We start from the raw sequence: 72,089 nt of genomic DNA on the forward strand, positions 1-72,089 counted from the left end.
AGAATTATTGAAGCTATTTGGGGTAAAATATTTAGTACTGTAGAAGATGAAAAAACAAAAAGAGGAAAGATTATAATACAGAATGCATTTAATATAGTTGTGATCAAAAAGCTGTATGTTTTGGGGGCCCCTGCATGGCTCAATCCGTTAAGCGCTGCCTTCAGCTCAGGTCACAATCGCAGGGTCCTGGGATTGAGCCCCGCATCTGGCTCTCTGCTCGGTTGCGAGCCTGTTTCTCCCTCTGCCTCTGCCCCTCCTGCTCATGCTCTCTCTCTCTTTCAAATACATAGGTAAAATCTTAAAGAAAAAAAACGCTGTATGTTTTTTAAGTAAATTCAAAACTGAGTTTTTCCTATAAAATATGTAATAAAAATAATATACTTAATTTAAGTAATATTGCCTTTCAGTTGTCTGGAACTTCAGTTACTCATCAGGAACACAGATACAGGAAATTTTCTCATGTCTAGTGACCAGCACCCTTAAGGTTTTCATATTGTTTTTTTGTTGTCCTATTTGGGGAAATACCAAAGCCTTTATTTAAATTTTAATTTCTACTGTGTATAGAATGTTATACAATTCATGTTAGTAATAATGTGATGCACATGTTCCTTCTACTAATATTTGCTATAGTGACCAAGGCATAATAATATCATTGAATGTAATAATCAAGCATATTATTATTTATATTTTCATAATAGTAGGGTATTAAAAAAATCCACATAATATTTATTCAGCTTTATTTTTCTCCTGTCATTCCAGAATAATGTAGGTGCCTTATAAATCACAGTGTCACTGTTCTCCTTTGTCAACTCCCAGGGAGGTCAGAGTTGCATAATTCCTGGTCTTCATGGAAAAGCACTTCCTGGAGTTTTACAAGACATGATCTTTGTGTACAAATGTCAGGGTCCTGTGTGCTGCTGTGCTTCTTCAAGAGATCACAACCGCCTACATCCTGAAACAACACTCAGGCTCTCCAATTGCATTGTCATGTATTATCTGTGCCCACCAATTACGAATGGCAGCATCCTCAAATAACCCTCCATACCATCTGTTCCTTTTTAGAGAATAGGGGTATAAATATCAATAATACTTCATCTTGACCATGTGTATCAGGTAGGACTGTGAAGCACAATGACTTTCTCTGCAGCATCCTTCATTCAATACCCTACCCCGCCTTCCACCCACCACCACTCTTTTCAGCTGCCCCTCCTAGCAACTTCCTGCAGCTTCTTGAAGTTCCCCATCCCCATGTAGGGACCCAGATCCTTGTCTTCATTGAAACCTCCCTGAAAGACTCTCCATACCTGACACATACCTTAATCCCCAGTTACCCACCAAATTCCATGTTGGGTTACCATCCTTCCTGCCTCAAGCCCTTAAGGCCACATTCTTGGTATGTTTTTCATAATTCACTGAAGCAGTAAGCCCAAGAATACAATAAAATTAAATATTTACATGAAAATATTTTCTTCTTTTCCAAGAAAAAAAATGCCAATTACCTTTTGCATACATTTTATCTACATTGCTATGAGAACAAAAGCTATAAATTGAATGGAAAGAAAGCCAGGCCAATAAGAAAGAACAGAAATCAAGTCTGTATATGGTGTGTCAACTGATCTTTGAGCAAAAGTTACCTCATAAGGCATAGCATATAGATGTTTGACTTAACTTTTACTTTATTTATTTATTTTTTTTAAATGATTTTTTATTATATTATGTTAGTCACCATACAGTGCATCCCCGGCTTCTGATGTAAAGCTCGATCCTTCATTAGTTGCGTATAACACCCAGTGCACCATGCAATACGTGCCCTCCTTACTACCCATCACCAGTCTCTCCCATTCCCCCACCCCCCTCCCCTCTGTATCTTTGGGGTAAACACCCAGTAATGCAATGGCTGGATCATAGGGTAGCTCAATTTTTAATTTTAAATTATTTATTTATGTACACAAAGAAGATAGTTTTTGAAACTCGTTTTTGCTATACATAGAGCTTGTATTAAGTGGGTTGTTTTCTAAGTCAGCATCTGCTATTAAAAGCTATTTCATCTTAGTATAGCATATGACTTTATTTGGCCTTAGATTATTCATCTGTAAAGCAGCGAGACCAGTTAAATGATTTTAAAGCTCTTTCTAGCTCTATCACTTTATGGTTTTAGTGTTGTATGGCAAAGATGTTGCCATATGTACGAATGACTTGATTCAGGTAATAATTTCTGTGTACCTGGATTCAGAGCAGTAGCCACTGAGGCAGGATTACAAAAGAGTTGGCTTTAAATAGCAGGCTTATCACTCCCTATGTTCTCTTGTATGAGTTAACTTAGTTTTCTGAGATTCATTTCCTTCATCTTCAAATTGGCCAACTAACCCATGAGATGAAAGTTCTAAGAAGAAAATAATTTAAATATATGTAAAGCAAGCCATTGTCTTGGCCCACAGAAAGTTCTAGATCACTCCCAAGTGCAAAATGGTTGCATTTTTTTTTTTCAGTTTGCATACAGTAAGTCAAGATTTTGTGAGTGCAACAATTAAACATTGTAGTGACACTTGGGACAAGACTTATCTCTCAGGAGTGACTTTCCTACTGGACTAGAGTATACTTCACCTTTAGAAAAACACATGGAGATGTAACAGGTCATACAGTGAGACGCTTGGTAAAATACAAATGCAAATATCCATATGTTTGTATATATATATGTATATATACATATATACACACACACATGCATATATACAAATATAATACCTGCATTTTATCATCAGCACTTATGCACAGATTTGGGGCTATTGTTTTATGTGTTAAACTTCATGGATTATATAATGGTCACTATAGAAATGGTGCCTTCTTTTACATAAAAGTAATTAAGATGCTCAGAAGGTTACTGTGTTCAATCTTTTGGTTTCACCTTCCTGAAATTGGAAACAGAATATTGTTTATAGAGGTCCTTCACTCCTAAAATTGCATTCTTGCATTTATGTTGGCCTTCAGGGAAAATGCAAACACATTGATTTAACTTGGTAGAAGAGGACACAACATTTTTAAATGTAATTTTTTTGTTAATGGAAATGCACCCAGAGGACCAAGGGCCGATTCACATTTTAAATCAATTTGAATGGGCAAGATTCAAATTCTAAATACCTCTTTGATTACCCATGGGGAAAAAACCTTATTTAGTATAGGTTTTAAAATGCACACCTTAAAACATTTTAAACAATAACTCTGCTACAAACATAATAAAACATGTCATTATTTTAGTAATCTACACAGTAGATAAACAACCCAATTTTAAATAAATTTGATATTGGCTTGTCTGAAATATACATTTAAATACATTATTAAACAAGATTAACATGACTAACCCTACAATGGCTGTTCTAAAATATTTAAATTAGCAAAGCATTAAAAGCAACTCAATTGTAATAAGGATGAATAAAAAGCTTGGGTTTAGAAAATTATCTCAAAACCTTAGATTGATTTAGTGAAAATTCTCTGCCCCTGAAATAAACGGTGCAAGCAAGAAGTTAGCAAAATAGTACTTTTTTAATACAGAAAAGTACATGAAAGCACTCATTTTATATCTGTTTCTTTGAACTCTCTTCTTTCCAGCTAATTTTGGCCCAAACATTTTGGTTTTGTATAGCTATTCATCAAGAAAACCTTTAGATGTTTTGGTTTGTACTTAGGATATAAGGAGATTTTCCTGGCCTGAATAATTTTAAACTATAAATATATCCTTATTTGTGGTCCTCTTTTCCATCATGTCTATCATCAAAACTAATTTTAACAAGCTTTGATATATATTGTTATATACAGAATAATACTATGACAGAATGAAACAGTCGAGTTTATAATCCAATGCAACACTGATGCAGATAGAGCTGGCAGGACATACAAAACCATCTATTAGTGGATTTCACAATATACATACCATATAATAGACAAGGGTCTCTATAGAATTAAATGAAATGTTGAGCTTGATCTGCCAGTGCTATGTAAAGAGAAAAGGTAGATATATGATATTCAGCTAGAGAGGGATTTGTCATGACTTGCATTTATCATTATTTGTGCTCTCTTTAGATTCATTGGCATTGTATTCTTTTTTTTAGTGAATCACAATGAAGCTGGTAGTATGCATGTGAGCAGTCCCAAAGTTTAAAAAAACTTCATCATGTTTGAAAGTTCCTTTGTAATCAGTAATAGACATTTCATAATATGAAATAAAACTGATGTATAAATCTTGAAAATGACATCTGAAAAGAACCCAGATAGGCTGATGAAAAACAAATGGCATCTAATGTATTTTTCACATTGACTGTGGCAGTGATTTATGATGTTGTCTAAGATGCTAAATATACATCATAAATCCCTCCAACAGAAGTCTTATTGTTTTCATTCATCTCTTTTCCACAAGCCAACACTTCTTCTTTTCATAAACTCCACTGTATGAAAAGAATCATTATTTTTTTAAATGGCATTTAAATCCAGTGATTTTACATTGGGTATAAAAACCCGATGAGAGATGGGGTTTTTGCTTTGCTTTTGTGTTTGTTTGTTTTGTTTTAACTTCAGTAAAGAGGTACCCAACTGGAAATAAACGTTTTCATTCAAGATTTCCTCTCTGTGAGGAAGGAAAAAAAAAAAAAAAGAAAAGTAAAATGTACCACAGCTCATTGTACTAGTGTCAATTTCGTCCTGTATAACACACTCACCTAACAGGTGAAAGAGAAAGAAAAATGAGTATAAAATTATATGTAATATCTGCATATTGCACTGTTTAAGTCCAGTACTATTTTACTTATTGTATATATTCTGGCTGAATTATAAATTTTACTAACTCTTTTGTTAGTGACCATACCAGTTATATTCCAACTCATTTCTTAGCGTTCCTAATAAGAATGCCATTAAATAACATGAAAAATGAAAATATTAACAAGCACAGAACAGAGATTAGGGCCATTAATTTATTACTGTATGTCCACTTGTCTACTAATGAAAGGAAATAACTGTTTTCATCAGAGAAAAATGTAAAATATGTTTTTGAGCTTAATTTAAGTTTCCCAGAAAATATTATACAATCTGTTTTTCCCTGGGAGAGCTTTCTATAAGACAAGAGAAACTAATTATCACTGAATAACTGGATTCAAGGCTGTCCAAAGTAATGTAAAGTTAAATTTGAATCTTTTATCAAAGACCATTGCCATCAGAAGTTTGCATCATTTGAGCATTGTTGGGTTTAACACTCTGCCAAACAAATGTGCTCAGCTTGTTGCATGACTTTTTTTTTTTAAGATTTTTATTTATTTATTTGACAGAGAGAGAGACAGCCAGTGAGAGAGGGAACACAAGCAGGGAGAGTGGGAGAGGAAGAAGCAGGCTCATAGTGGAGGAGCCTGATGTGGGGCTTGATCCCATAACGCTGGGATCACGCCCTGAGCCGAAGGCAGACGCTTAACCGCTGTGCCACCCAGGCGCCCCCCTTGTTGCAAGACTTTTAACATGATTTATGTTATTATGCACAATGACAATGTTTAGGGAACTTGAAAGTACTGCTTGTGCTAGACCTCATTTCAGACTTTGTAATGGCATCTTTTAATTTGGGAGTGGTCTTGATAACATGAGATATGGAAAAGAAAATAGGTGTGGAGCAAAAATAAATATATATAGTAATAAAGTAAAGAAGCATTAAAATAAGATAAAATGGTCATAGCAAGAGGAGTGTAAAAAATGTCTTTCTAAAGAATTTGGAAAGGTAATATATTTGAGTTTGAAACCTGAATTCTTAACTTTGTATTAAAATGTGCTATAATCGAGGTTTTAGGATTCCCAACCAATAACAGTAGGAAAAATTTAATTCTGAAATTAAACAAAATCAAAAGTAGACTACTGTTTATGGATTGATTCTTGATGGAATAGAAATTTAAGAATATTCCAGAACCAAAATGGAGTTCTCAGCTTCTACATGAAGCTTGACAGCACAAGACTATACAAAGAAAATTAATTGTGATTGAAAAGATACTTTATAGGAATATTTAAAATATTAAAATAAAAATATCTGTATCACTTCAACCTTGAGTATTTGTCTTGGAATATGTTTCTGAAAGTTTAACTAGTCTCCCAGAATGTTTGTTAGTCAAATTGAACCTGTTTATACTGCTTATTTATGTTGTGCTTGCATTCATTGTGTTCTTTGGATTAAGAAATAGAGTATAATTGGGGCACCTGTGTGGCTCAGTCGGTTAAGTGTCCAACTCTTTGTTCCAGTTTGGGTCATGGTCTCAGGACAGTGAGATCAAGCCCCATCTTGGACTCCACACTCAGTGGAAAGTCTGCTTGAAGATTCTCTCCATCTGCCCCTCCCCCACCTGCATGTTCTCTGTCTCTCAAATAAACAAATAGATCTTAAAAAAAAAAGAAATAGAGAATAATTTATATGATATGGTCTCTGATATCAAGATGCTTAAATTGAAAAGGGAGAACAAATTACATTTAAAATACAGTGTAACGGTATAACTACATCAATTAATGTGTATTTTGTAAGTGAAAGATGAAATTTAGTTATAGTTAGAATTTAACTTAAACTGTAATTATAATTGCATTATTCTATAGATACAGAATACATAGATCAGTCTGAGAGGATATTAATATGCAATGCATATTTAGTGAAGAAATTTCTCAAACACATGATTATTTGGCGATAAGGAACATTTATTGATTCTTGAAAGAAGTAATGAATCAAAGATGTATTTTTGAATTAGAGTGATATGCAGAATAATTTAGTAATACTATCAAAGTGAGAAAGATTATGTGGCCTTAAATTTGTGGGAATCAGTGGAAAGTAGAGTAATTAGTGTGTCTTTTAAACTCTGGGAAAACAAGTATATTAGAAGGACACACAGTGGGTTCTTATCTGGAAAACTTCATAGTTTCTTTACTCATATTCTGTTAAGAGCTGGTGAAAGTGCCATTCAAGACTGACACTGAAACAGAATTTCCGCTGGATAAAGTAGAGTCAAAGAAAGAAAGCTTATGCCAAAATACTACAAGTTGAAAAACACATAGCAGTATTTATTGTCAGTGAAAGTACAAATTAATATTTGGAGGCTGCTAGAAAATTTCTCTATGTCAGGTCTAGTTATTCTTTCTTCTAGACACTCAAGTTCTTAAAATAATTTTTAGTGGTCTCAACTACTGGGTCAGGCAAAATAATTGTGAATATAATAATGTATGTAATATTGGGTATGTATATACCCAGTGTATATCTTATGGGTATTTATATTCATTACGTTTTTATTTTTATTTTATGGGTTTTCCGGGTATTACAAACTACTGTATAAGACTAGACCTTTCAATAAATGTTTCACAGCATCCTGAACGTCTGAATCTTACCTTAGAGTGGTTAGCTAATCTATCGTAAGTTATGGTCAGCTTGAGTTCATTTTTAAAAATTAATGGACAGCTTTTTTTCTGAAGAAATATATAAATGCATCATATTAAAAGTGGAATTCTAAAACTTTCTATTTCACCTTTGAAAGCTTCTTAATCAATTACTGTTATTTTCAAAAACCTGAAACGCTTCATTTAATCTGGGAATTTTAGGGTAACTATAAAAAATAAAGCATTTCCAGGTCTATGAGAAGGAAGACCTATATGGCAAAATGTACTTTTAGAAAATGACTTCTTGCTAAGAAAGCAGTTCCTAAGCAATTGCGTGTTAGGCATTTTGCATCCCATTGCTCAGTAAAGGCTTAGGTTTCATTTTTCTCTTAGCCAGATCCTGGGCCATGCTTCCATTCTCCACCCAGCCCCATTCCACCGCATACTGAAAATACCAGTTCCCTGAAATGAGCCAAAGCAAGTTTCTCCCAACATGCCAGACACTTTTCTTACAACATCTTATTTACTACTGTAAATAAAACATATTATACTCCCTAAGATTTAAATCGCTACATTAATTTTATTTGTAACCTGGCTAAGTAGTTCACAAAGGCAGTGTTAGTAATTAGCTTTTTTTTCTCTATTAGTTTTTAAATATTTATGATTATTATGCTTTGGTCCACCTTTTTTAATATTCAAGTACTATTTGGCACAAAATGAAAATTAAACATAGATGAAAGCAAACTCCATATTATGCTTCAGAATTCTATTTGAGATACTTACTGGTTCTTCTTTGAGGGGTGTCCTGCCCTGATGCTGCACCAATGGAAATTATATATTCAAGCCAGCAATGTCCTCCGAAAGATCAATACAAACAGCTAACTTCTCATTTCTTCCTAGCCCATGCATACTACCAAACACAGACATTATTATGGAATAGTAACTATCACCATAGTTACTGGGTTTAAAGCCATTGTAAGTAGACTGTTGGGAAAGAGAGAGGCAAGCCAGACTGCCTCAATAAACAAAAAATAAAACAATTTGGTATCAGTTAGAAGAATAATAGAGAATAATAGAATAGTGCTTGACCATTTTTCTCACCAAGACCAAGAATGTTCCACTGCAGAAATGTGCTCAGGGAAAAAAAAAAATATATATATATGTATATGTATATGTATATAATTATATACATACATATATATGAATATAAATATATGCACACAAATATATATATTATATATACACACACACATACATATGTGTGTGTACAATATGTTGCATATATAATTTTATATATCCATATTTATATAAAATGGACAAATAGGCATATGTAATTATACTTATAATAGACGAATGCACATTAAGATTTCCAAGCATTGTGTACTCCTGTTTACATGCTATAAATAGTTTGAAGTTTTAAGTAATGGTATAGCCAGGACTAGTGTCCCAGTTTGAATGTTTTATGCTTAGTCTATTTGCTTAATTTAGAATATAAGAAATGAAATAATATACTGTAGTCATTCTTTATATATGCACAAATAGAGAATAAACGAGGAAATATTTTCAACAAGAAATTCAGGAGGGATGTCTAGATGCAGACTTTTTGTAAATATATTGCTACTTATGTATCTGTGTATAAATGGGAGATTAAATGACAGATGGATAGATAATAGTCGATAGACGATAAATAGATGATAGATAGATAAATAGATGATAGATAGAGAGACAGATAGATAGACAGGCAGACATCTGCATGTTTCTTTAATCTGAGCCAGAAAAAGGAAGCATAGAATTAGGCCACCTGCTTTGGCTTTTCCAAAGAGACTAGATTAAAGGATGCCAACAGGTGGAATATAAACTTTGAGCTTAGCCACCAGAAATGAACTGCTTCTTTCTCTCAGCTACTGCTCAAGAAAATTATAATGATTCAAGTTTGGATCATAAGCCCTAACTTCAACCAATTACTGTGATGAGGAGGCTATCAATAGCACATCTTCATTTTGAAATGAAATATTGGATCTGATTGAAGCAATTTGAACAATAACAATGACAAAGTTAGGGTTGTGCTACTGCTTTTTATTTTCCAGAAGAATAAAGAGGTGTTGGGTATAAAAATAATTCATCCCCATTAGAGGTATGTTAACCTAACAGGAAATCCACATTTCAGAAACACAAAACTCTTAAACACTTAACTATCAAAACCTACCCACTTAAAGTAGTATTTTCTTCACCAAAACTGAATTTGATTTTCTCTCTTTGTGTGTCTCTCTATCTAGTTTTCTTTCCCTTCTTCCTAATAGACAACAATCATTTCTAATATGTTATTAGTGATAGATGTCATGATAGATTTAGAGCACCGTGGTAGGCTGAATAATGACACCCTTAAGATGTCCCCTAATCTCCAAGACCATAAATATGTTACCTTACATGGCAAAAGGGACCTTGAAATGTGCTTAAGTTAAGTGTGTTGAAATGGGAAGATTATCCAGATGGACACAATGTAACCACAAGAGTCTTTATCAGAAAGAAACAGAAGTGTCAGTCAATAGAGATGAGACAACACAAGAGACTGGTTGGAGGAATGTGAGAAAGTGGACATGAGTCACGGAATGCAGGCAGCCTCTGGAAGCTGGGAAGGCAAGGAAACAAGTTCTTTAAAGCCTCCAGAAGAAATACAGTCCTGCTGACTCCTTGCTTTTAGATTTTGATCTCCAGTACAGGGAGAGAAAAAATTTTGTCATCTCAGAACTGATGGTTATTTGTTAGAGCAGCAATAGAAAATGATTACAAATATTGCCAAAGGAGATTCAGAGACAGAAATCCCTTTTTGGCTAAATGATTGAAGAATGCACTGGAAAGAAAATTATAACTGAATAGTACTTTGAATGGTTTATAGGATTTCATTTGATGGATATTGATGGAGTTGTATTCTTCTGCTCCTAGGACCTTAATAATCAAAGACTGATATGTGTGCTACTAGTTTTGAATATAAGTGATGTAAATTATCTATCAGTGGGAGTTCATTGTGTTACTTGAATGAATTAATGCATGAATGAATGGACTTACAGGCATTTTGTCAGGAAATAATAGAAATATCCTGAAAATGGCAATTAACACTATATGGATAGAGAGTACTAAAAGCACAATGAGGGTAGAATACTAGTTATCAAGACTCATTTAGTCATCAAAATCATATGTCTGCATCTCAGTTTCCTGATTGCAGACTGAGATGGCAGTAGATGTTCCGTGTGATGCCATTTCATATAAAGTAGAAAGATAATTAAGGTACTTTAAGTATGGAAATAAGTAAAAGTTTTCATTCATTTGATATTAGTGAAGGAATGTGATAAAGAATATTTTTCAAACTTTAGTAAATATGTGTATATTTTGTCTTGATATCTTGTCACTATGCCAGTTTTGTGTTAGTAGGTATGGAGCGTGGCTCTGAGAGTCGCATTTCCATCACACTCCTGGCTTATGCTGAGAACGATGTTTAAAATACAGATTACCAGGCTTTGCCCTTTACTGTATATTTCATTTTGTGAAAGCACTGAGCCTGCAATTTTATTATGGGTGTCAGGAAATTCTTTATAGTCCCCAGAAGTTTGGGAATCATTGCATCAGAATATTTAATCCATATTTTTGACTTACTAATTACTAATCAGGTAAAATAGATTTAAAAGCATCAAACCATTTATTATCAGCATAGACACCAGGCAGTAACTGATCAAATTGTGTACACTCAGAAAATTTACTGAGCCTGCAATTTTTTTGTTTTCCTTCAGGTCTAAGGAGAAAACTTATTAAAGCTAGCAAAAAAATATGAGAGGAAAGTTGTCAGGAAAAGCAAAAGAATAGCACAACTGAAGTAAATATAAGTTGCTGTAGCCTTTTTAATATTGTTTAATGAGATATTAAACTATTGATTAAACATTCAGATTTGTACATGTATATGTGTGCACACACCCATGCACACAAAGCCATTAAGATACCTAGGAATAAACCTAACCAAAGAAGTAAAAGCTCTGTCCTCCAAAATGTATAAAAGACATATGAAAGAAATTGAAATGGGAAAGTGTTCCATGCTCATGGATTGGAAGAACAAATATTGCTAAAACATCTCTAGCCCCCTAAAACAATCTACACATTTAATGCAGTCCTTATCAAAATACTAATAGCATTTTTCACAGAGCTAGATCAAACAATCTTAAATTTGTATGAAACCACAAAAGACCCCAAATAGCCAAAGGAATCGTGAAAAAGAAAAGCATAGCTGGGCTTCAAGTCACATTAGAAAGCTGTAGTGAGCAACACAGTACAGTACTTTCATAAAAACAGACATAGATCAATGGGACAGAATAGAAAACTCAGAAATGGACCTACAACTACATAGTCAACTAATCTTGGACAAAGCAGGAAAGAATATCCAGTAGGGAAAAGACAGTCTCTTCAACAACTAGTGTCGGGAAAATTGGACAGGCACATGTAGAAGAATGAAGCTGGACCACTTTCTTACACCACACACAAAAATAAATTCAAAATGGATGCAGACCTAAATGTGAGTTAGAAATCCATGAAAATTCTAGAGGAGAATGCAGGCAGCAACCTCTTTTGATCGGCAGTAGCAACTTCTTATTAGACACATCTCTGGATGCAAGGGAAAAAAGCAAAAATGAAGTGTTGGGACTTCATCAAAATAAAAAGCTTATGCACAGAGAAGGAAACAAAAACAAAACTAAAAGGCAGCCTTTTAGTGGGAGAACATATTTGCAAATAACATGTCTGATAAAGGGTTAGTATCCAAAATCTATAAAGAACTTATCAAACTCAAAACAAACAAAAAAAACCACAAATGATCCAGTTAAAGATGAACAGGAAACAGAAATAGACATTTTTATGGCTAACAGTTACATGAAAAGATGCCCAACATCATTCATCATCAGGGAACTACAAATCAAAACTACAGTGGGTTATCATCTCACATCTGGCAGACTGGCTAAAATTAACAACACAGGAAACAACAGACATTGGCGAGAACATGAAGAAAGGGGAACCCTCTAGCACTGTTGGTGGGAAGGCAAACTGGTGCAGCCACTGTGGAAAATGTATGGAAGCTCCTCAAAAATAGAACTACCTATGATCCTGCAATTACACTACTAGGTATTTACCCAAATGATGCAAAAATACTGATTCGAATAGATACATGCACCCCGATATTTATAGCAGCATTATCAACAACAGCCAAGATATGGAAAGAGCTCAAATGCCATTGACTGATGAATGGACAAAGAAGAGGTGGTAAATATATACAATGAAATATTATTCAGCTATAACAAAAAAAAATGAAATCTCAACATTTGAAATGACATGGATGGAGCTAGAGAGTATTATGTTAAGTGAAATAAGTCAGTCAGAGAAAGACAAACACTGTATGATTTCACTCATATGTGGAATTTAAGAAACAAAACAGATGAGTGTAGGGGAAAAAGAAAGAAAGAGGCAAGCCATAAAGCCTACTCAACCACAGTGAACACGCTGATGGTTACGGTGGCGGGGGGGGCATGGGCTAGATGGGTGATGCGTATTTAGGAGGGTACTTGTGATAAGCACTGGGTGTTATACATAAGTGATGAATCACTAAATCCTACTTGTGAAACTCTTACACTGTATGTTAGCTAACTGGCATTTAAATAAAAACTTTGGAAGATACAATTGAGGGACAAAAACAGAATTATGGAACCAAGTGTGCTTTATTTTTCTTGTATTTAGTGCTCACAAAATATAAACTCATACTTACTGATCAATGCAATATAAGAAAAAAATGCTTTCAACAGAAAATAATTAGAACTCCAAAGTGTTCTTTGATTTAGTCTATTAATGACAGTACTTGTTTTCCTTTTTCTTGGTTATGAGAACAATGCACAGTATCCTGTGGCTACCACAGATCTTTAGGACAAATGGATATTGTTTTATATCTCCAGGCTCGTAAGAGTGGAAGGAGTGTTGAGTGAGTGACTCATCCTTGGTTTAAAATGGCCTTTTTCTCTTCCTGGGAATGATGATATGTGTTGCAAGCTTAAGAGGATAAGTACTTAAAAGTGCAGTTTTATTTGTGTCCATTATTTTAAAAGTCTCTTTCCTTTTTCTATTACAGGTTAAAAATGGAAACCTAAAGTGTAGTTTTGTTTGGCCTAGGATTTTTAATCCAGAAGTGGTATTTTATAGATTAATCTATACTTTAAAAATATTTTAGGACTGTGTCAGTGCCTCTTGAGTGCTTTACTTATGTAAAAAAAAAATAGCATAAAATACCATCCATAAGAATAGACAATTTCCTTTCCTCACAGTTTGGTCTACTTCCAGATGCTTTAATGTCTTATATTATCAGCCCTACTGTCCAAGTCATACCAGAATTGCAAATGGGCACATAGAGATAAATCATTTAAACTAACTGTGCCTAAGAGCCCTTCTCGCTAGCACAAAAATGCCAATGATGACAAATATGTGACTGCAATGACTTTCAGGCAAGAAAACCACATTTTTATTTAATTATTCTTCATATTATCCTTGGCAACCTGGCAAGGAACAAGTGTTATTAGAGCTGTATTTAAGCAGGAGAATCTATGTCGAAAAGATCAAGTTTCTCAGCATCTTTAGCAGAACCAGAGAGAACAACTTCTTAAACACCAGAGAATGCCATGAACCAAATCATTCTGCCTTACAAGAAAATAATTTTATTTAGAGATATTAAAATGCATCATAAAGTGTCCTTGGCAAAATAGCTTCATTTTTGAATAATGAAACATTACAAGATGTTTTTGACAAGTTATCCTATATGACAGATAATTATAGATCTTCATAAACATAACAACAACCCTTCTGTAACAATGAATTTGAATTTTGAGCAACTGGAGGATTAAGATGACAGGACATCTAAGAGTCATGAAGCAAGGCTACAGCTTGTGATTGAAAAAGTGGCAGCTGTCATTCATACTAACTAGCACATAGGAAGAGCTGGTCATTTTGTGATTTGCACAATGTTCATGATTTTGTCTGTGTTCAGCATGGAGTGAGAAATAAGCTGATATCTTTCTTGATCCTCATGGCCACAGAGGGCCTTGTCTGACGTTAGCGTTCTGTGAAAATGTTTGTGCTACACAGGAAAATACAAAATATGTACAAAAGTTGTCTCCCAGGCCAACTTCTCACACTGAGACCTAGTTGATACTATCAGAAGAGTCTCTAGCTATCAGGACTACTCCATTTTTTTTCTCAAAAATTTCTGTAATGAATTACATGTGCATTCTTGGAACAGATCCTATGTGTTATGATACATATTCTTTGGAATACACCACTGCAGTTCATTTGCTAATATTTTTTAATTGTCATTTATTTTCATAAGAATATTTGGATGGTAACTGGTTTCCTCAATATTCTTGTCTAGTGTTGAAAGCAAGTTTATATTGGCTTCACAAATTAAGTTGCAAACCATCCCCTATTCTGAATCCTTTTTTAAGAGCTTGAATAAGTTTGTGTTTACTTACACATTTTTAAAATGTAAAAGCATTCAACACTGAATCTATGTGAGGCTTTTAGTTTACTTTGTAAGAGTGTTTTATATTATGCATGGATTTTATTTTACATACAATGGTTTTTTCATCTGTTTTTGTTCTTTTCTTGTTTTAATAATTTTCCCAAAGAGTTTGTCTATACTCTCAATATTGTCAAATTATTGGCATAATAATGTTTATAGTATTTTATGTCTGTTAAATATTATAGGACCTATAGTGGTGTCCGTTTTCTTTACATATTTTGTTAATTCGATTTTAAATTCATCAACCTTGCTATGTGAATATTGATTTTATTCACAGTTTTAAAGAATTGGCCTTTCTGCTTTTCTTTATTGTGCATGTTTTGTCTTCTCTCAATTCTCATTTCCTTGGGTTTTATTGTCCTTTCCCTGCTCTATTGATTGAAGAATAGATCATTTATTGTTAGCTTTTCCCTTTTTTCCTAATATATCCATTGAATGCTGGAAAGACATTGACATTTTAAATTCGTATGCACCAAAGAATTTTTTTCTAATGTAGTAAACCCCATACTATTGTGAACTATCCCGTATAGTGCTTTGTGTCTTATTGTTTACTTTATTTTGTATTAGAAACATCAACTTTTTTTAAATTATTTTTATGGTATGTTTTTATAGACTTTTATCTGGGTCTGTATGTTTAATGTTATGCCTGCTGTAAATGGTATTTAGCTGATTTTTTTGGTATTTGTCCTCTTTTTTCAGCTTGACAGTCTTTGTCATTGAATTATATATTTTAATTTACTAATATTAATTATTATGTATTAAATTTTATATGCACCATGTTACTATTTTTTTTCTACTAAGATTACTTCTTTTTTGTTCTATTTGCTCTATTTTTTTTCATTTTTGAATTGATTATTTTTTCCTTTATTTTTTAGCTTATTTTCTCTATATTCTTCTGAATTTTTTCTCTATGCTTTAGGTTACCCTAGAGATGACAACATGCATCCTTGACTCATATAATTCTAATTCAGATTAGTATAACATTTCTTTGTAATGTCAGAATATTAGGTAGAATAATACATCTAGTACATTTAACCCCTTCTACCTTCTCCTTTATTTTTATCTTGCATTTTACTTCTATATATATTTTAAGCCTTAAAAAAAGTACTAGTATCATTAATACCAGATTTAGTAAATGTTGATTTATGTCTAGCAACATCATTTTTCTTTTCATTGTTCATTTTTCATAAAATTTTGTGTTTTCTGTAATAATTACTTATCTTCTACTTGAAGAAATTCTTTTAGTAAAATTTTATTGAAGTTCTGGTAGGCAGTTATTTTCTGTCTTATTTGAAAAATTATTTATTTTGTCTTTAATGTTGAAGGCTTGTTTTGGATGGAGGTTTTGGCTAAGCTAAGTTCTAGATAATCAGATATTTCCATTCAGCTCTTTTAAACACTTCATTTATTTAATTTCCTTTGTTTTCACTTAAAAATCAGACCTCAGTCTGGAATTATTTTAAGTTGCTATATCCTCATTCTTACTTATTCTACCCACTGCCCTCCAATTTGGTTTTACGAGTCTCTTTTTATGTTTGTATTTTTTTCAAGAAATCAAAGGCCTTATTAAGGCATACCCGATGTTTTTTTTTTTCCTTTATGACTTTTCCTTGGATTTGATGAAACTTACTGCATCTATGAAGCAATGTCTAATAAATTGGGCAAACTGCATAGGTATCATCTGTTTATTACTTTTGCAACATTCTCTCCCTCTTTTCTTTTCTTTTTTTTTTTTTAAAGATTTTATTTATTTATTCGACAGAGATAGAGACAGCCAGTGAGAGAGGGAACACAAGCAGGGGGAGTGGGAGAGGAAGAAGCAGGCTCACAGCGGAGGAGCCTGATGTGGGGCTCGATCCCATAACTCCGGGATCACGCCTTGAGCCGAAGGCAGACGCCTAACCACTGTGCCACCCAGGCGCCCCTCTCCCTCTTTTCTTTGTAGGGCACAAAGTATACATCTCTTAGATCTTCCCATTAGTGTCCATCATTCTCTTATTACTATTTATCTTATTCTCTTCTCTCTGGGTGGTTCAATTTGGTTCTTTTCTATCAATATACTTTTTTTATTTACTAATTCTGTGGTATGCTGTTTGTCATCTGCTATTAAAATCTACTAACAAGAACCACATGATCCTCTCAATAGATGCACAAAAAGCATTTGACAAAGTACAACATCCATTCTTGATAAAAACCCTCAACAAAGGAGGGATGGGGGAAATTAAAGGATATATATGAAAAACCCACAGCTAATATCATCCTTAATGGGAAAAAAAAAAAACTGAGAGATTTTCCCCTATGATCAGGAACAAGACAAGGATGTCCACTCCCACAACTGTTATTTAACATACTATTGCAAGTCCGAGCCTCAGCAATTAGACAACAAAAATAAATGAAAGGTATCAAAACAGATAAGGAAGAAGTCAAACTTGCACTAGTTGCAGATGACATAACATTTTATATAGAAAACCCAAAAGACCACCAATAAACTGCTAGATCTGATACACAAATTCAATAAAGTGGTAACATACAAAATCAACATAGAGAAATCTGTTGCATTTCTCTACACCAATAATGAGGCAACAGAAACAGAAATCAAAGGATTGATCCCATTTACAATTGCACCAAAAATCATAAGATACCTAGGAATAAGCCTAACCAAAGAAAAGCAAAGCTGGAGACATCACAATCCCAGACTTTGAGCTCTATTACAAAGCTGTAATCATAAAGATAGTATAGTACTGGCATAAAAACAGACACATAGGTCAGTGGAACAGAATAAAGAACGCAGAAATGGACCCTCAACCCTTTGGTCAATTAATCTTGGACAAAGCAGGAAAGAATATCCAACAGAAGGAAAGATAGTCTCTTCAAAAAATGGTATTGGGAAACTGGACAGCCACATGCAGAAGAATGAAACTGGACCACTTCCTTACACCGTACACGAAAATAAATTCAAAATGGATGAAAGACCTAAATATGAGATAGGAATCCAACAAAATCCTAGAGGAGAACACAGACAGTAACCTATTTGATCGGCAGTAGCAACTTCTTACTAGACACGTCTCCAGAGGCAAGGGGAAAAAAAAGCAAAAATGAAGTGTTGGGACTTCATCAAAATAAAAAGTGAAGGAAATAATCAACAAAACTGAAAAGCAGCCTTTGGACTGGGAGAAGGTATTTGCGAATTATATATCTTATAAAGGGCTAGCATCCAAAATCTATAAAGAACTTATCAGAGGCACCTGGGTGGCTCAGTTGGTTAAGCGTCTGCCTTCAGCTCAGGTCATGATCTCAGGGTCCTGGGATCAAGCCTGTCATTGAGCTCCCTGCCCATCAGAGAGTCTGCTTTCCCTCTCTCCACTCATGCTCTGTCTCTCTCTCTCTGACTCTTTCAAATAAATAAACAAAATCTTTAAAATTTTTTTCATTAAAATAAAAAAGAACTTATTGAACTCAACACCTGAAAACAATCTAGTCAAAAAATGGGCAGAAGACTTGAATAGACATTTTTCTAGAGATACAAATGGCTAACACACACATGAAAAGAAGCTCAACATCACTCATCATCAGGGAAATGCAAATCAAAATTACAATGACATATCACCTCACACCTGTCAAAGTGGCTAAATAAAAATGCATGAAACAGTAAGTGTTGGTATAGATTTGGAGAAAAAAGAACCCTCTTACACTGTTGGTGGGATTGCAAACTGGTGCAGCCACTGTGAAAAACAGTATGGAGGTTCCTCAAAAGTTAAAAATAGAGCCACCCTATGATCCAGTAATTGCATTAAGTAGATATTTACCCAAAGAATACAAAAATACTATTTGAAAGGATACATTCACCTCGATGTTTATAGCAGTATTATTTTAACAATAGCCAAATTATGGAAACATCCCAAGTATCCATTGATTGATGAATGGATAAGGAAAAGGTGGTATGTATATTTATGTGTGTGTATACACACACACACACACACACACACACACACACACCCTGGAATATTACCCAGCCATCAAAAAGAATGAAATCTTGCCATTTGTGGTGATGTATGGAGCTGGAAAGTATCATGCTAAGTAAAATAAGTTAGTCAAAGAAAGACAAATATCATACGATTTCGCTCATATTTGGAATTTAAGAAACAAATGAACACAGGGGAAACAAAAAAGAGAGAGATAAACCATAAAAGGACTTTTAACTATAGAGAACAAACTGAAGTTTGCTAGAGGGGAGGTGGGCAGGGGTGGGGGGATGCATTAAATGTATGATGGGCATTAAGGAAGGCACTTGTGATGAACAGTGAGTGTTGTGTGTAAGTGATGAATTACTAAATTCTACACCTGAAACTAATTTTACAATGTATGTTAACTAACTGGGATTTAAATAAAAACATGAAAAAGAAAAGAAAAACTGCTAATATGCTAACAGTTTAATTATATATAATTATTATTATTATTATATATTATTATCATTCAGTCTTAGTATTGCTATTCAACCACTTTTTTTTTTTAAGTTGCAATCTTCTATTGAAATATTTCATCATTTCCTCTGTTTTTTTCTGTGTTTGTTTTTATTTTCTGGAGCTTAATATTCAAAGATTTTAAAATTCTTTTTTTTGGTAACTCCAATATTTGGATCACCTGTGGGTCTGTTCTGTTTTGTTGTGTTTTTTTTTTTCCCCTTGATTATTGGATATGCGGTCCTGTCTTTTGTTGTTCACATAAATATTTTATCCATTGCCAGGCATTAGATGTTGTTAAAAATGCAGTGCTCCAGGGGGCACATCATGCTCTGCTCCTGGGTACGATAATAATGTTCAACATAATCCAATAAGGCAGGCTATGCTGGATAAACAAATCTCAGTAAAAGCCCTATTAAAGCTCATTCTTTCTCCTGTTCACCCTGACCCCCAGAGTTTTCCCCAATAACTCTGGTATATTTACTAGGACACTTTTATCTGATGGGCCCCCACTTCATTGTTATTTCAACCTACCTCAGAAGACTTGCTCTGCTTTTCGGAAGCTTTCTGTATATTTTTTTTCCTCCTACCTCAAACAGCCCCAGTACATGTCAAACATTCTCAGGGAAAAATAATCATGTGCTTGGACCACTCAAATCTTCATCAAAAGCTCTCTATATACTTCTGTCCTTCTACAACAGCCCTCTCCATATTTTGTATTAAGCTTCACAAAGATCCTTAGTCACCTGCCCCTGTTCAGAACTGGCAAATTTTTCCAGGAGTAAAAGCAACTCTAGAGGCCCAGCCTCTTTTTCTGAGTTTCTTCATTCTCCATTATTTTAGCCACTCTAGATCTTTTTAAGCAGAGCTCTGCTATGTGTGGATGGAGGAATCTATGTGTTATCTAACTCTTTGAGTTTTTCCATGTGCGAGCATTCTTCTGTTGCCAGATATTCCATCCCACCCAGAAGCAAAATGTGTGTCATATTTTTAAAGTACAGACACTACAGCAGACTCTAATCAATGTTGAGTAGTTGATATCTTAATATTTCTACTCGATTTGAGAAATTTCCACTTACATTCTCCAGCTTTTAATTGAAGGCAAGAGCTCAGACTAGTGTAATCCAGGGATTTTTGGCCATAAGTTTTCCAGACACAGGAATATATTTTCAAATATGATCATAGAGTGGTGCTTCACTAAATATTGCAAATTTAATATGAACAGAGTAATTCTAACTAGAAAATTCAACCTTATGACTCTAACATATGGCTGGTATGGAGGACATATAATAATAATAAAGATAGTGATGATGATATTAATGATAATTATTGACATCTACATTGTTCCAGGCACTCTGTATATTCCTATTTTTTGGACTATTTTACTTATTTTTATAGCATCACTTTAATGGACATACCATTATTATTCACGGTTTCTAAGGTTGAAATTGATATTCACTACAGTTTACTTACTACCCATAAGACATAGAATCAGTAAATAATCTATTTCAGGTAGCCCTCAGGCAGCCTAATTTCATACACTTTTACCATTAGACTGTACAAATAAAAATACAGGATTAGGCTTTAAGGAAATGGACATTGTTTCATGTTGTTAATTTTCTACATTTCTAGAAGCCTTTAATAAGATGTCTGAGTTCAGCAGCTTTATTTTATACGAAAGCATATGGATTGCTCTATTTGTGTGCTCTTCAGCAGAAGCTAAATTCAGAGAAAAATGATCAATAAATGAATTGACAGTCTCCTCCCAGAGATAGGGGAGCACACATTCCCAGGAAGGATATTCATTAAGGAAGGAAACAAATTTATGTTTTTAAAAGATTTTATTTATGTATGTATGTATTTATGTATGTATGTATGTATTTTAGAGAGAGGGAGTGGGGGAGGGGAGAAGGAGACAGAGGGAATCTCAAGCAGACTCTTTGCTAAGTGCAAAGCCCCTTCCAGGCTCCATCCACAGTCCTGAGGCTATGAATGACCTGAGCCAAAGTCAAGAGTCAGGTGCTTAACCAACCAAGCCACCTAGGCGCCCCAGGAATCAAATTGATTTTACTAATAAATTTCAAATACTTTGAAGTACATTCAAAATTCAACTATAAACTCTTACTAGATAATTACCAAAAATATCAAGATGTTCAATCTAGAGGTTTGAAAACTCTAGAGCACTTTTACCTTGTACTAAGCAGTGGGATATAAACCACTTTCACTTTTGATTCATGTCAGTTAATATTTTGTGCTTTTATGAAAAGGTACCATAAATCTTGTTGTAGATGGTAATTCTAATGTAGTAGAAATTCCAGGAAATTACGAGTGTAGAGAACATTTTGTATGTTTTTGTCAGACCAATATTTTTTCATGAAACTCAAAAATTATTTATAATTTGTTGGTACATTTTTTTCCCAGAAAGTATTTGATAACTTCAACCATTTTCTTGGAAAAAGAATAAGTTGGCAACTGTTACTTTTTTTAAAATTACTAATTATATTCTTAAGTTTTTAAATAAATCACTTTCCATCTAAGAATCATTTCACTTTATTAACCTTGAAAAATATATTGCATTAAAAAGCACTTAGAAAAAGGCATCTGAAAATTTCATCCCAGAATGTTTGGTAAGACAAAATATTTTTAAATTGAAGCATGATGCTCAATTATCTAAACATGAAGAATTCCCTTATTTTTGCCAAATCAAAAGTTCCCATTACTTTATTTCATTATTCTCAAAAGATGTGAATGAATGCAAAAATTTTGCACATCTCCTCTTTGACAGAGGCCGGGTTTACATTTCAGCCCTAGAGCCCTAGATCCTATTGAGAATGAAATGTGAGCAAAGAAAGATCATTCTTGTCTTATCTTAGACAGCAGCTTTGCAGTTTTTCTGGCACTTTGAATATTCTAAAGGATTATACTGTAGATGGGATTTTCTCAGGTGGTTATTTGTTCTGTTTTCATCAGACACACTAATATACAACCCAGAGCAACTTTAGAAATATTGGCTTCCCTTATCAGCTAGCATCTGTATTTAAGACTTACAGTAATGATTTGCAGAAGTTTTCATTTGTGATAGAAAGGATTTTTCCATTTCTTCTGTAGTAAGCTACCTGCAATTCTCTAGTGTTAGTTAAACTTAGTTTAATGGATTATGAAATAAAATGCAATCATTTCTGGGAAAAAGATTTTCCTTTTTCTCTAAAACAGAGGTTCTACTGGTAATCTTCCCTAGCTATCAGCAACAATAACAGTCATAGAAACAATGTTTTGTCCCAAAGAGCAAAACTTAACTCAATATTTACAACAAAAAAGGTACAAAAGGCCCCAGAAAAAGCTATAATGCTGCAGTATTGATGGTGGGAAAACACATAATTGGCTCCCTTGAAAGCCTTATCAGACCACAAATGTTAGCTCACATAAAATTGTCCAATTAGGTCAAGATCCAGGAAAGGAAACATTTTCACAAAGGCATTTTTGTTGTTAAAATAAAGTCAGTAAAATAATAACTTTAACTATTATTAACATTGTAACTCATAATCCCTATGATAAGAGAATGCTTCCCCTTAAAAGTAGACAAGGGTACACTTAAGCTTTTTCTAAATTTCTTTTAAAAAATAGTTGATTTTTTATTATGATAATTATTCTTTTCTGATATTCAGTCATTCAGTTATCATTGCATTTTTTATTTTAGCATGCATGTGAGTAAAATCTGAGTTTCAGAACATTCAAGAGACACAGATATGACACAAAAAACATGAGTTTTTTAAAGATGATTTTTATTAGAGATGTTCTCTCAGTCATACAAAAGTAAGCAAATGGTTCTTATGTAATAAATTCCATAGCATTTAGAATTATTTTTAAAATGGAAAAAATAATTTTGTGCTTTTAATGTGTTTTATATTAGGTGAATTTCAAATTGTGTGGTGTTCCCATTTATCTCAGAGCCTGATGGCAGCCCATAAATTACTTGTGCCTGTTAGCTGTGCACAAAAAGATCATTTCTGGTGGTGGATATAGGCAGCTGGCTCCAAGGATATCAAATCTAATATATCATAGATGCACTTAAGCTTCTGGGAATGTTCTTAGATGGAAAGCATATGAAGATGTTCTTCCATTTAAATGGGGAACAAGTATCATGCTCATTGCTTTAAAGTTTCTACGTATGTGTAAGTGGATATATACCATAAGCACTTACAGTTAAACTTTGTTAATGTGAAGTAAAAAAATGTTATTTAAATAAATAATGTATTTTTTTAAAGATTTTATTTATTTATTTGACACAGAGAGAGAGCCAGTGAGAGGGGGAACACAAGCAGGGGAATGGGAGAGGAAGAAACAGGCTCCCAGCAGAACAGGGAGCCCAATGAGGGGCTCGACCCCAGGACCCTGGGATCAGACCCTGAGCCGAAGGCAGACACTTAATGACTGAGCCACCCAGGCACCCCTAAATAAATAATGTATTTTAACACCATTAAATACTTAGTTTTCTCTATAATATAAATTTCTCAAAAGACTTGTTGCACCAGTGTTGCCCAAGAACACATTTATTTCTCACCAGGATTTGCAATTTTACGAGTACTCAGATAGTAGACAGAAAAAAAAAGTTTCCTATGTTCTTGAAAGAGGAATGAACAGAAAAAAGAAAAAAGAAAAACTGTTGGCATTTAAAAAGATCAAAAAGTGAGATTTTCTTAATTATTAAATGTAATGTATATTTAATAAGTATATAATGTTATTTATGTTAAAGTTTATTGGTGCATCTTATCTTTTCCTTCAATAAATGTGATTCTATGAAGTCTTAAAGTGATCGTGTAAAATTTTCTTTAAGGCAATATACTATGTGGTGTTAAAAAGTGAAAAGTATTATATGTCATGAATATTTCTTATATGAAAATAATGGCTTAAGTTAAAGTGGCTCTTTATTCAATACTTATTATATGATATTATTGGCAAAAGAAATTATAAAAAAAATTTATAGCCAATTCACAATATTGGGAAATAATATATACCTGAAAATAGTATAATCAAAATGTATTTGTTCCTAAGAAAAAATACACTTTAAAACTAGGTTAATTAGGTGAATATTATACTTTTAAAATAGGTTATACTTGGGGCACCTGGGCAGCTCAGTCGGTTAAGCATCTGCCCTCAGCTCAGGTCATGATCCCAGAGTCCTGGGATAGGAAATAGCTTGGTTTAATATTATTTTTTATGCACAAGTGTTTTTTTTTATTTTTGGAAAATAAACTTTTTATATGTTAATTTTAGTTTATTATTTTATTCAGTATAAATTATAGTTATTATACTCAATAATGTCATGATATAAATTTGCAATCTTATTTCATATATTTTCATTAAAATTGCCTTTGAAATTCACAATTTGTTGTCAGACTTTGGAAATAGCCACATATGGAGATAGCCCATTTTTATTAAAATATAATTTGCTACTCTTCTTATACTTAAAATATTTAAGTTGAAATTTCACTACATGAAATATAAAATTCTTTAATATTGTTCCACTAAAATTACTATTCTGAAGAAAATCTATTTTGACCACTCAATTAAATAAGAAACATATTTGCCATGTATCTTCAACTTTTGATAATATGAAAAATAATTATGGAATTGAGGGCAATGACCTTTGAGATTTACTGCCCCTCTCACAGAACAGAGAATATAAAGAGCATGTTTTTTTTGCAACGTATAGATGTGTAAAGAATAGAGTATTTTGGAGATCCTGTATTGTGTATGTAAAATAGGCTTTGACTCTCCATAAGAAATCATTATCGACAAAATTGTCTTTAAGGAATTGCTTTCTAACCATTCATAACAAATCACTCATATTATCATGTTTCAGAGATTTTATCCCCACTTTGTTTATGGTTACAAAAACATTCTTAATAATTTTAGAAAATAGCACATGACAAGATGTAAAGTATGGAAAAGAAAATACATTTGTAATGAAATGTTGGAAGTGTTGAAATGATACATTTTATAGGACATGTTATCATGTGTATTCATTAATATATATATTTCTGAATATCTCAGGTGAGATCTGGGCTGCAGAGAAAATGCAACAACAAATCCAACTTCTCAGCTTTTTAAACTCTTTAACCTACATAGTGCTAATTAGCTTAATCGTTATGTTTGTATTCAGGCTTTAAAATAGAAGTTCTAAGAGGAGAAAACATAGAACACTCCATGACTTGCTCCCTACTTAAAAAGCTCAGGCCCAGGGAGGAAATTTCAAAAACATATTTACCCCTCCACAGTAAGGAAAATAGTGGGCTTGGAGGAATATAAATTTTTAGATTTGCCTTTGGACATCTGGTCTATGGTCAAGAGCCCATCGATACTCCCTGGGAATAAAATTTAAGAGCAATGCCCAGTTTCAGCAGCATTGAAGGAGTTGATGTGCCAATCCCATATAATATCCTCAGCACTCTAGTTTAGTATGGGGCTTTACGCTTCAATTTTACTTTAAGATTTAAATTTGAAACACTGAATATTGACCACATCCTTGTGCAGGTTATGAACAAGGACAGAGCACTGACATAAATGATAAGTACGGAAATACTGTGTTTATTTATATCTTTGGACTTCTTTAAAATGTCTAAGAAAGTGCTGCTCTACACATTTAACCAGTGCTATAATTTTCTGATATAAGACTCTTGATGTCTTTATGATATTACAAATTGCTCATGGATTTATTTGGGGGGATATGATTGAAATTTTTCTTGTTAGGAGCTCAAAGGAAAGCATTAACAAAGAACAGAATCTTTAGGTTATAAATAATAGTAGCAACATTAGCTGAAATCTTACTATAATAACCATAGTATAATTATATTATATATACTATATATTATTATATACTAACCATTCTGAGTCATTTAATCACCTCAAAAATTCTACAATGGGAATAGGTACTATTTTACTTACATTTTAGATAGAATGAAAATAGGGCTTATTAAATTTATAAGTTTCTAATAACCAACCACACATCTAATAAAACAGATTAGGATTCAAATTCAGAAAATTTGAATTGGCAACTTGCACTTCTAAATAATGGCAAATAACAGAGGACAACAAAAGAAGCCCAAATAATATTAGTAACCTGATAAAAGTAATTATTTTTACTGATTATAATAATTTATAACTGTTTCTTTTTATTCTGTATGAAAATTATGTATTTGTGGAGCGCCTGGGTGGCACAGTCATTAAGGGTCTGCCTTCAGCTCAGAGCGTGATCCCGGTGTTCTGGGATCAAGCCCCACATCAGGCTTCTGCTCTAGGAGCCTGCTTCTTCCTCTCCCACTCCCCCTGCTTGTGTTCCCTCTCGCGCTGGCTGTCTCTCTCTGTGAAATAAATAAAATAAAATCATTTAAAAAAAAAAGAAAATTATGTATTTGTATCTGACAAGGCTCATGTCATGCAGTTATTGGTAACTTTTTTTTGTTTGCCTAACTTGTTTAAAATGTATTCAGTATGGGTGCCTGGGTGCCTCAGTCAGTTAAGTGGCTACCTTCAGCTCACATCTTGATCCCAGGGTCCTGGGATCCAGTCCCACCTTGGGCTTCCTGCTCAGCAGGGAGTCTGCTTCTGCCTCTGCCTCTGCCCTCCTCCCTGGTCCTGCTCTCTCTCTCTCATGCTCTCCTTCTCTCAAATAAGATCTTTAAAAAATAAAAATAAGATAAAAATTAAAAAATAAAATAAAACTTATTCAGTAGAAAAGATTTTATGCTGTTCCCAGAAGAAAATTCAGGTGAGCCTCATGACTTTTCAGGTTACTTTTACGTAATGATGATTCCTATATTTACCTTAAGTCATTAAATGTTCTTACTTTGATCATTGAAGGGCCCACTCGCTTGCAAGTTTTAGCTTGTTCCTCTTGGGTCATCTGTGGTCAAGGACAGGGATGTGGTCAGCCTTTTCTTTCCACCCAATCTCCTCTGTCAGCTTGCCAAGTGTGGTTTCTGACCACATTGGTGTTGGTCTGCGGAAAAAGAGTTAGGAGAAGCATAAAAATTACTTTTAGCAAGCACTATTTCCACATCCCTTTGCAATCTATGGGCCCAGAAGTGTTTAAATCTCTCTCTTTTGAGAGTACTTTAATGGCTTTTTAGGAACTCTTCACTGCTGAAGACCGCTTACCTGAATTTCCTTTGACATGAGTGATGCACTCAGCTCTGGCTAGTGGCTCCCCATCAAATTGTTTTCTTTCACTGGCCCATTTCATATAAACTTTTCCTGTAGGCGTTTACAATTCTCTTAGTCTGTCTTTCTATTTGGCTTATATAAAATGCTGAGGAAATACACCTTGGACATCTTTTACCCAAATGCAATATATATATTTGGTAATAGCTCTTCTTTGCCTGCCCCTAAAGCCACCAGCACTTGATCTCTTGTTTTCTCAATGTCCTCAGTTGGAATCAGACATGTCCACTGCAGCCCTCCAACTTGATTTCTGAGTAGCTCATGTTCTCATTTGACTGGAAGTGAAGTGAAGACACCTCCAAACCCTCCTACTTGAAGAAGTTATGAGATTTATAGAATGCTGGCAACTGTCTCCAAAGAAATCTTTCTCAACCATCCCCTGCCAGTGTCACAGCATTATCCTATTTATGTCCACCACGTGCCTGTGACTTTCAAGAGTTATGTTTTCAGTCCTAGGCCATTTACTATACTTGAAAATACAGTATTTGCATGGTGGGCCTTGGCAATGTAGGATATCTTGATACTTCAGCCAAAACTGAGATTGAACCCTAATTAAACATACTTTTTTTCATGTTGGTAAGTTGGTAATTACTACTTACCCTACTTATTTACTCTTGCTCATCAACAACAAGAAGAAGAAAAGAAAAGAAAAGAAAAGAAAAGAAAAGAAAAGAAAAAAGAAAAGAGGAGAGAGGGAGATGGCAGTGGAGTAGGAGGACCCTAGGCTCACCTCATCCCACAAACACAACTAGATAACTATTAAATCATACAAATACCCCAGAAATCAACCTGAAGACTTATAGGACAAACTCAACAATTAAAGGGAGAAAAGAGGCCATATCAAAGAAGGTAGGAAGTGCTGAGACATGATTTAGGGAAGAAATGGATCATGCACAGGTGTTGTGGAGGGGAGAGAGACATGGCTGCAGAGAAAGGTAAAAGGAACATACAGGGGAACACACAAGGAGACCATTTCCCCCAAAGCCATTGGCTTGGAAAATGAGAGAGGCTGAATTTCACGAGTTCTTGCAACCAGCGGGACTTAACAGCTGGAATTTTAAAGATCAGCAGGTTTGGCTAGGCTAGAGCCCAGAGGGCACACTACACTGCTGCTGGAGAGAAGGCAGGCAAACAACCTGAGACAGACAGTGTGGGAACAGCATTCTGAGGAGCACCTGGGGCACACAGTGGAGAGATTGTCTGCTCTTCTCAGATCCCGTCCCTGAGAGGCAGCTTTCATAAAGATGCCTCTCCAGGAACAAAGGAATTGGTCAGCACCATTGCCTTCCCTGTCCCTAACCATAAACACAGAACCACCTGAGGGAAGCAGCTAGGCTGAACATTAGCTACCTAACTTGCTTACACCAAGCCTCATCCCCATCTGCTCTGCCAAGACTACCCTTCTTAATCAAACTTGCTTCTGTCCCAGTGTGGCAGATCCCTACCACAGAGGACAAGCACAAACCCCTGCCCACACTACATCTGTCTCCCCACCAGAGTTCTGCAGGGCCTCAGTTCTGGTGGAGGTGGTTAAGGTCTCATTTCACAAGAAGACCAGAGCACACTTAATTAAAACTTGCCACATTCAGGCCAGGGACAAAACAATGCCCTCAGTAGGCAAGGAGAGCCTCTGTAGACTATTGGTCTGAAAGATGGAGTAGCCAGAATGAAACAGCAGAGCACATGCACCACACACCAGAGACACTCCCTCAAGCACCAGACCCCAGACACTACATGACCTCCTCTTCATAAGGCCATTACTTTCAGGAGCAGGACACTTACTGGCTTTTCTAACACAGAGAAGAAGGCAGAGACTTAAACAAAATGCCAAGAGGCAGGAATTTATCCCAAATGAAAGAACAAGATAAGGCCATGGTCAGTGATCTAAGTGAAACAGCTATAAGTAACATGCCCAATGGAGAATTTAAAACAAAAATAATAAGAATACTCACTGGGTTTGAGGAAAAAAGATATCAATGAGACCCTTACCACAGAGATAAAAGAGTTAAAAAAGAATCAATCAGAGATGAAGAGTGCAATAAATGAGATTGGAAACAGGCATGATGCAATGAACAACAGGCTAGAAGAAGCAGAGGAATGAATTCATGATCTAGAAGACAAAGTAATGGGAAACAATAAAGCTGAGCAAAAGAGAGAAAGAAGAATTATGCAAAACAAGAATAGACTTAGAGGACTCTGTGACTCTGTCAAAGGTCATAACTTTCATATTATAGGAGTCCTAGAAGAAGAGGAGAAAGAAAGGGAGCAGAAAATTTATTTGAAGAAATAATAGCTGAAAACTTCCCTAGTCTGAGGAAGGAAACTGACATCCATATCCAGAATGCACAGAGAACTCCCATCAAAATCAACAAAACCAGGCCAACACCAAGACATATTGTAATTAAATTTGCAAAATATAGTGATAAGCTAAAAATCTTAAAGCAGCAAGACAAAAGAAGTCTTTAACTCATAAGTCAAACTTTCAGGATACAAAATCAACATACAGAAATCTGTTACATTTCTATACACCAATAATGAAGCAGTAGAAACAGAAATTAAGGAATCAACCCCATTTACAATTGCACCAAAACAATGAGATACCTAGGAATAAACTTAACCAAAGAGGTAAAAGACCTGTACTCTGAAAACTGTAAACACTGAAAGAAATTGAAGATTACATAAAGAAATGGAAAGACATTCAAAGCTCAGGATAGGAAAAACAAATATTGTCAAAATGTCTGTAATACCCAAAGCAATCTACACATTTACACAATCCGTATCAAAATACCAACAGTATTTTTCACAGAGCTAGAGTAACAATCCAAAAATTTACATGGAACCACAAAAGATCCAAAATAGCCAAAGCAATCTTGAAAAAGAAAAACAGAGCTGGTGGCCTCACAATTCCAGACTTCAAATTATATTACAAGGCTGCAGTGATAAAACGGTATGGTACTGGCAAAAAAACAGATACATGGATAAATGAAACAGGAGAAAACCTAGAAATGGAACCACAATTATATGGCCTTTGACAAGCAGGAAAGAATATTCACTGGGGAAAAGAAAGTCTCTTCAACAAATGTTGGGAAAACTGGACAGCAACATATGAAAGAACGAAACTGGACCACTTTCTTACACCATACATAAAAATAAATTCAAAATGGATGAAAGACCTAAATGTGAAACCTAAAACCATAAAAATTCTAGAAGAACACAGGCAATAACTTCTTTAACGTTGGCAGTAGCAACTTCTAGATTTGTCCCCTGAGGCAAGGGAAACAAAGGCAAAAATAAACTAGTGGGGCTACATCAAAATAAAAAGCTTCTCTACAGCAAAGAAACAATCAACAAAATTAAAAGGCAACCTATGGAATGGGAGACCATATGATTTCACACTTATGTGGAATTTAAGAAACAACACAAAGAGCAAAAGGAAAAAAAAAGAAGGAGGCAAACCAAGAAACAAGCCCTTAACTATAGAGACCAAACAGAGGGTTATTGGAGGGGAAATGAGTGGGAGGATGGGTGAAATAGGTGATGGGGATTAAGGAGGGCACTTTTGGTGTTGAGCACGAGGTGTTGTATGGAAATGTTAAATCACTAAATTGTACACCTGAAACTAATAATACACTATTTGTTAACTGGAATTTAAATAAAAAGTCAAAAAAACTATGTTAATACAAAAAAAAGAAAGAAAAAATAAATAAAAAGGACAGGAAAGGAAGAAAAAATGAAAATGTACCTTTTTATGAGAAGTCATCTTCATATGAAAGGACAGAGATCTAATCATTTTATAGAGACCCGAAGGCAGAATAAATTAAGGTTCAGTAAGTGCAACTTATTTTTTGCTCGAATAAGGAATGTGTGAAGAAAGTGGCATAATGGGATATATTGGAAAAATACGTATGAACAAAATAGGAAAAGGCTGTATATTTGACACCATCTTAAGAGCAATGAAGAACCATAGAGAGTTTTAAAAGTAGAGAGTTACATCCTTGTAGTTATATTATTTAAAATATCTGAAAGCATAATGGATGATGACATTACAAGAGGAAAGATGGAATCAGGGAAAAATGCAAAGCAGGAAGCATGACATTCTTTTTTTTTAACAAAATCTTATCTATTTATTTGTCAGAGAGAGATCCAAAGAGAGAGAGAGAGCACAAGCAGGGGGAATGGCAGGCAAGGAGCAAGGAGCCTGACATGGGACTTGATCCCAGGGATCATGACCTGAGTCAAAGGCAGACACTTAACCCACTGAGCCACCCAGGCATCCCAGGAAGTAGATATTCTAAATGAAAAATGATGAGGAACTGAATTTCGGTGGCTATAGATTGATGTAGGAAAGATGTTAGGCTTTGGCTGGTGGCCAAGAAAGAGTTCTCGAGGTATCTTTGGTGCAGAAAGGTGGTTTTATTAAAGTAAAAGGACAGGATCCATGGGCAGGAAGAGCTCCACTGGGGTCTTGAGGAGTGGCTGATTATATACTTTCAAGTTGGGAGGGGGTTAGGGATAGCTTAAGTCCTTAAGGAATTTGGAAGCAAGGTTTCCAGGACCTTGAGGGGGTTAGCCATTGTTGGGAAGAGGTCATTTATTACTGTTTCATAAAACCTTAGTCATGAGACCCTTCAGATGTATATCAGTGGGTAATATGCTCGGGGGGGTTGATTGCCAACATGTGTCTTGGGGGTGGGTAGAGATAAAGTTTCAAAGGAGTTTTCAAAGGAATTTTTATATGTTCAAGGAGACTTAAGGGGTCTAAGCATTGGGCTAAGACTGCCTCTTGCCCTTGGCAAAGTATCAACATTGTAGTCACTGAATCCCTAGAGGAATGTCACTCTGCCTGTATTAAGGACTTGGCAGTGGGCTGTAGGTAGTAAGGAAATTTAGTATTCTTTCTTCTGTCTTTGTTTCCCACGTCATAGATGATTGGGAGAGGAAAGAAATCTTGAGAAATATTAAGAAAGTCGATTTTATAGTTTTTTGAAACAAATTGAATGTGTTCGGTGTTAGATTAAAAAATTATGTAATAATTTAGTTATAAGTATATACTTCTCATGAAATAGGGGAAGCCACGTCTCTATCTTTTTTTCTGAAAATAGCACTGCATTTCATATCATAACAACAGAATTTTAAATTCTCTTTATGAATTCCTTCAATGGATATTGTAGCAGATGCTGTGGATTCCCCCTACTCCCCATCCCTTCAGCATGTGCAGCAGCTGTAAACTCCTTATCAGTCTTCTCTGCTTGAGGGCTTCGTCTCCAGTGGAGCTTGATCCAACTCAATGCAGAAATGTCTTAGGTTGAGTGGACTGTTGGGAGAGTGAGAAGTTAATGGCACTCAGGTCCAAGCAAGATGATTGTAATGCTTGTTCTCAGAAATATCTCAGCTGAATTGAGATCTATTCACCCACAGCAATAACTCCCTCATCAACACACCTCTTATTAGCTTTCCGCAGTCTTGCCGTACTTGTCTAATTCCTCACTTTTGCTTTCTGGCATCATCAACCAATGAAATTGTCTGCACCAATCCCCTTTTATTAGGGCTCATGTGGAGGACATTCCAAGTGAAGACCAGTCTCAATTGTCATTGATATTGCTATAATTATAAGATTCCTTCACAGGTATAGAAATAAGGTAAGATATAAAAGTTATTACGGCAAACTCCATGATTAAAATATATTCACAGGACCCGAGGGAAAAAAAAGCTTTTAAAGATTTATTTATTTGAGAGAGAGAGAGAGAGACTGGAGCAGGAGGGGCAAATGGAGAGGGAGAGAGAATCTCAGGCGGACCCTATGTTGAGTGCAGAGCTCCACGCGAGGCTCAATCCCAGGATCCTGAGATCATGACCTAAGACAAAATCAAGAGTTGGGTACTTAACTGACTATGCCACCCAGGCGCCACTCGAGAAAAATTATTTGATTTAGATTTGGAAATCAATTTGTCCAGTAAGGACATACATAGTTATCATGCATTACACTTACCATTTAAGATGATTTTTCACCATTTCTGGAATTGCCACTCACGCTTGCCTCCTCAATATTAATTATGATCACGTTTTCCACAATGTCCCTGTTTTTTAAATATTAGGGTTAATATTATGAAACAAGTAGAGACATTAATTTGGTGACTGAGAAATTACAAAACACAGTTTTCTGGTATATTCCTTATCTAAGCACTTTAGTAATATAGATATTAACTTCATAACATTGCACTGCATTTACATTTTGTTTAATCTGCTATTAGTATGGTTCATAAATCTATTTATCTCACCTAAAACTTTACAGGGAGATTTATACTTATACTTTTAAATTGACACAAAATTTACAGTCATAATGTAACCAAGAAAATGTCAATTTGATTTTTACTGGTGATTGATAAAATTGTACTATAATATTTATATTTCTGAAACTTATCAAAAATTTTGAATAAGGAAATTTTATAATCAGTTCAAGCTTTAAAATTTCAGTTTCAATGATTGTTATTGTGAGCCACCAGGAACTAGGATGGCAGAAAAAAACTGTTTTCTGAAGTGTCTCTCAATATGCCCAAGTATATGCTAGTTTTGACTGTGAAATAAACTTTGCATTTCATTTTATTTCGTGCTTACATGCATAGTAACATTCACTTGTAGTTCCAAAATTTATTTTCATTGATTTTCAGAAGTTCTGTTTTTCCTTTTTTTCTTTTTTTGAATAAGAATTTCTTTCTTTGTCTCTCATCTACTTCCTGGTATCAGGAATTGTTGAAACAAATGATTCTTGCTTCTACTACAAATAAAATAAATGAACAGGTTTGCTGGGTTAATATAAAATCAATTACTATTTATATCAACTTTTTTGCCATGCAAATGCTTTGCTGGGTAAATAATTTACAAACTTGTCAATGAAAGAGAATAATTCAGTACATCAACTATCAAGACTGAATTTATCAGGTCCTTTCATTTTAGTGATCAATTTTAGAAAATTTTCTCATGAAAACAATCTCTATTCTTCTTAATTATATGGTCACAGAATGTTGGATTTTTTTAAAGCTATATTTGCATAAATCTAACCATGGTTGCCTATCAAATATTTTCCAAAAGCTTCTCAATAATATTGCCTTTTATTTCCTTTTCCGTGGGGATGCTAGGGAGGCATTATGCAGCCAATAGGATAATTTGTCAGCCAAACCACATTCCAATCTAATTATCCCACCTGGTACATAGGAACTCTTAACACATGGGCTAAGAGCAGTGAAATGAATATGCTGTCTTTTTTAATGCAATCAACAGTACTGTGGAAATGGGATTTTTTGCTTGCTGCTAAATTTTATTAAATGCAATGAAAAAATAACAGCAAGGTTTTCAAGGATAAAAAAGACTAAAACACAAAATATGACAAACCCTTCATAAAATCCACTAAGCATGCTACAGTTAGAAAGGTCCCTCTTTAGTCTATGGATAGAGACAAAGCGCTAAATCGTTCTTGAAGTTTACAATTTTCTGGCATGATCTTTGATGACCTATTCAAGAAAAATATATATTTGTTTTTTTTTAAAAAGGTTGCTTGCTTCAAATGTTATTCTACTTGATGAATTGTAAGTCTTCTATTTTTCATCAGCTTGCTGGATGTCAATTCCACTTTTGGCTTGGGATGTTATTTCACCTGAAAGCTGTTCAGTGGCACACAGACATGTGTGCTGTCCCACTGATGAAGAGTCCAAGTGGTCTGGCAGGCATTCAAAATGATTAGCAACAGAAAACCTCATTTGGAAAAGAAACATTCACGGAGACCTGAGTTCAGTGACTTTCTTTTGTGTCTCAACTGCAGGAAGAGAAAAGATTTCATTTTTAAACTTAAAAGGACACATCTTGAGAGTAATTGTTGATAGTTCGGATGTATTTGTTAATGAATAGTAGTACTACATTTGTGTTCTCCCTTCACTGTTGGCACCAAAAGAGCTTTGCAATATGAACAGTGCATTGCTTCGCAATCTTTCCTCTGATATCACTCATATTTTGCATCTTTAAATTAGTTTAATTTATGTACTTAACATTTTTAAAGCCTAGCTTGAAAATTCTTAGCATTTTAACATTGTTCAAGCTTTCTAGTTACGGAATTGATCGCAAACTCTGTCAGACATGTCCATTTACATTCTGATTACAGCCTGCATTTCTGACCTAGCTAAAAAAGTCTTCTCAGATTTCACTATGTGATATTCATTGATTCAATCATTATCTGTTATTTTATGATTTCTTCCAGTGTATATTTTCTGAGAGTATAATTTCCGTAATGGTTTCCTGGCAGACTATATTGTTCAAAAATATTCAATATCACTTTCCTTGAGATGATAATACACACCAATCGTTCATCTCAGACATTGTGAGATGATTTGCTCTGGCTAGTAAAATGTGACACTTGTCACTTCTGAACAGAAACTTGAAGAGCCAGTTCATGGTTGACATGTTTTCTTTCTATTCTGCTTTGATGATAGGAAACATTCTAAAGAGAATGGCTACATCCATCTAGGTCTTGGAAAAGCATAACAAAGAATAAACCTGTGGACAAATCACTATGAACGTGTCGAGTGGATGAGAATAACCCTTCACTGCAAACCACTGAAATGTAGCATTGTCTTATATTGCAGCATAATGTAGCCTATCAGGCCTGAAAAAAGGCTTACTATGTCAAAAATTAAAAGATGCTGGGGGCGGGCCAGGGATGGGGAAGATCTCTTGGGCAGGCAAAGTGATGTAGCAGCAAGAAACTTGAACCCAAGTCCTACTTCCACTTTTTGAAACTCACTTGATCTTGTACAAATCACTTTATTCATGAGCCTCAAATTTTGTGTCTGAATAAAATTTACAATAAAACAAACATGTCAGTAGTTCTAGGGAAAAGAATGACTTCATTCCCAGCCCCAATTTTTTTTCACTTTAACACATAATTACCTAATTATTTTAGCTAGTTGAATTTTCATACATGAGAAGTCTGTTGTGTGCCAATTCAGAGAGAATGTGGTAGAAAGATTTTCTTCTTCTTATCCTTATGCCCATAGTTCACAAAGGGAATGTCATATACTGAAAAATCCTGCATATTATTTGTGCAATGTTATAATTGTGACATCACAGGATTTATTGGCTTTTCACAACGAAATCTGAGGACAAGGGCTAGAAAGGCTAATTGAATTCAGTTATGGTGACAACCTCCATTGGCATCCAACAATATTAAATGAAATAGAAATAAATTAAAAATGGAACAATGCAAAATAGAATTCTTAGAACAAACTTTCTCCTTGAAAAGGAAGAAGAGTACTGTTTTATCAAACAATGGGAATAATCTGGCTGCCTTTTTGAGAATGGGTATATATATATATACTTTCAGTTCAAATTTCCTCCAGGAATAGTATTATTTGGTCTTTTCTTATAGCATTTGATATGCTATATATATGAAAATAATGCCAACAGTACCTAGGTAGGAAAAATTAAAAAAGAAAGAAAAATTGTGGTAAATTGGAGAATTAAGCACCAGTTCAATGGATTTCCATTATTTCTTGTAAGAATAAAGGAATATAGATTCAGTATCATTAGATATTCCCAATTTTTCAGAGGTAACCAGATATCTGTATATTTATAGATTAAAATCTTCTTTTTAATGTTGACAAAAATCTAAACCTACATAAGATGTATTTCAGCAATATGTAGATCAAACAAAACACTAAATATATCTTCAAATGGACAATTTGCAGTCATTAGTCGATAGATTTATAATTATCAGTTAATAGAATTATTTGGAGCATTAATGATAACATTAATAATTCTCTTCAGATGGGGTTTCAGGTGGGCTAAGAAAGCCATTACTAATATCAAAAATAGAAGTATTACATCCTTCCCAGTATAGAGCAAGTCCATTATTTTTCCCATCCTGGGATGTTGACATCTTAGTCCAGACTGTTACAATGTCTTCCCAGGGCCATTTATTATTATTATTATTATTATTAATTATTCCTTTCATACTTGTTCCTCACAATTTTTTCTCACAACAGTTAAAAAAATTTATAAAATTTAAATCACCATTATGTTACCTCCTTCCTCAAACCTTCCACTGACTGTGCTTTGCAAGTAGAATAAATATTAAAGTATTTTCTGTTGCAAGAGAAACTCCTTTTGTTACTGACTCTGTTTTCACCCTTTGAACCTACTGTGTACCCTTCTTTGACTTTCTTCTTTCTTTCCACTCCTGAAAACATCACATTTTTCTGCTAGGAAATTTGCCAAACTTTTCTAATTGGGCATTATTTCCCAGAGCTTAAATTACTGATCACTCTTTGTTATTCACATTACAATTGTTCAAAAAGATCTTAGCTGATCATTCTATCAGAATAAGTACTTTCACATTACTAGATTTGTAGTTTTCATTCTTTGTCTTTATTTACCATTTTGCTTTTTAATTTATTTTTTTCTCTGTTCATAAGAACCTAAGCTCATGACATCAAGGAATTTTTCTGACATTCAGAATTTTACCCAAGAGTGAAGAGTGTACATGTGTACACTGAATAAACACTGAATAAACACTGAATAAAATATGTTTTTCCTTAACATGTCCTTCCATGTTGATGACAGAATTAGATATCCAGCACTTAGTCTGAATATCCTCACCCCTTAACTGAAGCTACCTGTTGAAAAAGAAAAATACCTATCATACAACCTTTCTTCTTCACCTTATCCTTACATAATATGTAAAATTATCTAATTTAGCACTTTTTTTTATCTACTCATGCTTGATATTATGGATAACCCATACGTTACCAAGAATGCCAAGATGTAAAGATCCATCTGAAAATATTTTACTATTTGCTATTGGGTATTGTCTATCTCACTACTTCAGAGTATTTATAATCTTACTTTACAATCCTGGCAACTATATTTCAATCACATAAGAAATTTAAGAAAATAATGAATGATATTTGTGATTTTCTCTAGATATTCTGATAAAAAACCCTGAAATTTAGGAATTTAGCCTACTTTCCTACTTTATGAAAGCTTGATCGTGTTATTCTAGCCAGAATATGAGTACATGAGAACAAATGGCCTATTTGAAGAAAAGGTGAGAACACTATATCTAACTCAGGGAAGGAAGGCAATGTTGATTCTTTCTATATTTTCAATTTAAGGACATTATAGGGAAAGAGCATAGTATTTCAAAATATTGCAGTAAAATAAGAAATTTTTAACCTCAATATAAGCATTCTTTTTTAAAAAGTGCTCATTTGAACTAGAGACTGCCTCTATCCTTCATTTTGTGCAGTTTTTTTGTTTTTTTTTTATTTTTATTTATTTACTTGAAAGAGAGTAATTGAGGGGAGGGCATGGTGGGGAGCAGAGGGAGAAGCCGACTCCCTGCTGAGCAGGGAGCATGACTCCAGGGTTGCATCCCAGGACCCTGAGATCATGACCTGAGCCAAAGGCAGACACTTAACTGACTGAGCTACCTAGGAGCCCCTATCTTTCCTTTGTTGATGTTACTGGACACCAGGTAACAAAGTCTCATTTTTCTCTTAAATCAGGCCAATCTTTATCTCCTTTATGATTTTCAAAGAATTTAAATATTTGCCTGTGTTAAGAAGCTGGAAAAGATGTTATACATTTTATTTTAATACGAAATTTTCCAGTGTTTCACAGAAGAAAGAAAAAAGAAATTCTTAGTAAATATAACCTGCTAAAAAACAGCACACAATACATAATGCATACAGTATAATATGTATTCACCAAATACATAAAGGCATACTAAAGTGATAGAAATTGTTTATTAGTACCTATGCAAACTTCTAAATCCATCAAAATATGAGACATCATGATTATTTTTTTATTGTAACATAATGAAACACTTTTTCTATAAAGATGTAAGTAGAAAAACACATGGAACAAGAAAAAAAAGATTCTAAAATCTATTCTGAATAAAGTAGAAATGAAAGAAAAATAGAATATAAAACAAATGAACTGAATATATTTGTTCTTTCCTCAGTCATAAGAGAGATTAGATTTTGATCAATCCAGATAAACAGTTTATTCACGATTTCTTTGGACAAATATGTTGAATTTTTGCTATAAATGATAGAGTTGTATCACATCATTCTTGATTACCAGTTGCTAACACACTAGAAAGCTAAGATATAAAAGTCAATAATAAAATGCAAAAGAGTACAAGCCAAACAATTGGTTCTAAAAAAAGTACTGTAAGAGTTTGGAGTTGGGAGACATGTTTTATAGTTAATAATCTTTAAGGTGGCTTTTAAGGGAAACCAAATAAGAAAAAATAAATAAATAAAAGAGTGGTATTCCAGGTAAACTAAATTCAACTATAGCTGGACAAAAATGTAATACTCATTCAAGGGAATGTTAACTCCTTAGAGTTTGGATCAATGTCTTTGAGTACGGGGAAATAAATATATATTGAATAAAATGACTAAATGAATCACTCTGGAAAGATAAATTGGGGCCAATCTAAGACCATTTAATAACAGGTGTATGGATTTGCCCTTTATTCTATTAAGAAGTATTTTAAGTGTTTTGAATAAGGACATGTCAATCAGACAATTTATAAAAATCTGACTGTAGCTTACAAAATAATTTCAAGGAAAATGTTATAAGCAATCAGGAGTCTAAGAGAGAATGAGTCTATGTAGATAAAATGTATATCAAGGTTGTGGAAGGCAGAAGAATATAACAATATTGTTTTTCTTCTTTCCATGTAATGACAAGTCAATTCTAGCAGCATAAATAGCTATGGTCTCATGATGGAGAAATCTAAAAAGACAAGATTTTTTTTTTAACTCATTGCTTTGTCATATATATAATTTTAAACAAAGGTCTTGCATTGCTTACTTTCTCATTTAAGATAATTACTTAACAACTACTGGGGAAGAAGAGAAAGAATATAATGACTGATAGAGAAATCTCAGGAATTTAATGCACTAAGAAAATATATTCAACCCAAAAAATAAAAAAAAAATATCTAAGAATCATTTATTAACATATCCAACAGGAGTAAATCTTTAAATTTTTTCTGCCATCTACATATTGATGTTTTTTATTAATATGGAAAATAGTCAAACTAACAAAAGCAATTAGTCTGGATATGTATTTTCACAAACATCTTATAGTCTTCAGAACTTGACAAGTAATGATGTTCCTTGACACCAATTCCATTTTCCTATCCAATTGGCTGACAAAAAACCATATTGCCTAATTGCTGGATTCAACATGGACCACATGTATTTTGGCTCTAATTGTAGCTGAAAATTATGAAACTGAGATTTCATCTGCAAAGAATGTGATTTCCTGGATTTGTTACGAGCCAAACAAGTTTAACTCTGTAAACATCCTCCTCTTGCAAGAGCAGTAAGTAAAAGCACTACTACAAAGCACTGAGGAGGAAAGTCAGCATTTCATCTTTAGAAAAGGGAATAACCGATGTCTTATAGGAAGAATTTGTGAAAATGGAAAATCCTTGATAAATTCTCATTATGATATGCATGGTGAGAGACATGGGCTATGAACAAGCTCGGTAGCTCAGAGAGAGTGACAGACCTCTCTGGTTACTATCACAGACTTCAACGCCACGGTCTGAGCATGACTAACTAGAGGTGGAAATTTCTCTGATGTTCTAACCTAGGATAAAGAATATTGTATCAAGTATCTCCCAAATTGAATTTGAGTTCCCTAAAACAATCTTGTACAGCTATTTCTCGATGAACGGACATCTAAGTTGTTTACATTGCTCCCACCTACATTTAAAGTTGTTCAACATGTATATTTACATAGTATGATATGATTTCTATAAAGCAATTCTCATATGTGGCATTACTTAAGATTTCTCTTCAAAAATTCATCAGCAGAGTAACAGCAATAATGTATGAAGTTTCCTATATTCCCATCACTGTCAACGGTCCTATTAGGTCTACATGCTACTATATTTTTAGATTTAGCCTATGTGGTCAGTAATAATATCACTGTTCTTTTATTTACCATTCCCTATTTATCATTCAAGCTATTTTTTTGATATTAATCATTTGGAGTTTTCTCATCAGTGCCTCATCTGCTCATATACGTGTTAGTTCAATGACTATTTGTCCTTTTCTAATCAACCTAAATAAACTCTTTAAATATTAAAAAGACTTAGGTGTGGGATCTTAAACTGCACACCTAGAAAAAAACATAGTGGAGAAGCTTCTTCATAACATTGGTACTTTACTGATTTTACCAAAAGGATTTTTATAATTTACTCATATATAATAAGGCAAGTTTCCATCATTGTTATATATATATATATATATATATATATATATATATATATATTATTGAAACCTTAAAATTACTTTTAATTCAAATATAATTTATACAAAATCACATGGTATTCTTACAAAAATTATATTTGCATATTCAATTTTTCATATAAATATTTCATGATTACTATCTTAGATGTATTCAAAAAGCATCCATACATTTAATGCAATCTTACTAAAATACAAACAGTGTTTTTCACAGAGCTAGAACAAACAATCCTAAAGTTTGTATGGAACCAAAAAGACCCCAACTAGCCAAAACAAACTGGAAAAAGAAAAACAAAGTTGGACACATCACAATTCCAGACTTCAAGTTATATTACAAAGCTGTAGTGATTAAGACAGTATGGTACTGACACAATAATAGACACATGGATTAATAAGCAGAATAGAAAACCCAGAAATAAACCCACAACTGCATGGTCAACTATTCTTCAACAAAACAGAAAAGAATATACAATGGAAAAAAGATCGTCTCTTCAACCAATGGTGTTGGGATAACTAGACAGCTACATGCAAAAGAAAAAAAAATGAACCACTTTCTTACACTTACACAAAAATAAATTCAAAATAGATTAAATACCTAAATGTGAGATAGAAAACCATCAAAATCCAAGAGGAGAACACAGGCATCAACCTCTCTGACATCGGCTGTAGCAACTTCTTACTAGATATGTCTTTGGAGGCAAAGGAAACAAAAGCAAAAATAAAGTGTTGGGGTTTCATCAAAATTACAAGCTTCTGCACAGTGAAGTAAATAACCAACAAACTGAAAGGCAACCTACAGAATGGGAGAAGATATTTGCAAATGACATATTTGATGAAGGGTTAGCGTCCAAAATACATAAAGAACTTACAAAACTCAACACCAAAAAAACCGAATAAAACAAAAACCAAAAAAAACAAATAATGAAATTTAAAAATGGGCAGAAGACGTGAATAGACATTTTTCCAAAGAAGACATATTGATGGCTAATAGACACATGAAAAGATGCTCAGCATCTTTCATCATCAGGGAAATGCAAATCAAAATTACAATAAGATATCACTTCACACCTATCAAAGTGCCCAAATAAAAAATTCAAGAAACAGTAAGTTTTGATGTAGATTTGGAGAAAAAGGTAACTCTTACACTCTTGGTGGGATTGCAGACTAGTGCAGCCACTGTGGAAACAGACTGGAGATTCCTCAAAAAGTTAAAAATAGGACTACCCTATGATCCAGCAATTGCATTAACTAGGTATTTACCCAAAGAATACAAAAATACCAATTGAAAGCGTACATGCACCCTGATATCTATAGCAGCATTATCAACAGTAGCCAAATTATGGAGACAGCCCAAGTGTCCATTGGCAGATGAATGGATAAAGAAGAGGTGGGAGATACATATGGTATAAATCTATATCATATATATAATGGATATATATTTATATCACATATCATATATGATATAGATGGATGCCATTTGCAACAACATGGATGGAGTCAGAGAGTATTATGCTAAGTGAAATAAGTCTCTCAGAGAAAGACAGATACCATATGATTTCACTCATATGTGGAACTTAAGAAAGAAAACAGATGAACATAGGTGGAAAAAAAGAGAAGCAAACCATAAAACAGACTCTTAACTATAGAGGACAAACTGAGGTTTACTGGAGGGGAAATGGGTGAGAGGATGGGTTAAATAGGTGATGGGCATTAAGGAGAGCCCTTGTTGTGATGAGCATTGGATGTTATATGGAAACGAAGAATTACTAAATTCTACTCCTGAAAATAGTTTACACTATATGTTAACTAACTGGAATTTAAATAAAAACTTGAAGCATAACAAAACAATAGATATGCTGTAATACCATTATATCTAAATAATGTTTTATGAGTTTCTGTAGGGTTTTCTAATTTCACCAAGTAGTTCCTGGACTATATGGTTAAATTTCTTACTAAACATTTTCATTGTTTTTGTTACCATAAATACAATGATTTAGCTGTTTACCATCCTAGATACTGATGAAGTAAGCAAAGAATGNTTTCTAATTTCACCAAGTAGTTCCTGGACTATATGGTTAAATTTCTTACTAAACATTTTCATTGTTTTTGTTGTTACCATAAATACAATGATTTAGCTGTTTACCATCCTAGATACTGATGAAGTAAGCAAAGAATATATTTTTCATGTATCTGAGGACCTAAAAATTATCTAATTAATGTTAGTTTTTTTTTTCTAGAGCTTGGTTTTCTTGAATGTATAATTTATCATCTTCAAACACAAACTCTTTTCTTTTATTGTCTTCTGGTGCTGCTAGAACTTTCAAAACGATGTCAAATAATCATGTTGAGAGAAGTTAGCCCTCTCAAATTCTGGTGTTACTCAAATTCATATTTGTATTTCCCAAATTAGGAAATTATTTGCTGTTGAGATTTGAAAATAAACAGTATTAAATGCATGATTTTAGTGTATTCTCACTTTATTTAGAGTTTGGTAAGAGCAGCTGGTTTCTATAAATAATATTCTAGCACCTAGTGATATGAGCATATTTCCCCCTTTCATTTGTTAATATTAATACATTTCTTAATGTAGATTCATTCTCATGTATCAGGGAATTTTTTTTTAATATTTTATTTATTTGAGAGAGAGAGAGACAGAGACAAAAAGCATGAGCACTGAGGAGGAGCAGATGGGGAGGGAGAGGGATAAGCAACTCTGCGCAGAGTACAGAGCCTGACCCAGGGTTCTATCCCAGGACCCTGAGATCCTGACCCAAGCCAAAACCAAGAGTCAACCAAGAGTCAGACACTTAACCAACGAGCCACCCAGGCGTCCCTATCAGGGAAATATTTTTTAGTAATGTGTTTTTCTTCTAATTTATTGCTGTGTTCTCTTGCTTTATGTTTTAAATAACTTTTACAATAGTGATGCAATAATCACAATAAGATTATTATATAATTTTCATGGTATAATGTATCAGAGTTTTACATTAAAGTTTTGCTAGCTTTAAACATTGATCTGGAAAGAATTCCATGTATTTTTAAGGTAATTTAAATAATAATAGATTTATCAGATATTTAGACTGAAGATATCTTTACATTTGACCTTAACATTTTCAATGCTAGATCTTTAATTACATTTCTGATTGGTTGTCTGATAATTTTTCTATCACAATTTCCACTTCTTCTGGGTCATTTTAGTAAATCGTATTGTTGTTTTGAGTCAACATTGTTTGGTTTAAAATATATTTTGTGTTCATATCTAGATTTAAAATATATTTTAATACATTTGGTTCATCTTGCATNCACAATTTCCACTTCTTCTGGGTCATTTTAGTAAATCGTATTGTTGTTTTGAGTCAACATTGTTTGGTTTAAGATATATTTTGTGTTCATATCTAGATTTAAAATATATTTTAATACATTTGGTTCATCTTGCATTTTTTTTTAACTTGAAGGACAATCATTTACCCGCAGAACAACTGACAAATGACAATGATGGCAACATTTATTACTGTTTAATTCATGGTGTTCAATGAGTCACTGAAGAATGAGCCATAAAAGAAGTGATACTCACTATTTGGAAATCTTTGATAGGCCACAAAACCATAATTTCTGTTGCTATTGTTGTTGTTGTTGCTGTCATCGATTTTGTTTTTCTCTTGGAGCATGTTGCAAAGTCATGACTAAATGTTCAAAGAAAGCATCTCATTTTGCAAATCACACTGTTACTGTTAAGAGGATTCGATTTCTTTTTCCTGAAAATAATCTGATATTTTACTTGCCTTCTATGATTGCAGAAATAGAAACTTTCAAATATATAACCTTAGGATCTTTCAGGAGAAAGTAAAAAAAAATGGAACATACTATTATTACTAAGTGCTGTTATTTTATCATTGTCATCAATACAATCATCCTTCAAATATGAATAACTTCACATAAAAGTTTTCTTGAATCATAATAGGCACTATTATTGCTTTGTAGTGATCTGTCTGTTATGGAATATAGCTGATAATTATCACTCTGAAGTAAAATGCCATTTCTTCACACATTATTTCCTTTGAAATCCTTTGGTGTGACAGAACACAGTAAAATCATATTATAGTGCTGATATTAAAATCATGACTTTCTGAAATGTACTGAAAAAATACAATTTTTTTAACTTTGTTACCCCCCCCAAAAAAAGTATTCTGTTTATTTGGTGACTTTCTTTTTTGTAATTTTCTAGTAAATTTCATAATATAAGAAATAACTGCCAGAGAATAATTGTCCAAAAGTTACCAAATTTTTAAGTTCTTTGATCTTTTTATTCATTTTCAATACTATTACTATATTAATTTAAATATTAGAACACATTTAATAGTGTAGTTTACCTTCCCTGACTAAAGTAGCTGTTAAGGATTTTATCTACATAAATAATACACTGATTATATGAGTTTTTGCATTTAATACTCAAAGTAACGTGTAAAAGGAGACTTAATCAGGTTTCTTACCATTCTCAAATTGTGTTATCTGTGGCTTAGCTTGAGTCAACAGGTCAAATGGTGAGGATCTAATACAAGAATTCTATTAGATTATAAGGAAATAAAACAAGTAATGTAATTTAGGTGGGCTAAGCTAAGTTTGGAAAAGAATGCCACCCAATGGGACCAAATTCTGGCAAATCAAACAGAAAGAAAATCTGGGTATTTTTTAATATGTGAATTAGGAGTGTAGAAAAATAAAAGCTGTATATATATATAGGTGTAAACTTCTATACTAGAAGTGGGAATAATAACAAATTAATAACAATGAAAATACCTAACAGTTATTGAATACTTATTATGTGTCTGGCGCTATGTTTTACATGAATTATCTAAGTTAACTTTCAAAATAATCATACCAGGTAGTAATAGTATCATCCTCATGTAACAGTTGAGTAATCTGATACTTGAAATAGTGAGAGGATAGTTAATTTGTGTGCCCAGACTCAATCTAGCTCCAAAGTGTAAACTTTTTTTTCTGAATAATCAAACTTTGCCTACTTCAATCATAATCTCCATACCTAACACAACTAATGGCTTTGAATAAGCCAAAGCATTATAGGATTTGCATTCATTTTTATTATGTGTCCTCAAATCAAACATTTCATTATGTGTTGTTATCCTCATTGTGCAGATATATAAGTGAGCTCTAGACATAATCATTACTTGTTCAGATTCACCTAATTAATAATTAACAGAGTCATAATCAGTCTCTATGATATCACATTTTCTTGTCATTCTTCAACGGAAATTATTTTCAAACAAAGGATTTGAGTAGCAGTACTGAAAGAAGAACATAAGAAAATATGGATAATATGGAAGTGAATTTTGTCTTTGAGTTGTACCATCCTTATCCATAAAGTTAAAATGACTATTATCTACTTTACAGCAACATTGAAATAATTAAATGAGAAATTGTGTATAAAATATTTAAATTATCGTTGGGATAAAGTAAGTGCTCAGTGAATGTTGGTTCGCATTATTAATGCAAGCAACCATAAGACTAAAGTATCAAGTAGCACTACAGGAAAAATCACAAACAAAACAAAAAAGAAAAAGTTCACAGATATGGGTATTGACTGACTAGTCCACTTAAACAATAAATGAGGTAATCAAAATATGAAAAATGTTTACCAGATTGTTAGGGAAATGAGAGGTACACAAAAAAATAATGCTTTATGTGAATCATGCAATGGAATCTTCCAAGGGAATAAGATTCTCACGTTGAAGTATCACTAGCCTACTACCCAGGTCAGGATGCTAGAGCTGAGCCTTTCTGCTGGCACTCTCTGTTTTTCAGTACATATACCTAGCTCATGCTTCATCAATTCATATAGATGATAGATAGATAGATAGATAGATGATACGTGTGTGTGTGTGTGTGTGTGTACATGTGTTCAGCTCTGTCTAGCACTTTAGCAATCAATTCTTCCACTATTCAAAAATTGGTCATTTTATTCAAGGAAAGGCTTAACAGGCTTCCGAAATAATACATGTTTAAAAAAAAAGAGAGAAAAAGAAAGGAAAGAGACCTTTGGAATAAAGAACATTCTTACGAAAATAAATGTGGATATGAAAACTAAAGGATAACCAGACTATCCATAATTACAAAGAAATAATAAGACTGCTTAAGTCTTGAAAGAGAATTATTTAAGCTAGAAATACAAAACAAAGGAATGTTTCCATCAGTACTGGAGTAACCCCTGAAAGAATTTACAGCTGCTTTTCTTTAGGGATGCAAGTAATTATTTTCTAACCTATCAACATAGATTATCAGGTTTGTGCATTTGTATAAAATTGCCTTATTGTATTTATTACTATAATTTGTGATTTTTTTGCTATTCAAGGACTTTGTTATGATTTAAATGGCTTGCACAAGGTCATTCTTTGGAGGCCTTGGATTTCTAGTAAAAAATCTTTTCTAAGTTCCTAACATGAGCTCCTNTATATATATATATATATATATATATATATATATATATATGAGCAAATAGTTCTAGGATTAAAGAAGTCAGAAATATAGGTGTAAACTTCTATACTAGAAGTGGGAATAATAACAAATTAATAACAATGAAAATACCTAACAGTTATTGAATACTTATTATGTGTCTGGCGCTATGTTTTACATGAATTATCTAAGTTAACTTTCAAAATAATCATACCAGGTAGTAATAGTATCATCCTCATGTAACAGTTGAGTAATCTGATACTTGAAATAGTGAGAGGATAGTTAATTTGTGTGCCCAGACTCAATCTAGCTCCAAAGTGTAAACTTTTTTTTCTGAATAATCAAACTTTGCCTACTTCAATCATAATCTCCATACCTAACACAACTAATGGCTTTGAATAAGCCAAAGCATTATAGGATTTGCATTCATTTTTATTATGTGTCCTCAAATCAAACATTTCATTATGTGTTGTTATCCTCATTGTGCAGATATATAAGTGAGCTCTAGACATAATCATTACTTGTTCAGATTCACCTAATTAATAATTAACAGAGTCATAATCAGTCTCTATGATATCACATTTTCTTGTCATTCTTCAACGGAAATTATTTTCAAACAAAGGATTTGAGTAGCAGTACTGAAAGAAGAACATAAGAAAATATGGATAATATGGAAGTGAATTTTGTCTTTGAGTTGTACCATCCTTATCCATAAAGTTAAAATGACTATTATCTACTTTACAGCAACATTGAAATAATTAAATGAGAAATTGTGTATAAAATATTTAAATTATCGTTGGGATAAAGTAAGTGCTCAGTGAATGTTGGTTCGCATTATTAATGCAAGCAACCATAAGACTAAAGTATCAAGTAGCACTACAGGAAAAATCACAAACAAAACAAAAAAGAAAAAGTTCACAGATATGGGTATTGACTGACTAGTCCACTTAAACAATAAATGAGGTAATCAAAATATGAAAAATGTTTACCAGATTGTTAGGGAAATGAGAGGTACACAAAAAAATAATGCTTTATGTGAATCATGCAATGGAATCTTCCAAGGGAATAAGATTCTCACGTTGAAGTATCACTAGCCTACTACCCAGGTCAGGATGCTAGAGCTGAGCCTTTCTGCTGGCACTCTCTGTTTTTCAGTACATATACCTAGCTCATGCTTCATCAATTCATATAGATGATAGATAGATAGATAGATAGATGATACGTGTGTGTGTGTGTGTGTGTGTGTACATGTGTTCAGCTCTGTCTAGCACTTTAGCAATCAATTCTTCCACTATTCAAAAATTGGTCATTTTATTCAAGGAAAGGCTTAACAGGCTTCCGAAATAATACATGTTTAAAAAAAAAGAGAGAAAAAGAAAGGAAAGAGACCTTTGGAATAAAGAACATTCTTACGAAAATAAATGTGGATATGAAAACTAAAGGATAACCAGACTATCCATAATTACAAAGAAATAATAAGACTGCTTAAGTCTTGAAAGAGAATTATTTAAGCTAGAAATACAAAACAAAGGAATGTTTCCATCAGTACTGGAGTAACCCCTGAAAGAATTTACAGCTGCTTTTCTTTAGGGATGCAAGTAATTATTTTCTAACCTATCAACATAGATTATCAGGTTTGTGCATTTGTATAAAATTGCCTTATTGTATTTATTACTATGATTTGTGATTTTTTTGCTATTCAAGGACTTTGTTATGATTTAAATGGCTTGCACAAGGTCATTCTTTGGAGGCCTTGGATTTCTAGTAAAAAATCTTTTCTAAGTTCCTAACATGAGCTCCTCACAGTGTGCTTTAAAACTATATTATTACAATTCTATACTTGTAAACCCAAAGATTAAATATTTCTTTTGACCTTAATAGGCGTTATGAAAATATTTCAGAAAAATGTAATAAATTTAGGTTAATGTTAACATATATAGGCAAAGCGTTTTAAAATTCTATTTTAAGGAGAGACTGTCTGTTTCCATTAAGTTGATTTTAAATAAAGCCACAGGAACTTATTCATTGAGTAAAGATCATAATTACAGAATAGAATTTATTTAAAGTATTATTTTGTAATGTTCTATTTCTCTGGAAAACTAACATTTAGAAATCATTTCATGAAATCAAATACTACTTTTTACTTTTGTAATATAGGACATAAGTCTTTCCAAATCACAAAATATGTGTTCTAATTTTACTAGCATCAGAGTAAAAAGCTTTGGGGGCAATGGCTTCTCCATTTGATGAATAAAAGTCATATAATTAATTGATCTTTGTATGCAATTCAGAAACGGTTTTATCTAGAAGTGTGTATGCATTTTATTGTTATTTCATGAGTTCACAGAGTCCAGTGATTCTGATGGCTCCATGTTGAATTGAACTCTTAATGTGAAGTCTTTTGAATTCCTAATGAATTTCACAGTACCATTATCATCAATCAAAGCTGTTTTCTTTTATTGTTATTCATGTTCTAGTCATCATAAAATCACAGGGACTTGGCAAAGTAGGTGATATGAAATGTACTATGATTGAAAGCCATAATGGTTGAATCACTAGTTTGTATAAGGTATATGCTACCCTCGGTTATGTTTCTTAAGATTTATCATTTTAAAATTTAGAAAATGTATTTAATCACTTGCATAGCTCACTGAACCAAAATGTTGAACCAAATAATATATCACACTGAAGACAGAATAAAATATAACAAAATGTCAAAATCTTTTTACAATTTTGTTTAGTCACAAATTTTGCTTGTCTTTGATTCTTTCTTTGCTTGTTACAAAATATATTTAATTAAACTGAACAATACATTTCAGTCATACACAATACAAATGATCTTCTAATCAGGAACATCTTCTTAAATGGCCCCAACGCTTCCTCCATAGTCCCAAGTCTAAGATTTTCCTCATTAGTTTCTAGACACAGAGAATAATGAAATGTCTCCTTTTCATTCTGCAAAGAAAAATATTCAGTGGCTGTTTTCCTCAGAGTTTTAGCTGGAAAATTATTCCATTGGACGTTTGTACTTTTACCAAAAGACATTTTTTTGGAAAAACATATTTGAGGATACTTGTTACTATATTATGCCTTATTACAGGGTTTTCTTAGGTACAGCATAGATCCTGAGAATATAGAATCAGAGATTTCTCATTTTACTTGAGCAAATTTTCAAAAATTATTTTCATGGAACATCTTTCTAAACATATGTTCTGTGGATGGTGCAGAGGTGGAGAGGCTTTGGCAAAAGATATTCCAGAGCAAGAGCATCGAAAAAAAATTGCCTTCTTGTTTAGGTTCCATTTATAGATGTTTCTTTGAAAACATTACTATTCCTCTTTCTCATATTTCTTTATTCTAGGGACAGAACCACAAATATTAAACCAAGTTTGACTATTTATAGAAATACAGTATTACACGTGTGGCTGCCACACCATGGTGCTGTTTTATTCCAAACAGAGGGAAACCCTGATGCAGTGTTCTCAACAGCTCTACCTGGAGTGAGAAACCTGCCTATAGCACCCAGAACTTTAGGATCTTGGGCTTTTACAGCTCTTTAAATCCCAAAAGAGTGGAAGCAGAGATGATTTGTTTAGGGTCTACAAACCAGAGTTAATGTTTGGGTTACTGTATGTGATTCCCTGTGGTGCCAATTACAGAACTTGGTTAATTCTGCCTTTCATGACTAAAAGCAATGTTAGGTGTACTTAAGGGATATCAGTTCAATGGGCCTGGCTCTAATGCACTGAAGGAACTTGCAGTCAGGGGAAAAAAAAAAAAGATGTTTGCAGATAATGACACTGATTGAAAATTTAAACTTTGCATTTGAGGTTGTGTCAGTGGTGACTCATTTCCTAGTGGATTTGCTTTTTGTTTAGATTTTCACAGTGTTGGATGCATAAGTGAATTTAATTAGATTGCATTTGTTGTAAGAACATACCCATGCAGAATAGATATTCACACTTTTCTTTCTAACAATATAATACTTCAATCTGGTAGCATATGCCCTGAACGCAACAAAACAGACAAAGACAAAGTGTAGTCTGGTGTGGAATTCAAGGAAGGATTAGAGAGACAAATGAAAATATATGTTGAATTACTGCAAAGTATTGGTGGCTGCTGGTACTAAACAGTGTGTGCACCTCTCCAAGTTCAACCCCCCCTTCTGTGGGCTTTGGCCCATCTCACCTGGCCTCCTCGGGGATAATATTCTAGGAATTCCTGTTTCCTTTAACGTTTTGCATTATTATTCATCCCATCTATTTTATCATGCTCAGAGTACAATTACTATATCTCCAGAATTAAGAATAAAGCCTTATCACCCCACATTCCTCAATTGCTACAACCTCATTATCCTTTTCCTCTTTACAACAAAAGTGTTCCAACTGTTTATATTCTCTGCCTCTAAATCTTCTCCTTTCTCTCTTCTATATATGTCAATCTGCTCTTGACCACCATAACCTAATGAATCTTCTCTTGTTTCTCCATCAATGAACCCATTGATGCTTTACTATGGTCCAGTGGCTGGTTGGGACCTCTCTAATTTAACCTATCTGCGTGCATTATCAGAGGAGATCACTCTTTCCTCCTTGAAACACTGACTCCTACATAATTCCACAGCATACATTTTCCTGGGTTTTCTTTACAGTACATTCAACAATCTTCACTTCTGTTTCTTCTAGCATCTCCAAGTATTGGAAAGCCCCAGAGCTCAATTTTCACACCTCTTCTCTACCATTTACTCTCTAAATGTTCTAATCCATTTTATGGGTTTTAAACACTAAATAGGCTGACAACAAATTAACACCTCCACTGAAATTTTCTTCTCAACTCCAGGTTAGTACATTTGCAGTTTAAATTCCCTGTTGAATAATTCTAAAAATCTGTATCATATATGAATCCAGTTCTGTATTTTTTGTTTCATCAGACTTTTTTTTTTTTTTACTTTAGCATTTCTTATAATTTTTTTGAAAGCTGGACATGACATATCAGATAATAGTACTGAGATAAATAGCCCTTTAATATCAGGTCTTATGTGATTCTGGCTAGTGGTCAAGCAGTGTACAATTGTAGCTTTAAGCACCAGAGGCTTCAATTTCCTCTAGTGTTCTTGTTCTGTTTTCTTCCTCCATGTTGTATTTTGACTTCCCTAAGGACTCTTCCTCAGATAGAATCTCTATATTGCAGCTCCCTGAGCTGCAATCTGCTGTGAGTATACTGAACACTGGAGTCCTAATGATGTGAGGTAAGGTGTCAAGGAGAAACATTACAACCCTATGATTAGGTCTCAGTCTTTTAATGGGACTGTGTCTCCAGTCCATTATCTTCATACGTATTTCTTATCCTCATGCACGTTTAAGTGACACAAGAGGGATAAAATGGGACAGCATGAGGTAAAAGCCCTTCTCCCAGCTGGAATAAAGGTCTTTTAAAGTCTTTTCCTGCCAAAGCAGAGCCCTCTGTTATGGAGAAAGCACTGGGCATATTTCACAGTGGTCCTTTACTCCCTCTGCCAGGGCCACAAGGGACTCTTTCTTGGCTCTCATGAAACCCTGTTAGGATTCCTGGAGGTAAAGGCCATCACATTTCGGAGGAAGCTGCTGGAAGACTGTGCCAGGAGGATTTCTCAGTCTCATCCAGGTCACTCAGCTTTCAGCCACTCATCAAAGTACTGTTTAAGTGTTCTATTGGTTCATGGCTGCAGCAGCTTTTTCTCCAGCTAAGCAGATCCTGCCTGTGACCGGCTGGATTTGCCTCTCTCTCTAGATTTGGGGGTAGTGGTTTGCCCTGTGACCTCAATTCCCTGACAAATTCGAGAGAAGTCATTGATTTTCAGTTTGTTTGGCTTTTTCTATAATGTAAGGACAGGAGTGATGACTTCCAACCTCTTTATATTTTGGAGCTGAAACTGGAAGTCCTGTATCAATAATTTATTTAACACGTCCACTTAAATTGACTTCTCAAAATAAACCATTCAAAAACGAAGCCTGCTCTCCCCCCAACACCCACCGCCATTCAGCTTTTTTCCTATGTCTTTCCCATGTCACTAAATGACAAGTCCATCCTTATATATGCTTTCACCCTAAGTGTTAGAATCATTTTTTTTATTCTTATCTATCATGACTCATATATATTCTGTGAGGAAACTCAGTTGATCTTATCACCTCTGTTACCACTTCCACCATCTCCACCTTGATCCACAGATCAATATGATAACATGGACATTGCAAGAGCCTCATTAATGGCCTCCTGACTACTGTCCTTCCCAAAGTATACTCCATTGTTAACACATTAGCAATAGCAGATCCTTTTCAAGGATGAGCACAATCTCGTAACTCACATTTTCACCATTCTAGTAGTTACTCTTTCACTATGAATTAAACAAAAACTTGGTGTTAGGTAAATCTCTATCCACTACCTCTGCTCTACCATTGCTGCCTTCAGCTCCAACCACAATGACTTCTTTACTACCCCTGGAATACACCCATGTTTACTCCTTTCAGGGTCTTTTCATTTATTCTTCTACCTTCCTGTCTGCCCTACATTACCTCCTGGCTTGTTTTACTGGTTTCCATACTGTGTTCAAATTACACCTTCTCCATGAGGCATTCCTTGACCAATGCATTTAAATCAAATGCACCTTAGGCTTATCTTCCCTCACAGCACCTATTTGTGTCCTTAATGGTATGTGTTTATTTCTGTATGTGCATTTCTGTGTGTGTCTCTACCAGAAGAATATAAGATCCCTGAAAGCAAGTGTATTTATCTATTTTGTAAACAAATGCATCACCAGAGCATTAGAGTCTTGAAAATTGACTGAGATCAAATAGGTGCTTAATATATATTTATTGAATAAATGACTAAATTTTAGTCCATTCAAATAAGAATATGCTGGCTATATTCTCTGTTCTTAAATAACAAAAGCATATAGACCTAGTTATATTTATAGATTATTTTTTATACCTAAAACTTATAGCGAGGGGCGCCTGGGTGGCACAGCGGTTAAGCGTCTGCCTTCAGCTCAGGGCGTGATCCCGGCCTTATGGGATCGAGCCCCACATCAGGCTCCTCTGCTATGAGCCTGCTTCTTTCCTCTCCCACTCACCCTGCTTGTGTTCCCTCTCTCGCTGGCTGTCTCTATCTCTGTCAAATAAATAAAATTTTAAAAAAATCTTAAAAAAAAACTTACAGTGAGTTCTTGGGGTAAAATTTAGTGTGAAATTTTGACCTTATTACTGAAGAATGAAGCTTAAATGGAATGAAAGTGTCATTTACTGTTTTCCTCTAATTCCTTTTTTTCTCTGGAGTATATTTTTAATACTAAACATTTTGGCAAATATCCCCGCTTGTAAGTAGCTACAATTTTCATTTACTGTATAAATTGTGTTATAACCTGGATAAATACATTTATGTTAAAAGATGCACACTTTCTGACAAATGTACAACTCTCTGCTTTAAATAGGACCTCAAAATAGTGAGTGCTTGCTTTTCAACTATATTTTTTTCTATTTAATTATTTCTTAAATTTACTTAAGCAGCTCCTCACAGCCATAGAGTTTATACTTAGACATTTGATCATGTACTTATCTAAATCTCAGACTACTTAGTCATTAAAACTTTTCTAAGAACCTGCATTTCTATTATAGAATCACTTCTAAATTAAATTTATAATCAATTAATCATTTCACTAATAGTAATGATCATTATTATAATAATGTTTCTTTTCCTAATTTTCATAATCATGTTACAAGTAGCAAAAAATGTCACAGCTTGTTAGATGTTTGGGAGTGACATAGGTATCACTTCTGTTCCTTCCAGCTAATAGAAATTATTAAAGAATGCCAACACATTTTTATACTTCCTACCTACATCTATAGTTTTTCTAATGAAGTATGGAATGTAGCTTCCTTTTCCATCCTAGAAAAGAAGACCCTAAAGAATAAGAAGTACACAAAACGTGGAGTAGTAAAAGGATTCAAGCTATCATTTATTATTCAAGGTTGATTTAAGTAAAAAACCCATCTGTTAAATTCTAGCAGTAGAGTTGGAACAATTGCACTCACACCTTTAAACATTTTCTTCTCCTAAAATTACAAAGATGTTGCATTACCTACTACTTTACCCCCATGCTTATGTAGAAATGCATTCTACAGAAAATGTTAGCATTCCCATTTGGCAAAGACATTATTTTTTATTTATAGATAAGTTTCTGCATAGAAAAAGAGAAGCTGATAATTTTCCCACTAAAGAAAGCAGTATCTTCTTTTTGGAAATAATTAAAATTCTATGTGCAGGTTCCAGGAAGAACAATGCAATGTAAACATTCACCAGCTTTGAAATGAAAACTGCAGCAAAGTCCATTTAATTTATTGATATGCATATCTTATTGGTATAAATAAGAATTTATGTTTTTATGCAATTTAAAAATTACTGATAGATGAATACATAAGAATTGAAAAGACTTTAAACTGTATGTAATAAATTGAAAGTAAATAATTCAAAGCAATTTATTTTATAATTCTGTTTTTTTTTAATTCTGATACTCATGTCATATTCTACTTTTATGATGGAAACTGTAGTTATTTGAAATAAGCTGTGTTATTGATCTACAATTTAGAGAGATTTCACTATATATTAATTTTCATAAATGAAACAAAGTCTTGAATACATTAAGTAGAAAGTTCTATTACTTACAAATAATATATTTCAACCATGTTCACATATCCAATGTGTAGTATGTAAGCACTTTGCCTTTGTCCTTAAGCTTTTTCTCCAAATTGTGAAATACAGAGTCAATAAAAAGATGATATAATTATCCCACTCAGTGGCCCACCACACTTCCAGAAAGTCTTCCTAAGTTGTATCAGCAAGCTATACCAGTGTTGGGTTGGCCAGCCACACAAACAAACAAGCATATCCCCCACCACCGCCTTTTTTTATTGAAGTGTAGTTGACACACAATGTTACATTAGTTTCAGGTGTACAACATAGTGATTCCACACCTTTATACATTATGCTATACTGACCAAAAGTGTAGCTATCATCTGTCACCATACAATGCTATTAAGATACCACTGACTGTTCGTTATGCTCTACCTTTTATTCCCATGACTTATTCATCCCATAACTAGAAGCCAGTATCTCCCACTCCCCTCTGCCTATTTTGCCCATTCTCCATTCCCCTCCGCCTGGCAACCACCAGTTTGTTTCGGATGAACGTATTTCTGAATAAAGAGCTGAAAGCTACATATTTATAGTTCTATATTCATGCAAATAGAGTTATTTGAGTAGAGTTTGTCAAAAATGATTTAGGATGACTTGTATCAAAATAATTCAATTCACCACATGACTAAACTAACATAATAATTTGCATGCTCCAGGAAGATTTTTCTTTAATATGCAATTGATGATAAATTTGGATCACTAAAAGAAATCTTGGCAGATTTTTCAAAGAGTGATTTGGTTCTATTTTCTTAATACTCAACTGAGATTTTATATTCTGTCTTAAGTAATGAATTCTTCAATTTTATGTTAAAATTCATGTTCAAAAAGAAAGATATACCTTAATGAGTTATAGAAAATGTTAGAAAAGAAATTGTAGCTGTATAACTTTTGTTTGGAATATGCTGACTTGTGTGTAATCAAGATGTTAAATATCATATTCCATTAGTGTACTTTCTTGAATATAATTATACCTATGATAAGTTAACAGTATTTAGGTGTTACCTGGATATAAGACCTACACACTTTATTTATTTTTATGAAATAAATCTGAGATGAATTGGTTTTAGTGAAGATTTTTTTAACCTGTATTTATAGATAAAATGAAGGCTTACTGCTCTCCAAAATTATGCTACAGGCATAATCCTGAATAACAAAACTGTAATGGCTTGAAGGAGAAAAAAAAAAAAAGCTTTTTTGTTGTTAAACATATTCTTACAAACATGCCATAATGGAGAATATACCAAAATTACCTTAGGGAAATATGAATGTAAGCTTCCCCACTTGTAAAGTAAGAGTGATGAAAAAGAGAAATTCAAGAGAGCATTGTTTAAGATCTTAAAATTTTCCAAGGCAGTTAAGAGAAGGATCACACACACACATACACACACACACACATACACACACACCCCTATAGAATTTATAATGTTACTCAAACTTTATTACAAAAATATTCTATGATTGTGAGAAGATTCATGGAAACACAAGGTGTTTCCTTGTTTAAATACATTGACAGCAGCATTAAATATGTATTTCATTGCACTTAATAAAATTTCAGTTTTAAGAGTTTATTGCAATATTCTTTAAATTGTATAATAACTTATTCCTCAAAGACTTACATTGTATATCCAATGAAGTTAAGTAGCCAGAGGGAGAATCTATAATAACATATTTTAGGAATTTGATAAATCTGTATCATTTTAGCTAAAAAAAAGTGACAAAAACCGCATCGTTTTTTATAATATAAAATGTCATGTCTTTTGTGGTGAAACCATTGCTTATTTTTTCCCTTGCCAAAATATTTGTGCTTCCCAATATGGATAATCTAATATCTCACCAAAAAGTAGTTATAATCTGGTATACCATTGTGTACTAGGATAATAAAAGAACACTGTCAAGGAAATTTTTGAAGATAATTACAGCATTGAGAGAGGATTATAACATTTCAAACTGTGAACTCTTCAGGTGCTGTATATAAAGATGCCAATCCCCATGACTTTCTCTTTTGAAATCATGTGCTAGAGATTATTTTCTCTTTTAACATAATACCTAGATAGAAGCCAGTTGGTGCAAATGCTAAGAAGGACATTTTCTGTCATTGCTGAAAGCTTTTCTGAGCTCTGTAAGTCCTAGTGCTTCATCTGATATCAAATCTCAGATGTGACGTGTTTTATTGACCATAGTGTGGTTTAAAGAGCAATTGTAAAACATTATTTATTAGGTACGTGTGTAGCTGGAATAAATACAGACCACACTAGCTTGATCATGAAATATTGCTGTTGATATTTTTGACATCCAGAGGCACAGAGAGAAGATTGTGTTTTGAAGAAGAATGTGATTTTCAAATTGCAGCTTTTTTTTCAGACATAACATTCTTTGGTCACTATTTCTTCTCATCTTCTAAACTTAAATTATACTGTTGTAGAATTTAAAGCCAAGTTGTAGAATTTAAGACTGAATGGATATATGGTTGAAAAACTAAATAGCCTGTGTAAACTTAATTTTCCTACATTAATTGAATTTAAGGATTTCTTCTTTTAAAAAAAAAAAGATTTTATTTATTTATGTGACAGAGAGACAGCCAGCGAGAGAGGGAACACAGCAGGGGAGTGGCAGAGGAAGAAGCAGGCTCCTAGTGGAGAAGCCTGATGTGGGGCTCGATCCCAGAACACCGGGATCACGTCCTGAGCCGAAGGCAGACGCTTAACGACTGCGCTACCCAGGCGCCCCGAATTTAAGGATTTCTTTAATGGAATGAGATCAATTAAAATATCAGGTCAGTCTAGGGGTGCCTGGGTGGCTAAGTAAGTTAAGCATCAAACTCTTGATTTTTTCTCAGGTCATGATCTCAGGGTTTTGAGATCAAACTCAGAGTTGGGTTCTGCGATCAGCACAGTCTGCTTGTCCCTCTCCTTCCCCTTGCGTGTAACCTCTCTTTCTTTATCTCTCAAATAAATAAATAATAAAATCTTTCAAATATTAGGTCGATCCTTTTCTTTATTTTTAAAAATAATTGATTAATTGAAATAAACTATTTGGGCTTTTGAAGAGATTTTATTTTTCCCCTCTGTGGGTAAGGCCTACATGAGGTAAAATGAAAGGGTTTTTGATTTGGGTTTTTTTTTTTAAGATTTTATTTATTCATTTGAGAGAGAAAGAGAGAGTGAGCAGAGGGGAGAGGCAGAGGGAGAAGCAAAAAGACTCCACTCTGAGCTAGGATCCCGATGATGTGGGGCTCTATCCCAGGACCCTGGGATCATGAGCTGAGCTGAAGGCAGACACTTAACCATCTAAGCCACCCAGGCACCCCTGAAATGAAAGGATTTTTAAGACACTTTTTAGAGGGGCTCCTGGGTGGTTCAGTCATTAAGCATCTGCCTTCAGCTCAGGGCATGATCCCAGAGTCCTGGGATCAAGCCCCACATCAGGCTCCTCCGCTAGGAGCCTGCTTCTTCCTCTCCCACTCCACCTGCTTGTGTTCCCTCTCCTGCTGGCTGTCTCTTTCTCTCTGTCAAATAAATAAATAAAATCTTTAAACAAACAAAAAAAAAGACACTTTTTAGAAATAAAGTTTTACTTCTTAGGGCAGTTCTACAAAGTTTGAAAGCAGAGACATATCTTAGACAATAAGGGCAATAACTTAATACTATAATTTGGATAGTAAGATTATTTGTACCATGTCTGTATATAATGAAACATTATAATTCATCATTCATAGCCTCTTTATTTCCGTTACTGTAAAACTTATCACGTCTTAGTAATTAGTTATTACTAATTATTACTAATTATTACTAATTATTACTAATTATTATTAGTTATTACTAATTATTAAATTATTTTTAATTATCTCTCTACCCCGATAGACCACAACATTTTTTTAAAATAATAAATATGTTTGTCTTGTTCATGCTTTAATTTCTGAAACCCAGTAGAATACCTAATACAGAGTGAGGACTCAACACATATTACTTCACTGGCACACCACTGAGTGTTAAATGCATCACCTTCTAAAATAATTAGTTAACTTTTGAATTAGTAGGAAAATATATCAATTACTTTAAAAGACATGTGGACAAATTAACGGTGTTTTGAAAATCATTTATTTGAAATACATGAGCAAAGTAAAGTGGAACATTTAAAAATGATCAGAGCAGTGAACTTATTTCAAATATCTAGCTCTCTATAGAGTAAATAACTTTGGAGCTATTTTCTAGAGAATTTTTCATCTTTTAATAATAAGATATTGAACAAATTAAAAAAATTGTAGTATAGAGAATACCCATATACATGGGTAACATTATTATTTTTATTGTTTTTTAATGTTATGTTATCTATCAGAGTTGGTTATCTTAATGTTTTTTAATATATTTCTTTTCTTGTTAAACAAGCACTAATTTTGTTCTTGAGTATAGAGTATCATCTATATTCTTAGGTTATTTTCACATTACTGACAACAGAAGTTAAATAATTTGGTCAAAATAACAATTTATAATAGAACATTAGTATGTTATTATCTATTGGCTTACCTCTATAGTTACCAAAAATGTTCTTTGGGAATTCATTCTACTTTATTTTGGGGAGCAAAGGCAATATTAAAATACAGAATGAAATTTAGAAAGAAAAGTAGCCTAGTATTTTCATTTAAATATATTTGCACTTTTTCACTGTCAACCATAAATGCAAGGACTTCTTTTGTAGCTTGCTTTTTGCCTTGAAAAAATTTCTCAAGTATAATTTAAATCTTGGTAATTTTATTATCTTTTCTCTCTATTCATTCCAAGTTTTACTCACTATTTTCAATTGTAAGTTATTTATATTTTAACCTTCTATTGTCAGTTACAGTAAAATTTGTCAATAAGTAAGTCTATAGGCATTAAAATATTTTTTTAAAAATGTTTGACTATAGTTGACACACAACTAATAATACATGAGTTTCAGGTGTACAAAATAGTGATTCAACAAGTTTATACATTATGCAATGCTCATGACAACTGTAGCTATCATCTGTCACCACACAATGCTATTACAGTATCATTGACTACCACCCTTTTTTTGCCTTGACTTTTATTCCCGTGACTTATTCAGTCCATGACTGGAGGTCTGTATCTCTAACTCCTCATCCATTTGCCCGTCCTTCCACCCCCTCACCCCGCGGCAGCCATCAGTTTCTTTGTATTTATAGGTCTGATTCCACTTTTTGTTTCTCTGTTTATTCTTTTTTTTTTTTTTAGATTCCACAAGGAACCCTCATATACTGTTGATGGGAGTGTAAATTGGTATAGCCACTGCAGAAAACAGTATGGTGGTTCCTAAAGCAATTAAAAATAGAATTACAGTATAATCCAGTAATTCCAGTACTGGGTGTTTATCCATAGAAAATGAAAACACTAATTTAAAAAAATATATGCATCCCTATGTGTATTGCAGCATTATTTATAACAGCCAATATATAGAAGCAACCTGTGTTCATCAATAGACAAATGGATAAGGAAGATGTGACACTGAAATATTTCTAGTTCAATAATTAAAGAAACAAAAAGAGAAAAGCATGTGTTATTCATATTATTCTTAATAAATGTTGGTTAAATATTTTATGCAATTATTTATATAGAAATATCTCTCAAATACATAATAAGTTTAAAAATATGTGTTGATTCATGTTATTTATTCATTGAAAATTATGAGCCCACATCAGGAAAGGTGTTGGGCTAGCTAACTCGAATATTTATGCAAGCCTACTATCAATATCAGGTTGGATAGGGAACTTTTCTCCAGGTCATTCAGTATTCAATAGTCACTATTTATTGAGCCCCTATGAAATGTTTTGGTAATTGAGGACACAGTAGTAAACATGATGTGATACCACTAACAGCATGATGCTTATATGTGTGAAGTGCTGCAAGGAAGTAACAAGCAGAATAAAGTGGTAATAAAAGATTGTTAGGGTAGTTAATTTAGAAATGGTGGTCAAGGAAGGCATTTGAGCAGAGATCTAAAAGTAATAGATGAGTATGTAAATGGTAAAATGATAAACTAGGTGAAGATCAATCTTACAGTTAGAAGACGTAGCAAGTACAAAGGCTTGATTATTATTAGAAAAACAACATTATGAGGCACTCGGGTGACTCAGTTGGTTGTCTGCCTTCAGCTCAAGTCATGATTCCAGGGTGCTGGGATTGAATCCTGCATCAGGGTACCTGCTCAGCAGGGAGTCTGCTTCTCCCTCTCCCTCAACCTCTCTCCCCTGCTCTTGCTTTCTCTCTCCTTCTGTCAAATAAATAAATAGAATCTTTAAAAAAGAAAACAACATTATGAATATTATTTAAAAGAATATATTACTAATATTGATATTAAGTGATATACATCTATAAGGATTTTTTAACCTTGTCACAAATCAAGGTTCTTGATCATTTTATGTGCAGCTCTGCTTCTTAACCATTTTTGATCATAGATTCTTTTAAAAATCCTCTTTTATGTATGATTTCATGTATGCATTAGTATCCTCACAGTATCTAGAGGATATAGTCAGAAAGCTAACTGCCAGCCATGGTCCTCAGGTTAGAAACTCCTCTTGTTCGATTGAAGTAAAAAAATGTTGAAAGACTGGATTTGTTGTTTTGAAATATTTAATTAAAAATTATACATAATAACAAATATTATTCATATAATCTAAGGGAAAGTGGTCTTTATTTTTCAGAGATCTTCAAATATTCTTGTACAGTGTTCATTTACTCACAAACTTTTATGTGTAGACCTCTTTGTGATGTGCACAGAAAAATGCAAAATCAAAGACAAGTGAAGCTTTCTCAATAAGGAGTTTATATGCATCTTTAGCATTTCACATTGGATACTATTATATTTTAGAGTGTTTAGCCTCAAATTTTCTAGGAGGGCTTTTTCTCCCAAATGTATTCATCATCCCATGGCATGAACTTATAAAATATCAGTAGAGCAAAGTTCTTAGAGATCTATCATCTCACAGATCTTTCTTTCACAAATATGCAAATTTTACCGATTACCAGATTTACATCCTTCTGTTAGCTTATAAATGAGTCTGGAGGGAAATATCTCAAAGCAATATCTTTTAGAGTTTCTCATTATTCTTTTATCAGGCATAAGAACCTAATTAATTAGATGCATGTTAGTGTGTATTATATTTAATGCATCATTCACTTATTGATGTACACAGACATTCAGGAAATGTTTGCAGACCATTGCTTTTATCACACCATCCCCCCTGAGTAGACTGATGGACAGGCAACTCAGTTGTCTGGAGAAGTATTCACATATTTACCCAACTCTTTTTTTAAAGATTTTATTTATTTATTTGAGGGAGAGAGAGTGAGAGCGTGCATGAGCAGGAGGAGGGTCAGAGGGGAGTAGAGAGGGATGAAGAGAGACAATCTTTCAAGCAGACTCCCTGCTGAGTGCAGAGCCCAATGCAGGGCTTGATCCCACAATCCTGAGATCATGACCTGAGCCTAAACCAAGAGCCTGATGTTTAACTGACTGTAAACCGAGGCGCCCCTACCCAACATTTTTTTAAGATTTTATTTTTTTAAGATTTTATTTATTTATTTGACAGAGAGAAAGAGAGAGAGAGAGAGAGAGCACTTACACGCAAGCAGGGGGATCTGCAGGCAGAAAGAGGAGAAGCTCAGCAGGGAGCCCGATGTGGGGTTCGATCCCAGGACTCTGGGATCATGACCTGAGCTGAAAGCAGCCACTTAACCGACTGAGCCACCTAGGCGTCCCTACCCAACATTTTTAATACATTGCTTGTTCCAAGCATTATGCTAGATATTGGCAAAATCAGACAAAAATAAAATAAATAGTTTACAACCCTTTGGAAACTGCACTGTATTTGTGAGATAATATAAGAGCTAAAACATGACTATATGAAGTATCATGGGAATGACAAAAATAGGTACAATGGTATGTAAGGCCTCTTGCTTCACATTTGAATAAGTGTATTCTAATTACAAGGACAGCACTTGTAGTGCTGGATAAAAAGTCATTTTTTAACTGTATAGTTCTTCCACTGGGCATGTGAGCCTCGATCTCTCTATATTTTCCACGTACCAGAAAATTTGGAATCAGGTTTATAATCCAAATAACTAAATACTATATATAATTGCTTTTATATAATGCCCAATTAACCCTGATCCAGCTACATATATAAAAAGAAGTGAGCAGGTATTATATAACTTCCTAAAGTGGTGACAGTCTCTAAATTATTTGCAGGTGGCTAGTTTGGGCTCACATTTCTGCAAGCAGCTGTAGGAATAAAAGCAGATCTTCTTACCTTCACATTCGGATAGAAAATATTATAGGTATAAAAGGATGGAATCAAATGTAATATTCATATGAGGAGGTTTGAGTTCTAACTTATTTTTTCTTTGGTAAAGATACTTCCTTTCATAGAAAAGGAAGCTGATACTGTCAGACAGAAGAGATAGTTAGCCACTTAAGTTGATCTAGTTGTAACATACATTGGGGATGAACTAAGTAGGGAAACTGAAAATGTAAGTCAGTATTTTTTGGTCACCACCAAAAGGTGCTCTCCATTAAATAGCCTACTTATTACAATGGTATCAAGCCAAAAATATCCTAGTTAAGGATACTGGGAAGATAATCTTGAAGAGACAGAGAATAGCCCACACTGTTACTATCTCCTTGAGTTCTGTATTCTTTGAGACCACTCACTATATGTGCTTCTGCTATTGTCACACTTGTCCCTCAAGAGTATATGGTAGCTTTCACACTACAACAGAGTTGAATAGTTACAACAGAGACCTTATGTATCACCCACAAAGCAAAAAATAGGTATCATCTGGCTCCTTGTGGAAAAAGTTTGCTGTACCATTGGTAGGACGCTGAAAATGAAGCAATCACTGAATTTAGCTCAAAGGCAAGACCCCCAGTTTACAGGTTCGCAATATGTCAGTATGTTAACATTTCTATAGCCATAATAGGTACAAGAGATGGTCAGCATGCCTACAGTAATAGATACTTACTCTTTCATGAATTTGTATTTAAAATTAATTTTTATCTCTACATTATTACACACAGATTTTTCAATCAAAATCACAATCATAGTATTTGGATATCAAGTTACACATTTCTCCAAAAGGAAAATACCTCACTGTCTTCATTATTCAGCACAGTTATGAACTATATATTAAAATCAGACATATAATCCAGCTAGTTGTATATGGAATATGATGTCCTTTATGAGATTAAGGTCCAATTAACCTGATAGAACCATAGATATGGAAAAGCAGAATTGCACTAAATTGTCTTCATGATGAAATGAGAAAATCCACCAAGATATTTATTTAAGACTTATTTTCAAAAACAAAATGTCACCTGTACTCAGCCAATGGGAGAAAATGAAAGATTTCATTAATACCTATGAGCTTCCATTTTTCAACAACAAACTATTGGAATGCTATCCTCATTTTTCCCATAATATTTTAGGCTATAAAAATAAGCTTGCTTTCATTGAGAAGTTAATTTGAATATATATTTAGTCTCCTAAATTGTGTTCCTACTTGCTCTTTGAACATTTATCTAACTATTGCTGCAATCTTAGTAAAAAACATGACTTTCAAGCAAGCCATATAAATATCCAGACTTCATCCTGCTTCTGTGTCTTTCTCTCTGATATCTTTATTGTCAAAAATAATCAGCTTCTTTCTCTTCATTCAACTGGATCATATTCCTCCTTGAAAATTTTTCTGATCATACCAGGGCACCAGTTAGTGACTTCCCTGGATATTATAATATTTAGTGGTTATATTTCTCAAATATAAGTAGTGAAATAAATTTAAAATGGAGACATAGAGTTGTATAGATGGGCAGATGCACAGATTAATAAGTAGATAAGTAGACAGGTATGTAAGTAGACATAGATATAAATATGAAGAGATAGGTGAGATAGATGATAGATAGAGCCACTTAGCAACCTAATTGGATAAAATATTATATTTACCTATGCACATATGCCATGTAATATAAATTAGAAAATATACATTCACAAATGTCTATTAAATTGTATACCTGTTTATGTATATAATTTAAATTCTGAAATATTATGCAGACATGCATATGCACAACAAATATAGATATACATATACACATGTATACCTATACACATATATACATGTGTATGTCCAATTTCATTCTTATTATATTCTCTGAGTCAGCTTCAATTCCTAAGACTTTTCCTTACTGACACTAAGGTAAAGTTATATTAGTTGAAGTTAAATAAAATAAGCAAATAAGGTAAGATTGTTAATTTGTGTGCCAAGCCTTTTTCGTGATAAGAATAATAATAATCACTCTGTCTTATTCTTGTCCTATGAAGAAATCCCTGACATTAGCAGAATTTGGCCACTGTTTTGATTCACTTACATTTAATTCTATGTATATAAAGCAAATAATGGTTGTCAGTGGGCTGCAAGGAAGAGCATCCTTAGATCTGGTATTTTTTTTTTTCTTTTTCAAGTTTTTATTTAACTTCTAGTTGGTTAACATCCAATGCAATATCAGTTTCAGGTCTAGAATCCAATGACTCATCACTTACATAAAACACCCATTGCTCATCACAAGTGCCCTCCCACCTATGGCTTTCTGATAGTCATTAGGAATGATTTAGGGGAAAAAGAAATCTTAAAGGCAATTCAAGACCTATGAATACAAGTTGTTTTGGGTACTTAGCAAATCTCTTTTATTCCTCAGAATCTCATACATTTATTATGTTTTAATTATTTACTTAGTGATTCTCAAAAGAGAACAGTTTTTAAAACTGGGGTGAGTGGGTATCTTAGGCCATCTGTGTTTGCTAATTGACTTTACCCAGAGGAAAAGCAAACTTTCTTGTATCTAACAACAGACGGTTGTTTTACAATTTGGAGCATGGCACCTTTCTAAATTAGCTCCTGTCCTGTCACAGACTCTGGGAGACAGGGGCATTATCTTCCTTGATGATGACATTTCAGTGAGATGGTTCCTAGGCCCTCCAGAAAGACTCCTGGTTGTGAAAACTTACAAGAGGCTTTTAAAAAGATTTACGTCTCAAAGAATCAGAGTTTTCTCAATAAATGCCCTAAGGTGGTCAGGGGCTTCACCTCAGGAAGAAGCCTGTCAAAATTTTAATCAAGCTGAGGGGAACTTTAAGATGCTCTTGGTCAGTAACCATGGGCATTCTTATATGGGCTTGGAAACAGGATCTTACCAGCTGCTTTCCTCTAACTCTTTTCCCAGTTTTCCATGTTTATATGGCAGCTTAATAATATATTTTTTGATAGAATCATGTTTATCTTAGAACATGAAGATAAATGTGAATGGCCAAGCTATTTGATGACACACACACTGACCCATTTTTCTGCTAGTATAATAATGAATAGCCTTCTAATGCCTGTTTTTGTTACTAAATGACCCCTTGTCATTGCAAAAAATAGCAAATCCTGGGGTAGTGTTTATTGAGCAGCGATTAAAGTGCATAGTTCTAGCATATTTTTGAATTATCAAGTTTATTGGAACTAATTATATACAGAAATGTCACCAAGACAAACTGAATTTTAGAACACTGATCTGTTGTGCCTAAAAAAAATCAGAATTCACCCAATGAATTTTCGTAAATTCTCTTATTTAGCAATAATTACAGTTATATATAACTAATAGGTAGCTTTCAACTCAACAACTTCTCAAAAAACATTATTAATGATATTCACTAATTTGATTATGTTTGGAAATTTTAGAAGCTATATTATATTTTAATATATTTACTCTATTTTATATTTTTCAAAATTTAGAAGAAAAGGAATTAAGATGTGATATTTAACATAATACATTGCTGAATACAAATTTAACTTACATGTTATAATCCCTAAACAATGTTTAATTGTTTTATGTTATAATGTAACATGTATAAAACCAGTAACCTCAAGAATAATCTTTTTTTTTTTAAAGATTTTATTTATTTATTTGACAGAGATAGAGACAGCCAGCGAGAGAGGGCACAAGCAGGAGGAGCGGAAGAGGAAGAAGCAGGCTCATAGCGGAGGAGCCTGATGTGGGGCTCGATCCCATAATGCCGGGATCACGCCCTGAGCCGAAGGCAGACGCTTAACCGCTGTGCCACCCAGGCGCCCCAAGAATAATCTTATAATTACTAGAAAAATGATTCACAGGGTCATACCTGCCATTCTTCCCTCCCTGAGTGCACTTCCTTCAAATCTCTAAGGTTCTCCTTAATAACACCTCAAAATGTGCAGATGCTATAAGGTCAAATCTCAGCATTGCCCTTGATTCATTAATAAATCACAATCATTTCAAGTAAGAGAGACAAATATCTTAATGATTTATTACCTCAATAAAATTTAGATGTATGGACAGATGGGAAAAAGACAGGGAAATATTTTTTTAAGAGACATAGGCATTTAAACATTACACTGATTTTGAATATATGGATTAATCATTTATACATATATAGATTAATATAGATTATATAGATTAATATAGATTAATTATTTCATACATATATTGTATGAAAATATATTTTATAGGTTAATCATATTGATTAATATATTATATATAGATTAATATAGATTAATCGATTTGTACATATATTGTATGAAAATATATTCCACTTGCTGGAATTTTAGTCCTCAGACCTCTGTTATATGAAAACTACTACCTGTACTACTTGGTGCTTTATATTGGAAAAGCCAACAGGTTTGCATGTTTTTGAGCCTTTTTTGAGGGGGTGGGGCAAAATCATGTTGCAAAGGAGTTGGCAGTGTATCATACAGCTAAACATATATTTAGTATTCAATCCAAGCATTCTATAACTAGATATTCACAGAAGAGAATTAAACCATATGTCCACACAAAGACGTCTATTTAAATATTCATAATAGACAAAATCTGAAAAATATCCTAATGGGCACCAATGGGAGAATTAATTGTGGTGCATCTAGGCAATGGGACATTACACAGCAAGGAAGAGAAATAAACTACTGATAGGTGGAACATTATGGAGGCATTTCCAAGGCATTATGCTAAGTGAAAAAATCAAAACAAATATGACCACATGTATTACCAGTTACACACATAGTTTCTGTTAAGTGAAATTCTAGGAAAAAAAAAATAATGATGGAAAGTAGATTAGTGATTGCCAGTACGTAGGACATACGAGAAGGGGCTTGAGTGCAAAGTGACACAATGGAACAGTTTGAATGACAGAAGATTTTATATATTCACGATCATGTTGTAAATGACGTAAATCCTGACTATAGGTTTTCTTTCCCTGGCTTCAGTGCTCGTCCGATATTTTTGTCCTTTGACTCCCAAGATATCTAATTTATCAGCATGGGAGTCTATATAACTTCTCCTCAGATCAAGGCACCCACACTACTTCAAACAAGTGAACTTGCCCAGCTATGTAGTGCTCACCCGGAAGCCAACAGTGTGACAAAATGTTAACATTTTAAGGTGCAGATAAAGCAACATACGGAGAACACTGCACTGCGGAACTGGACATTGTCCTTCCAGACAAGATGCATATTTTGAAACAGGACCATTATATATCTGTCTCCAATAGCTAAAACAGAGAGTCCATGGTTCTGCCACGTAAAATTGAGTAATTTAGTACAACCACCAACACGGACCTGTCAGAAATAATAATAATAGTATTCAATAATGTGTGCTGCAGAAGTATAAATTAATAAAATGTAAAATGTTTACACTAAAGAGGCAGATAGTGGATATTTTACAAAATTATAGCTTATTATATACTTCAACAACAGTAATTTTTTTTTTTTAAAGGCAGACTGCCACATGCAGCACCTCATTTGGATGTGTCTGGAGTCTTGAAAGCTTGACGACCTTAAGGTCTCCTACAAATATACCTTGAGAGCTTGTTTGGAGGTTCTAGCAGGGGAGTGCAGCTAGTCATATGCCCTTGACGGAAGACTGGTCCTCCTCTACCAGGGTAGGTCGTCCTTTGACCCAGTGTGCAGTTTTGGGAGGAATGCACATGGAACAGTGAAGGAAGAAGGGGACACCCACTTAGCCAGACAAATCACCCCAATCAATCCTGGCGATTAATGGGGTGACAGATGTTGCAGCCAAATTGCCCTCACATCCAACAACAGCAATTCTTTACACATTGCTAACTACCTTCCTTTCACTGTCATTTCAATTTTAAAAGGTGTCTTAGACTTTCTTTTTTATTTGCTGATCATAAAGTATTCATATCTATAGATTTAGTGAAAACCATTCTTTCTACTGAAATTTTCTCCAAAATTCCAGTATCAATATGATACATTTTTAATTCATCCTCTTTTTTTCCACAACACAGGTATATAATACATAGAACTTTTTTTTTTTCAAAAATTAAACTAATGCACAAGAGGGTACTGAGAAGTTGTGGGAAGGGTCCATTGTGCTATTTTCACTTCGAGCTCCTTTTCAGAGCACAGCCATAAACACAGAGTGTACTGTTCTTTTTCCCAGGTTAAAGGGAATAAAAATATGCAGGTACACAATAATAGCAATGAGCACACCTAACATTCAGAGCTTGATTTTAATACAATTCTGTCACAGCCAGGAGTAAGCAAAATAAACAAGGCAACTAAATGGTATGTGGTATCCTGGATGGGATCCTGGGAAAGAAAAAGATACTAGATAAAGTCCAAGAAAATCAGAATAAACAAGGGATTTTAGTTAATAATAATGTGTTAATATTGCTTCATTAATTATAAAAATATACCTTATTAACCTAAGATATTAATTATAGGGAAAGCTAGGTGTAAGATATGTGGGAACTATCTGCACTGTCTTCTCAATTCTTCTGTATCTCTAAAACTATTCTTTTTTTAAAAAGAAGACTTATTTAGAGAGCAAGCACAGAAGCAGGGGGAGAGG

This window comes from Ailuropoda melanoleuca, chromosome 5, assembly GCF_002007445.2.
Source record: "Ailuropoda melanoleuca isolate Jingjing chromosome 5, ASM200744v2, whole genome shotgun sequence".
In the NCBI taxonomy this organism is placed as follows: domain Eukaryota; kingdom Metazoa; phylum Chordata; class Mammalia; order Carnivora; family Ursidae; genus Ailuropoda; species Ailuropoda melanoleuca.